The sequence below is a fragment of the Lepisma saccharinum genome, chromosome 4 (assembly GCF_977018435.1).
Source record: "Lepisma saccharinum chromosome 4, izLepSacc3.1, whole genome shotgun sequence".
In the NCBI taxonomy this organism is placed as follows: domain Eukaryota; kingdom Metazoa; phylum Arthropoda; class Insecta; order Zygentoma; family Lepismatidae; genus Lepisma; species Lepisma saccharinum.
The window spans coordinates 53,786,759-53,858,847 of record NC_139232.1 but is presented as its reverse complement, the minus strand read 5'-3'; the positions used below and the strand labels follow the sequence as shown (position 1 = coordinate 53,858,847).

The window sequence follows — 72,089 nt, the reverse complement described above, 5'->3', positions numbered from 1 at the left end:
AACCCCAAAGTGGTACTTTTCATAGCATATTTTTCTTGCTAAATTTTTTACTCACATCTCTAATTTCTCATTCAGGACGAACACAAATACCCACCTGGGGTCTCTAGGTCGACTCTGAGCTACCGAGCCAGATCAACAGATTATTCACTCCTGTCGTTTTACCTGCGTGGAATTGTTTCTATCAGTGCTAGCCACTGGAGTATGCAGGGAGGGAGCTAATGGGGCTACAGCCCCTCCCGGAATTTTGAGATAAATCAGAATTTCCACACGAATGCAGTAAAGAACTCCGGAAATACTATACTGTTAAATGCAAACCCTCTTAAAATGACCCCTGGTTACCATTTTTGTCTTTGAACAACTTGCAAAACAGAGATTTAAAATGTCAATAATGTCTGTAATACCCACCTTTAAATTCCAGCCCTCTCCAGAAATTAAATCATGCGTACGCCACTGGTGCTTCCGCAAAGAATTCTGCTGCTTTAGAAACACTTCACCGACGTATTTAATCACTGACATAAGAACATATAATATTTAGTGGTATCCCCCCGGGGGTTAGATCTAATGCCATGTTCTCAAAGATTCCCGCGTATGCGCTGTAAAGGCATAAGGTTAACTCAGAAATAATGTACTACCGTACAGCCTCGATTAACTTCTTGTGCACAACCGGAATTTAAATTTAAAAAAAGAAAACCCTTTACCAAACGTTTCCTTTCGTACAATAACAATCCCTCCCTCACAATGTAAATTAGAAAAGAAATATGCCGCGGTTCATTTCGCAACATTCCTTTCGGAATGATGTCAAGTTGATAGTGACGTTGCGTGGGTGGGCGAGGCTTGAATCGGTGTCCCGGTACTTCTGAATCACGCGTGGCTTATGCAGCCTTGGGAAATACCAAAGCCGACTAATTTCATAACAGCCTTGGGATATGAATTTGTTCTGAACGACCGCCATAACGTCATCTCGCTGACAAAAATTTCAACCTTCCCTCCCACCGAAAATTTCAACAGTGGACATTAGGGAAGCGATGGTTCAAAATCCTTAAGTGATATGTATTTTGACATAGCGTTTACGTGTCGTCAGAAGAAAGTTACCTTTTATGAGAGAGAGAGAGGAAAGAAGAGATATGAAACAAACTTTAAACTGTGCGCTAAAGGAAGAGGAATGAAGAGAAAGAGAAAAAAGGAAATAATAAGCAAAAGCTAGAGAGAGACTAGAGGAGGAAAAGAAGAGAACTATAAAGAAACGAGAGAAAAAATTATAAAGAAGCGATAGATAAATGAAGGTAGAGACAAAAATAGGAGACAAATAAAGAAGCACGAGAGAAACTGATAAAAGAGAAATAAAGAAGCGTGTATGTATGTGTGTGTGTGAGAGAGAAAGAGAGAAAAAGAGAAATAAAGAAGCAAAAGATAAATGGAGAAAGGAATAAGAGAGAGAAGAAGAGGTGAAAAAATTAAAGAAAAACGAGACAGAAAAAGAGAAATGAAATGGAGAAGGGATAGAAAGAAAAAGAGAAATGAAGAAGCGAGAGATAGATGGAGAAAAATATAGGAGGGGGAAAGAAGAAATGTGAGCGAAAAAGAATCAAGAGATAAACAGAAAAAGATGCGAAAAATAGGAGAGACGGAGAGAGAAAAGAAAGAAAAAGAAGATAAGTAAAAAATCGAAAGATAGATTGAGAAAGAGTGAAAGTAGAAATTTGGGAGAAATAAAGAGGGATTGATACATTTAATTATAAGTTTTGGATGCGTCGGCACTTTAGGCCATTTTGCACCCTTCTATGTATGCGGGGAAATATCTCAAAAATAAAGAAGCGAGAGAGAGAAGAAAATAAGATAAATAAAGAATCAAGAAGGAAGACACAAGAAAAGAAAAAAACAGAAAGAGAGAAGTTTTCCCTTATTCCGGGGAAGAAGGGAGGCAACAGACCGTCCTTGACTCTGTGCGGGCGCCTCTGTTTCTATACCAGGATATTGAAGTTCATCAACCAGATTCAATGCATTTTAAATACAATGGTCACACTTTGATGCATGTGTCGAAAAACATGTGAATATGTGACAGAAGAAAACGCCCAGTCCTAAGTACGTATTTCTCTCCACACGTGGCCAAGTTGTAAGCAGAATGAATAAAAACACATTGAATATATCAAACAAATCGCTGAAGGTGCAAATTGATTAAACTGAGATAAATCAATATTTTAAAAGAAGACAATTACAATAGAGAAATGGAATAAAAACAAGCCACACTTCACTCGAAAGAGAGAAAGATAAGAGAAGTAGTAGAGGTATAGGATTGTAGGATAATAATCTTATAAGAGTGGGGCGGACTTAAGTAACCATATTGGGTCTACCCAACAAGTAAATCTGAGTTTGATCATTGGATTTTGATAGTGAGTGGTGACAATTTATCTGGTGAGTAAATTAATTTTTGTAATTAAAGTTGAGAAAGGAGGACAATTTAATGCAAGCCAGATCAAATTTTCACGGTTTCATGGGAAGATTAAAACCAGGGTGTATATGCTTGTCTGATGTGGAAATGCATTGGAAGTAAAATGTCCCACACGAAACGCGGATGCAGCCTAAGTGGACGTCCTACTTTTTGCCATCGTCCTTGAAGGTCGTGGTTTATTGCTCTGATATTATCTCAAGTCACTTTCACGTGCGAGTTTTTAGTACTTGATTGACTAGCCTGGCCGCACCACGACGGTTAAAGTAGTTTGGTGTGGTGAATTCGATCCTCGATCTTTTACCATCTCACTCGCAATTTCTCCCTTTCAATCGCTTTCTCTCACTCTCCCTATCGCTCTATCCATTTGTCTCCTATCTGCATTGGGTTCTCATATTGTGTATGACTTTCTATCTCGGCAGAAAATGGTTCAACAAGACACTAAAGATGGTGTTAAACAGCACCTGTTCCACATTAACATCAAATAGAATGTTCTGTCGCCACCACCTTTGGTGGAAACTCAGTTGCTTATCTTTTAGAATATAGAGTTGCTATATTTCAAAACTAGAAGTCGGGAGTGGAGGGAAGGGGGGTCTAGGACTATACACTAAAACTGCCGTAGAGTTTCAAAAAATGGTAAGGTATTTCCAAAACGATTTTCTTGGACGCAGGGAAGAATGAAAACATCGCGTAATTTTTAGAAGACACGTTTTTGCAACAAAAGTCACTTAATTCAAGACTTTCCAAGGAAACAATCAAGAAAGGCAAAAGTGTCCTGATACTTCATATTCCTCATTATCGGCCCGTTTAACATTTGTAAACAAGCTGGCAAGCCTTTCTGAAGTAACAGCAGTTTCAAGGGCTGCCTTATGTGTTTTTTATTTGTCTACTATGGTCTGTGTTGTCAGATCTACCACCATGACCTACAGAAAACACGGCACTGTACTTGGAACACACCATGGTCTCATTGTAATTTTCTTTACACTTCTTACTTAATACACTTCCTTTTCGGTGCCACACATAATTAACTAAGCTGCTATTTCACAATGCCGAAACTTCATTTCAGATAAGTACCCAAGCACCGACTGCGGTACTAGTTTACTATTGTTCGGACAGATTTCTTCATTTTTACAGAAGATACTACTTACCGTAATAAGTTCCTGTAGCATTGTCTAACATCGGGAAGGTGTTTTGTGTGATGTGGGAATGTATGATAGGGGAAATTCATGTTGTTTGTTGAAAATTAATTCACCGACGGAGAATAGCCATTGGCGCGTACATCATCACACGTCGTGATTGTGTTTTGTTCATGTTCATTGGGTATCCAGTGTTGAGAACCGTCTGTGTTTGGAACGAAAGTTAGTTAGAAGCATGACTTGTCGTGGATGCATGGTGAAGTTTGTACCGGGTGTGGAAGATCCAGTGGATTTTTTAATTGTAAGTGCAGAACTTTTGCAGATTCGAAGGGAAGTTTTGATGAAAATATGTATAATGCAAAGGAAAAAAAGGGAATATTTGTTATCTATTGATTAGGTGTTTTTAAGTATGTTTACGTAATCTAACCTGCTGAAATGTGCATGATTATATTGTAACTATTTTTGCCTAATATGACGTGTTGTGGATGCGTGGTGAAATTCAGGTAAATTTTCTGTATCCTGGAAACGGATTTCTTCAAATTTACAAGTTTGGGGCTCATTTGGGGGCAGGTGATTCCGGCCAATTTCTAACATGCCTTTAACAGGGACACTATAGAGAAAATCGGGTAGCCGGAGCGGAGCGGAGGCGGAGCCGCGGCAGCGGTTGGGGGCGGTAGGTCAATTACCCCAGGGGCGGAGCCCGGAATCGGTGGGAAATTTGGACTCAAAAATTTCAAACGAAAATAATTTTTTACCTTAAATTTCCCACCGATTCCGGGATGGATAGCCCAAAAAACCATTCACGGATAGCGCCACGAAACATTACAGTTTTCTTCGTAAAACAATGCGAAAAAGTTTATTAAAAAAAAAAAAAAATAGATCAGATGAGCTTTGTTCACAGGTATTTCTTGGGTTCCGAAGGTTGAAACACTGATCGAAAATCGACAAAACACAAGCACGACGCGCGATTATGTAGGAAGATGTATGAGCCATATTGTGTGTCAGGCAAGCGGAAAGACTGCGGGAAAAAAGTAGATACTCGTAATGTGAAAAATTGCAATTACTTTGATAAAAAAACAACTTCAATACACCTTAAGGAATGTTCCGCGAAACAGATATATGTAGTACGAATGTCAAAAATTGACGAAACGAAGAATTTATAGGTAAATAGTAAATTTTTACTCTACATGTATTTGTATTACTTATCCCTTCTTCCGTAATTCGGAACGTTATCCTTCCTGTTCTCCAAGGTCCTAGATACTCTCGCACTCCCATTGCACTGAATACAACACTTACACACAAGGGTATTAGTGGAAATCCACGTTAGCTGCACGGAACAACGAAAACTCCATTCAACCGTGTTTAAACTTTGCGCTCCGTCGAAAAGCAGTTTCAACGTGTGCCTACGCCTGCAATGAGTTGAGCGACTCTTACTAAGTCACGTGACCCCGAGGAGATTATCGCTATAAGCAGCGAAGCAGAGAACGTCTGCTTGTGTTCCTTCTGTTTGGAATCACGTAAAAGGAAGCCTGCTGGAAGGCCGCCCGGAGGATGCTTGCCCCTCTTGATATACCTGAAAAAACTTCATATACAGTATGTAAGATTGTTATTCGTACACATAGAATTTACGAGGAAAAATGTCATATCTACTAGTAAATATAATCATTTTCATATGTACCTGGAAATTAATGTTAATGAAGGTTTCACCAACAAATGTCAATAAAAATGTGTGTTCAAAGTGTATAAACAGAGCATATAATTTGTGTGAAAAGAGAAAAACACGCTGTTTCATGCAACATTTTTATTCGTACAGGCAAGAGTTTCAATCTTCCTCACATACAGCGCCACCGCTATTCGGGCGATTTCGTGCAGTTTGCAACTTCGTAACAAGTTTGAACATGCAGGCGCGCTCCCCTTCAAGCGGAATGCTGGCGCAGGCATTGTTGTAGGCCTATCGTCTATCTATCAGCGTGTTCGAAATGGGCAAGGTGAAGGAACTTAGTTCCGATCTGAAGGATGTTATTATAAATTTGGCCCTTAGAGGTTATTCGTTAATAAAATTGGACAACAGTAAATAAATCACACTCCACAGATCAATACATAGTAAACAAATTTAGAGAGGAAAGTTCAACACAGAATGTGCCGAGAAAACCAAAAGAGAGACGGTTGAATAAACGTAATGAATGCTTTATTTTAAAAAGAGTGCGAGAAAACCCCCGACTAAGTATTCCTCAGTTACGACCGTTAGTAGAAAATGTTGCTGGTAAGATGATGTCCGATTAAACTGTCCGACGTGCCTTGTGGAAGCATGGATATCATGGCAGAATACCACGAAAGAGGCCGTACGTAAATAAGGTGAATCGCAGGAATAGACTTTCATTCGCAAAAGAACACATCCACAAGGACCAGGAATTTTGGGATAGTGTAATATGGTCAGACGAGTCCAAGATTAATATATACGGGTCAGATGGGATAAATAGGGTCTGGAGAAAATCAAATAAAGACAATGATCACATTAACACAGTTCCAACAGTTAAACACCGTGGTGGGTCATTAATGATTTGGGGCTGTATGTCTTTCAGAGGTGTTGGTACCATCCAGTTTATTGATGGTATCATGGATGCATATGTCTATTTGGACATATTGAAGAACAATGTAAAGCAGAGTGCCCAAAAAATGGACATGCCGCCTATCTACAGATTCCAACAAGACAATTACAATAAGTATAAGGCGCGAGTTAACATGAATTGGCTAATATGGAATGTGCCCAAACTACTACAAACACCAGCTCAAAGTCCAGACTTAAATCCCATTGAGCATTTATGGGCAATTTTGAAGAGGCGAGTCCATAAAGCAGGCGTCAAGTCCAAACAAGAGTTGAAAACTGTTGTGCAAGCCGAGTGGAATAAAATAAGCTCTGAAACATGTCGGAAGCTGGTTAATTCTATGAAGAACAGGTGTCAAGCAGTAATTAAAGCCAAAGGATAGAATACGCATCAAAGTATTAGAACTTATAACGGTCAAATATTGAGTGACAAGTAATTAATCTAATTGCCCGTTAGTATGAATTAATTGCAATTGGTAATATTAATATCCGTCGCGAATACAGGTGTCTAGCGAACTGTCTTAGCCAGCACTAGCTTGCTCAACCACCGTTTTCCGCCCAGATTCGGATTTACATGCATTCTTATGGGAATAACAAGAAAAATGCAACTTCTAAACCAATGGACCGAATTGGATGAGATTTTCACCAGCGGAAGAACACCTCATGAAAGTACTGATTCCAAGATTTGAGCCTAATCAGAACAGAACTACGGGAGTTATGAATTATTAAAGATTCATCGCCGGATTGAAAGGGAGAAGCTACCCTACCGAGTTGTTCCTGCGTTTCGTGACTGAATACAAAAGAGGAAGAGTTAGCCTAATCTCTGCGCGAGGGGCTGCTGCCAGGGGTTAAGGACCTGAGTGAGCATTGACCAGGATAGGAGGACAACGGTCAAAGCACCAGAAACAATAAACAAGCACCTGATCATAGAGGGTACAGCGTCACTACGTTCAAATCTGGAATAAAAGGGATGATTTGGAACAGTTTGCCACAGTTTTGCCTAGAATCGCCACCGGAGTGTGAGCTACGCACGACCGAGCTGCGAGTTGCAAGCAGACTCGAGGTCTGGATTTGTTTTTCCACGAGTGAGTGTTTCAGAGCCATGGAGTAGAGCAGAATATAGAACCAGGGGGTCGTCCTTCCCCCTTCACCGTCAACGCATCCGTGCACATACGTGTGGTTATGTGAGAATAACGCCAGACACGTCCACCTGTGTCAATCGTCCGAAACAACGTCCAAAGTAGTGAAAGTTAATAACCTTTGATATCCATGTGAAACCGCGAATGGCTCATCGCGTATGTTCGTCTCATCGCCCAAGTCACGTATCTGTATTTACGAGTGACCGCGAAGAACTGACCTATTATTGCGCAAGTTGTCGTATGGAGCCGACAGTGAACGAGTGAAGCGAGTGAAGCCACTTTCGCCAAACAGGATAACCGTGAAGTGCAACACTGGAGTGCAGATGTCTTCCAGAACTGTAGGACCACTTCCGCCCAACCCAGGTCAGAGGGAATGCAGCTAAGGTAAGATCCAACCATGTGCGTGTGTGAGAAAGACGACGACTATCTACCGCGAATCTGCGTGAATCAAATCATTGCTTAACTTAAATCAGTGCTATGGCAACCCTAGACATCTGTTTTCCGGCGGAGTAATCAAATGTTAAAGATGAGAGTTTATGTTAGCCGCAAACGATAGTTCATGAAATATATTTATACCTTCAGAAAAGATAGAAGGGGTTCGCACAAGGAACAATTATTCACTTTATGCTTAAAATCCTAAACGATAAATTGTAATAGGCAATGTAGCCAAGACATAGCAAGAGTATGGTCAAGGTAGTAATTAATCTAACCTTTGTATTTGTCATATTGTCGCAATATGCCATAGAATGAGAGAATGAATGTGAGATCGAGTGAAAGAGGGCAAGATGTAATGTGTATTTATCTGTGCTTTAATATATATGTATATTCAGAAACACCGTAGTATTATGTAACGTCATTTCAGGTATTTAAAATCAAATCCTCCTAGGTTTATTCTCGGTAACTCCGACTGTTAGGCACTTATCCTGACCGTATTATAATTTCATGTAATGTTTAATTCGCCCAGCAGGTGAGGCGAGTGATTCTTCGTTGTTGCGTTGCTAAGCTCAGTTCAGTTGAGTTAATTGAGTTAGTTATTATTAAATTAGCAGAAGCCCGTAACAAACTGTCTGTGAATTTGCTCTGAATATACTTTTTTCTTTTATACAGTATTATTAAGTGTACGAATAGAAAAGTTGTACAAAAATGGCATGTTACTCTTTCAGTTTAATTTAATTTATTATTGTCATTGGTTATACAGAATTTGGGTAAGATTTAATGTTCCTAATAATATTAGTTATTGAATTGTAAAGAAACAATTTCAAAATAGTGTATTTCCTTTCAGATATTAAAGCATTTTCTTTGAAAATCCGTGTGTACGAATAAGAATGTTACATACTGTATCATTCGAATGGTGTAATTGAAAACATGGACGAGGGGTGCCATGAAAGGCCTCTGATATCTGCGCGTCGTGAAAAAGTACAAAAAGACAAAGAACTGTTCATCAACAAAGTGATTGATGTTTATGGAAAGGAAGCAAGGCGAATCCATGCAGTTTCCATTGAAGTAGTCGACTCAAGTCAGAACATGACAACAACCGCTAAGGCATTTTCAATTCGATTTTAATTGTATGATTTGTAAAATACGAACAATGAACTCGACCTCCGTGGCAGAGTGGTTAGCACTGTACTCTACGAAGCCAGAGGTTCCGGGTTCGAATCCTGACCTGGGTATGGGTATTCTGTGTGAGTGTCACTTCATAAATTTCATATCATCCCTCATCCTCATCGTCACGATTAACCGAAAGTGACAAAAACGACGCTAAATAGCAAAAACCAATAATAATAATAAATGGTAAAGTTTGAGTTTTTATGACTTTTTGGGAAGATATGAAATCTTACTCTGCCTTCAGTGCTCGAAGTGTAAATACCTAGCTTGAGGCGATGCTTTGCCCCGTTTAGGGAAAGGTGGAGGATGCTTGCGTGGATCAACACGGATCATAGTAGAGGGATGCTTTATGAGAATTTTCCTAACTTGAGTGGAGCATCACCCCACGTTCCCCCATTTTGAGCACCGAGAAAAATTCCTGAGGGCACCCAACAGGGTGCGTGGAGAGCAGTTGACCCTCCTTTTTGACACCCACTATGGCCTCCAAGAAAAAGTAAACTGTCCTTTCGCTTGCAGTTTTGGCACCCAATCGACACTACTGGTGGTCTTAATCAGTGTGCTTTGTCACCAGATCCCGGGACATTAGTGTGTCCCGTAGAAACCTTTCGGGACACCGAGACAAATGATACCATTTTCGGAACTGTCCTCAAAAATCCGGGTCGTATAGCGTTAGACGTTTTGTGCAGCTGTGAAATTTCCTCTTGCGTTCTTCAGCAATGCTTTGATATCGTAAGAATGCGCCAGCTTCTTCCTAGAGTACGAACGAAAGTAAACACACTGGGGATTCCTTCACCAAACAACGTGTTCCCTATTTGCTTATCCAATACCCATTGTCTGCATTGTCTTCCGCATAACTCCGCTGCTCTCAACGCAGATTTATCTTCTAAAGGTATCTTACGACATCCAAGGCCAATTTGCTTTTGCATTAATGAAACACATGTACGTTTATTAGGCACAATGGCTCACAGCTAATCTTCGTTTTACTAAGTCATTCCACACAAATGCTGATATGATACCTTCAATGAAGACCACTGAGGATTTTCGGCCACTTTTCTTCCGCCGACCTCTTATCTCCAGGGCAAATAATAGTAATGAAAAAAAGCTTCGGAACGTTTGTTTTATGACAACTTTATCCAGAGCTACAACTACATTCTACAGTTGCTCGTGTTGCTTGTCGCTCGGACTGGGCCGGTTTCTCAATGGCGTGCATCGTGTCGCCTCGGTCTGTTTGGGGGCTGTATACGAAGTGACAAACGACAAGTAACATGGTCCCCTTCAGAAGCAAGTATTCACCGCTCATGCGCGTCCAACAGACCGAAGCAACACGATGCACGGTATTGAGAAAACAGCCCAGTCCGAACGACACGTGCAGTTTTTCGTGTCGCTTCGGTATGAAAGGTTACATTTATTTCTGGATGTTTAGTTTCCAATGCATGTCTCTTGTAGCTTCGGTCTGAAAGTTCCCTCATACCTGAAATTCCTGTGTCGCTTCGGTCTGAAAGCTCCCTGAAATTAACTTGTTTCATTAGAACGACAACTAAGACGACATTACTATAGACCTGAAGCAGTTATCTTCAGTTCTGCAGCCTATTCGATCCACTGCTAGAGGGCCTTGAATAGAGCAGGGAATAATTTATCAAGTGCCCAGGGGACCCTGGGGACGACAGCAATATACAAGCAAGTAATGCGCAATGCCATTGGAGAAGGTCAAGTGATGTGGCTGCATACCATTACTTGCCGCTGTACTTGAGCTTCGCACAGCTGTCTGCCGAAGACATATTTCCAATTCGTAATCACGAGCCTCCTGGATGAGGTAAGAGACGCGGATAACTTGCAAGAGTCGACGATTTCTTTGTTGTGCTTGCGTGTAATTGCGAGTAGCGAAGTCGAAAAAGTATCTTAGACGAACTGTGATTAAGTTCACGTCAACAACATGCAAAGGCCGGGATTCAAACCCGGGACCCGTGTCGTTGTAGGCAGCGCTGCGCGCTAACCATTCCGCTACAGAGGTCGGCGAATAATGGAAACGTGCAAGGAAAAATGATAGAAAGCGACAAGAAACGAGAAAAAGGAGCGGAATAAGTAGAATAAGGAATAAGTAACAGGCAGAAAAATGTATCGTATCAAATGAACATGACGGCAAATTAAAATAAAGAAGGCAGTCGCAATAACGTATTTTTATTACCCCGCTTTTCTACTTCATTTAGGCTAATCGCGACGCTGATGATGAATAGTCATTACATTTTGATTTGATTTGATTTTAAAATTGTGGGTGCGTCAGCACTTAGGCTATTTTGCACCCGTCACATTATACGGGGTACAGCCCCTTATCTTTACAAAGAACAACTCTAACGTTGCATAAGTAAAATCTTAAAAGCTTAAAATGTTCTGACTTCCGTTAAAAGCTGAGGCGGTGAAGGGGCACTCAGCACACACAAAGACAAAAACAGGACAACCCACACAAAATTATACTGGCCAGAGTGCCAGTCGCCAGAGCCTCGTTCGTCTGCAAAACGCAGTCCAGGGTGTACTAACGTGGAAGTGAGGTTGACTATTGGGTGCACTACGTGGAAGGAGCACCCCTTACACCCCAATAGTCATTACATGAAACTGCCGAAGGGACGATTACAAAGAAACAAGCACGTCCACGTTAGGATTCGAACCTGGAACCTTTTGATGGTTTGATGGAGAGCACAGCATTCAAGATGTTCATCCACTAAGACACCTATACAGAGCTTGGAAAAAAGAGATACGACAAACAGCACTAGGTCATACAAGAAATAACAATGACAAGAACGGATTAAGAATTTTCCACCACAACATACATTTGTTTTCGTTTTTATTTCATTCGGCGGACGATTACATTGAAGGGAAAAAAAATCAAACCAACGACCTTCGTTCTGAGCAGAGGTGTTCATTTTGAATCAACCTCCCCTCACCCTCACCCTCCGACGTCGCAGTCGCCCTCGCCCTCCACCGCCCTCACCCTCCGACATCGCTCTTGCCCTCGCCCTCCACCGCCCTCACCCTCCGAGATCGCAGTCGCCCTCGCCCTCCACCGCCCTCACCCTCCAAGATCGCATTCGCCCTCGCCCTCCACCACCCTCACCCTCCGACATCGCATTCGCCCTCGCCCTCCACCGCCCTCACCCTCCGAGATCGCAGTCGCCCTCGCCCTCCACCGCCCTCACCCTCCAAGATCGCATTCGCCCTCGCCCTCCACCACCCTCACCCTCCGACATCGCATTCGCCCTCGCCCTCCACCGCCCTCACCCTCCGAGATCGCAGTCGCCCTCGCCCTCCACCGCCCTCACCCTCCGAGATCGCAGTCGCCCTCGCCCTCCACCGCCCTCACCCTCCGAGATCGCAGTCGCCCTCGCCCTCCACCGCCCTCACCCTCCGAGATCGCTCTCGCCCTCGCCCTCCACCGCCCTCACCCTCCGAGATCGCTCTCGCCCTCGCCCTCCATCGCCCTCACCCTCCGAGATCGCTCTCGCCCTCGCCCTCCACCGCCCTCACCCTCCGAGATCGCTCTCGCCCTCGCCCTCCACCGCCCTCACCCTCCGAGATCGCTCTCGCCCTCGCCCTCCATCGCCCTCACCCTCCGAGATCGCTCTCGCCCTCGCCCTCCACCGCCCTCACCCTCCGAGATCGCAGTCGCCCTCGCCCTCCACAGCCCTCACCCTCAGAAGTCTTCCGGAGGGTGAGGGTGAGGGTGAGGTCTGCCCTCACGAGGGTCGCCCTCCGGAGGGTGAACACCTCTGGTTCTGAGTGCGATATGCTCGTCAATGGAGAAATCTATCAGGAGCATGACTAACTATTTGTACCCGAGTACGAGCTTGGTGTTCCAATGCAACTCTTCTATTTGATCAGTTGACATCATCGATATCTCTTTCTCGGTTATCTACATTCAATCAGACATAAACAAGTTAGAGTAGGAGCTGGCATTACGACAACACTCTACATCAGTATAACCAACAGACGCGCCCAAAAGAGGGGTCAAGCAAAGTCGATTGACCTCTTCACTGCATAGTAAAAAAATTTATAACTTGGTTTGATTTACTTTATTTTACTTAGCACCGCGTTGTATCCAGTCGCTACGATGAGGATATGTGATGATATGAAGAAATGAATGTAGGAACACAACACTCACAAAGAACACCCATTCGAACCCAGGACTGTTTGCTAACCACTCCGCCACGGAGGTTGTCAAATTTGCTTACTTGGGATTCAAAGTGGTACTTTAGTATTATACGGCCTACCTCCAAATCGTATTCCGCCAAATACGATTCCCACTTATGGAACCTAACCTATCCTAACCTAACCTAACGTAACCGAACCTAACCTAACCGAATGACTCATGTTTGCAAGAGGAATATAATTTAAAGTAGACAAAGGAGGTGTTCCGTATAATACTAAAGTATCTTCAAAGTGTAGCATTAATAACATTTTATGCAGTCATAATGACAGCAATGATTGTAGTACAGTTTCAAGTTAAATCCAAACCACGACAAGCTACCTCCAATGTGACTCAAATCCCTGAACACTTGATTACTAGTCAAACACTTTCCAAAGTTTATTTGAATGTATTTTTTTAAATTTTATGTCGCTTTTCTGCCACTTAGCTAATCGCGACGATGAGGATGAGGGATAATAAGATGAAATGGATGATGAACAAAGAAGCACCCGCGCTTAGGCCAGAACTCGAAACCAGACCTTTGAGCGGCGAGATAGTGAGTCCGGTACCTACGTATATTCTGATCGTGAATAGCTCTAAAGTTTACAGTGAAATATAATCCCAGCGTGGATATCCAGGTTGTTATGTTAACCAGTAAACTGCGGAGACCAATAATGTAAGTTGCTGTGCACTTTTATTCGGAACTATGTTGTTGTGGATTTGGTGTTTTAAGTCCACTTTACGCACAGTATGGCTATTCGGGACTGGACCTACAGTTCAAAGTGGGATCCGAACTACTATGTGCCTCCACCGGCTATCGAACCCGGTCCTCCTTGATTACAAGGCGGCGACGCTACCACTGCGCCATCGGGGAGGCCCTATTCAGAACTATGATGAGCCAACCTACGAGGTGGAGTGTTAACACAGCGCGCTACGACGCCAGGGGTCCTCGGTTTGAATCCCGGCATGGATATGGGTGTCCTTTGTGAATGTCCCTTCATCAATTTCATATCATCACTCATCCTCACTGCCGCGATCAGCCAAAAGTGGCAGAAAAGCGACGCTAAATAACAAAATTCAATTCAGAGCCATGATGACTAAATGTAATTGCGTCTGTGGACCGAACATGAAAGTTAAAAAGTTTAAACCACTGGATTCCTCCTGCCTATTTTTGACTGCAATTTTCTTTGTTGCAGCCGCAGATGTTTCTCTCTGGTTCCAAACACATGATTTTATCACATCTACGTCCTGTGGTTGAACTCGCGTGTCTTTCCATTGCCCAGAGTTTGCATTCCTGCGTGACGTCAAGGTAGCCCCGCGAGACGATTGGTCGGGCGACACGTTGTGCGCAGAGGATCGTATCCGTTGTTTGGAGTGCCAGCGCAGAACTTCAGTTCAGTACGATCAGAGAGATCAGTTGGTGTCAGTGAATGGTGAAGGTTGCTTGTGTTGTATGTGGTGTCAGGACGTGTAGGCCCTTTGTGGCAATTTGGCATAACCAGTGTGGACGTACATGGACGAGTCAAAAGTGTTCTGAACAAATTTCATCGCTGAAATAGTGTGTGTCTTCTGCGGATGGACAGTTTTCTTTACCTGTTTGGAACGGAATGCGAGAAGTCATTGGCATAGACAGCGGTGGGCAAGATAGTGGCAGAACGGATTCGAACAGGGTCCCCAAGATGCCAGGCATACAACTGAGTTCGGAGCAACCAGGATATTTGCTTCTACCGGCGGACAAGTTGCAGAAGCTTGTGTGCAATGAACCAATAGAGAAATATTACGAGGTTGAAGACCAACCCTTTGCTAGGTAAGTGTTAAATTTTATTGTCTTGTTGAGTTTGAAGGAACAGTGAATGTCGGCGTTGTTTCAATCATATTTTGTCCACTGCCAAAAGCCGCGATATAACGAACATCACGCAAGATATCAATGTGTCATTTGACGTAATTAGTTTGCAAGGACGAAAGTTGATCGTGAACTGATGGAAACAAGGGCATTTACGTTTAAATGTCACAAAGATTTCACATTATATAGTGTGTGACGTAATTTGTATCAAAACTTATCGCAAAGCATTCGTAATGACATGCCTTTGCACGGAATGAACTTGATAATTTCAGCTTGTTCATTTGAGAATGTTTCTTGTTACGAATGTATGTTTAGAATTAATCTCAAGCTAGTTATCACTATTTTCGTACATTAGTCGCACGTCTTGTAAACGTTAATCCAATTCGTTATAAACATCTAGAAATAACGAATTCAAATCGACACGAATATTAACAACTCTTCAGAGCATTTGTATTAGACATATAATTCGAAAATTGGAAACATCAGCGTACTTTATCGAAACTAGAAACTTTCGGAAAAGTTACTGTTGAGATAGGTCCAAGTTTTACACAAAACTACTTTTTTCAGGCGCCTTTAAAGTTCTTACTTTAGTAGTTGTTGCGTGCGTTAAGTAAGAACGTTTATTTGAGTTGAAATTGCAACAGAAGGAACATCGCTGCAAAACACTAAAAACATTAGAACCTGCATGCTAAACAGTGGGGCACGCCTTTTTGACTTGCGAAGAACAAGTGATGTGGAAGGCCTTCTAGCCTGGTGCCTCTTATGCGACAGCCTACTGCATTAGGCTCGATCACTTCGACTGTTATCGCTTGCTCCTTATTAGGCAGCTTGCTCGTGCCAAAAGCGACCCTGCCCAGTTTTGTTGCCAGCGAGGTTGATCTGCATAGTGGATTTTTGCACGGACTCGAACGAGAAAATAAAAGTACCCAGCTGTTGGTGAGCGTTGGCCCGGGCGTTTTAAAACTAGTTGTGCCCACGAGACTAGTTTTTTGATCTGTCGTAGATTTACTGTCCTGAATTATTATCCACGCAAAGTTTTCATGCGGAAGCGGGATATTTTCTTCATGAAATATTCAACTAGTTTTGCCCTGGCAATGCAGATTTTTAAGCCTCGCTAGAAAAAGAATTGCTGCACAATAAGAATAACATAAACCTAAATCACAGAAAAATAGCTCTTGGATGTAAAGATGCACGTTCTTGTAACATTAATCCGTATGTACCCCATTTTAACATCGACACACTGGTACAAGAACAGAACATGTCACGTGAAGTGAAATGTTTCCCGAAGGTCCACTTTATTGTGTACTGCCGGTACGGAGCGAATACATGCATAATGGTTCTTTCCTTTGTGAAAATTCATATAATTTTAATAAATTCATTATAGTATATTTACCTTGTGAAGTTCTATGGTGTAGGTAATAGCCTAGTTGAACACGAATATTGATTCGTGTGAAGATTTAGATCATCGAGATATAGCCTATCCCTAACAGTACATAGTTTATCAGCCCTACGCCAGTTTCAACTGCAGCTACAAAGAATGTAGCACCTGGCCATCAAACACCGTTAATTTAAAATAATTCAGTATTTCGTCTCTGGGAAAATACGTTCCGATCTACAAATGCTCTGCAAAAGATTTTCCGCTTTCCAACGTGTGAAATCTTGTTGCGCGAATGCTTTCGGTCTGAACTTAGGGAATTCCCAACCAAACATTGTCACCTATTTCCGTTAGATTTCACGCAGGGATGAGTACTAACTACGCTTTCGTTATGCACGTCACAAAATTAGGATTGTCACTTCTATGTCATTGCAGTCGCAGGGGTTTCAAGTTTCCACGCAAAATCGTTTATTTCACAAGCTAAAATTTATTTTCGTGGCATTTGGCGACCTACGTATAGCATTTAAGGTGTTAAAATTGAAGTAGTCAAACTTGAATTCCATACAAAGAAAGTCAATAAACTGCTCTTTTTTTGACTGCCCAGCAAAGTAGAGTAATGCTTAATGTATTCTGAATGTATTTAAAACAATTCTTCACTTTTGCTTGCTACATATCTTGTGAGCTGAAGTATTTTGGTAAACCTCAAACCTACGTTGATATTGCTAGTATACTGAGAGGAATCGTGCCTTTAAATCTAGAATAAAGCATTCTTTGTGGTTATTTTCTCAAGTGTTTCATTAAAGTATTAATCTTTCTCATCGTCGCGTTTAAACAGAGGAAAAAGGGCCACACAAGATAAACAAAACGCAATAAAATATAATATAAATTGCTTGGCCAAAGAAATTAAATCTTTAAATATTCCACCAGTGTTCGTAAAGAAAAATGCACCATAACCAGAGAATTACCATCGATAGATTAAAACAGGCGCTAAACTATATATGTCTCATTTTGCGACTCGAGACAAATGATTTCGAACACTACTTGATGCAGTGTGGATTTTGGCTAAGTGTCTGTAGTTTTGTTTGAAACTGGTCGTAAGGCACGGGCATGTAGCCTTTCCGTGATTATTTAACCATTCAGATCATTTCAGTGTACAGTGGTGGAAATAAAACTTCCCCATAATACTATTGGTGTTAAGACTTTGGGGGGAAAGTATTTTTTTCCATGTCATGTTGGTCATTAAAATGAATACCTTTTTGAATACTTACATGTATATAAATTTTAAGTAAATGGCAATCAGTTGACAAAGATCTTGTTTGGAGTGCTGTAGTTCAGAGTGCTAATTAAAGGAGGAATGTCAGACTCTTCCCCCCCCAAAAAAAACCTTTCACGAATATAATAGTCACATTTTATAACGGAAGTTTTTCACAAATGTAATCTCGTTCGTGAAGTAGCAAAGCATAAGTACAATTACTGACATTACACAGAAATATTGTGAAACTCAAAAAATACATAAGAAAATTATTATCAATGTGTAGACTACTTAATTTGTTTACTGTCCACTAAAAAAAAAAAGTTAAAATTATGAATTTAATTGAAGACTCGTTTCACAACATTTGCACAAGAACTCATTTCGGAGCTTCAGTAAATTTTCAACGAATTTAAATGTTACTTTCGTAAAGACTAAGTACTTTGTTGAAAGAGACTTGTGGGCTAAAGAGTTCAAAAAACAATGTAGTAATGTGGTGCATTTATCTAATCCTATCACTCCCTTGCCAGAAAAGACAGTTTTGTTATTGTTACTTGGCGAGATGGTTGAGTGCAAGTTCACCTGTAATTAGCAAGTTTCAGTGGCTCTCCTGTATATTTGTGCCTTGAGGGTTTACTGAAACTTGTTTATTGTAAATCATAATTATCTGACCGGGGGTTAGGATATCCTGGTACCTCACAATGTAAATTCATTGAACCAATCTGATCAATTAACCGGAAATTGGAAAGGGTCGCATTTCCCTACTTGGATGATATCCCCTTTCCTAATTAGCGTTTCTTTTTTGTTACGTCAACTCGTAAAATATGGTTGCGACAATGACTAGGAAGAGAAAAAAAAAACATTCAGTGATGCCAGGCCATAAATTAACTGTCACCGACGCGACGAGCAGAAAGAGAAACTGCAGGGTGTCGCTTCGATCGCCAGGTTTGTCCGCCACATGTAGAGGACAGCGTCTGCAACGAAAGTGTGCAAGGAGACGCTTTCAATCATTCCTGTCACACAGCTACATCGTCCGACATTCCGAGGACTTCATCTTGAATTAATACCTCGGTCTGTTGGTCGCCATCCTGCTTTACAGACACACACTTAACACTTCCCTGAGCCGAAGCTTCCGGAATTTTTTTTTTACATTTACAAACTGGCACAGTAAAAGTCCCAGGAGAGAGTATTTTGCATGGGCATGAAGGCTTGAAAAACCCGAGGATATAGTTTCTTACCCGATAAGGGCCGACTCTTCCTCTGGCATTGGCCTCCTTGTACAGTTTTTTCCTTCGGGGACAACACTGCCCGTAGCCAAGGAAGGAAGTAACACAATTTCTCTTTCTGCATCGCAATGAAAAACACCTGCTTCCGAAATCATGTCGTTTTCATGCCCAGTAAGTGTGAGAGACTCCTAAACAGTCTGCAAGGCCCCTATTTTACGCCACTTGGTTCCTTCCCTGCGTGTTCCAATTCGATACAATTGCGTACCACTGCTACTCGGGAAGCAACCTTGGAAACATCTAATAGGACACAAGCTCTCTGAATGCAATCATTGGCGAAACAAATTAAAAAAGATCATGAAGTAGACGATGCACCGCATCCATAACACCCCTAAGTTCTTATCCCTTGTATTGGAGTTGTTGTTGAGTTCGTTTATAAGCCAACTTTATTCACAGAAAGGTTAATCGGGACTGAACCTAGAGTTTAAAGTAGGATCCGAACCATTTGTACCTCCACTGGATATCGAACCCTTGAGCCCTAGATTACAAAGCTATTATGCCCTAGCATTGCTGGCTAAGTAGTTAACGTAACGTGCTACGAAGACCAGAGACCGCAGGAATATTTGCTTGCATAAACTCTTGGACTCATGGAAATGTGTAACATTGTCTTGAGAGAACCACTGCTTCAGTATAAGATGTAGCAGTAATTCAATTCAGAATAGGTTGTCGTCGAACTACCACTGTATGTGTCCCTACAGGTCATGCAGCTTCTCAACAGTGGTTAGTACAGTGAGCTACGACTCAGGGTTGTCGGGTGTTCTTTGTGCCTCATCAAGAATTTCATCATAATACTCCTCTTCATGTTCGCGATTAGCCAAAAGTGACAGAAAAGCGAAGTAAAATAAATCAGATAAGTCAAAGGTTCTCAACAATGGGCCTTGGGAGGGAGATATAAAGAAGACCAGAGCATGGTGCTGATCACAGTACCCCCTATAAACCTTCCTGGCACTGTGCAAATGCACATAATAGAGCATTATTTTTGCTTCATTCTGTTACGGTATATTAATTATACTACCTGTAAATCCAAACTAAATGGCTTTGTCTGGAATTTTCTGAAGGTTTTAAGAGTAAATTTAGCCAAAATGACTATAATTTGTGAGTTTGCGAAACATTTAAAGGAAATGTTGAGAAAATTTTGGCGTGTGTTGAGTAAAAGTGTCCTATTAGATTACTGGTGGCAGCACATTGCATACTGACTCGGGCCTCACTTTCAAATTGTAGGTTCAGTCCCAATTAGCCTATGTGAGCATAAATTGGACCCATAACAGATTTTGCCAAAGTGCCATACACTCTTGTGAACGCATGTGGCCATTGAGTTCGCAGACGAGTGTGATTGCAATTTCACCAAGGAAGTGGGGCGACGTTTCGGTAAGCGTCACGCAGACATCAGGGAAACTGCTTCTCCAGACGTGTCGTTTCCCATCACCTTGACTCGATCCGTTGGCCCCAAAAGCTGTTCGCCACTGGCGTCTCGTGTTTTCCTCCGATGAAGGCCTTGAGGAGTCGTTTGCTCTGGATTCGAACTGGTCGTCCAGAGACCGAAAGTTCATTAAGGCTAGTTTCAACTTTCCCCCCTTCCTCATTGGCGAAGACAACTTTAAATGGAAAACTAAGAATTTAACCGGCAACATAAATAATGAGATTATTGAACATCACTGATAATTGGTTAACAATAATCAACTTGCAAAGAAACGCCGCGGCCTTTCGCTTGCGTTGTCTAAGTAGGTCATCTTGCGGGATTGTTACGACAGTTTGAGAGCACAGGCTTCATTCTTCAGTCACGCCTGCTCTGGGATTAGCTTAAGATTGCAGCAGCATCAGGAATATTGTAGCAAAGCGTGCTCAGAAAGCTACGGCACTTGTGCACAATGGAAAGCACACTGAGTTTCAAATGTTACTTTGTACAGTCCAAAATTTTTCACCTTGAAGGCGTATGGCTTGTATTTGTAATAGCCTCGAGGGAGTGGGATATGGCTTCTCTTTGTAATAGCCAGTGCAGTGTTTGAGCTTTTAATAATAGCTGGTACAAACAGCGAGGAGTAGGTTATAATGCCACTCTCTAAGCATGACATTGTACGTAGACCCTTGCTAAACTACCTATAAACCTGGTGTTGGGTTGCAAACCTGGATGAAACTTCACGCAGTTTCTTTAAGGCATGTGCAAGTCCGTCACTATAATTTCGAGGATACCTGTTTGGGCGAGAGACCTTAAATTTCTCAGTTGTCTACAATTTCTTACGTTACCCATTTGATGTTGAGCGATCTGGTTGCTTTATAATTAACTTTTTACTACAATACAGACGTATTCAGCTTGATGAGATAAGTCCAGAATAAATTAAATCAAACAAGTCTTTTTTAATATCCAGTATTGACTCATTCGGCTAAATTTCAAAACTTTTATTTGGAGGAAGAGCATCAACTTACCCATTTTTCACTGAATTAAAGAATATCCGCTCACATTATCATTTGCCCTGATTATCCTAGAAAGACTGAAAATATGTCTAGTCCATGTAGAGTGACATCTTCAGTCTAGTAATGTCAACATTTTAAAATGTGCGTCATTTTACGATTCAAATTGGTGAAAATTAATCTTTAGCTGATATCATTGTGCTGTATTTATAACGTTCCGTACAGGCCAGTCTTTTATTCTTTTCGAATGTACACAATTGGAAAAAAAAAGTCTTGAGTATCCTGTGGAGAAAAAAACGAACTATATTCTGTACAGTTCGATTTTTATCCTCGAATTTGTTGCAGAGCATTTAGAGTTTGGGTAGACTCTTCTAAAAATTCGAAGCATTGTTGTTCCTGCTTGAGAGTTTATGGGAGTGACCAACGGTTTTCATTGTGGGCTCGTTTTCAGTGAATCGGAAAGGAAACTCTTCGTCTTCCTTCCTATTACAAGCTGTCAATTATTCTTGTCTGCACGCGGAACTTGTTGGCTCGACGAGGAGGAAGTTGAATGCTCCCACGGTCCTTACTCACGGTCCAACGTGCCTGCGATTGTTGTGTTTTATGGTGGTGTAATTAAAACCTGCTCGTTCATTTGCTGCGTTGTTGCATAATCGTCGTCACTGGAGATGCATCCACTGCTTCAGTGGCGAACTGCATTTTTTTAGGTTTTTGTTTACCCATACTGGTCAGTTTTTGGTGAAAGTTTTCTGTTCGTATGTAGTTCCAAGTTCGAAGTGTGGAGATCATGAAGGAGGTGGTGGGCGTGATATCTGTAACCAGCAACGTAATCCCTCACTTGGTAATTTCCGCTTTGAGCACTGGTTCCAATCTAGTTCGACTTGGAGCACGCTACCTTTACGTATTTGAGACATGTCAGTACTTTGACCTGATTTTCAATAAAGAATTTATCTCCGCCAACAGCATGACATGTTGCTACATTTACTACTGGCATTAATTTCAGAAAAGTTCTGTCTGTTCTCGTGTTTGCTTGGTTCAATGAAGATATTATAGTTTGAGACGCAATCTTTAGGGTGATCACCAAATTTTGGACTTTGGGTAGACGATCTTCATTTATTCTTATGCTAATTGACAATTTGTTAGTTCTTTGGGGAGTCTCAGTGATGAGTACTTCCTCTTCATCCATCCACATACCGATAAGTCTGTACATACTGTCATAGTATCACCAGAAACTCTGTCCACTTTATGCACAGATAAACTAATAGATACTTGGGCTGCAGTTTAGTGGAATCGAGCATTATGTGCCTCCACTGGGGATCGAACCCGAGACCTCGTGATTACAAGGCGACGACGTTACCACGACGCCATCTGAGAGGCCCTAACTCCGTATTGTAAAGGTACTCCCAACAGATTTTCTGTTTGAATGAATATTGGTTTCTGCAAATCTCCGCTCCTGATAGGCACACACTAAAGATTCCAAGTTTCGACTATTGATAGTTTCTCATATCGCAACGTCCCCATATTAGCATTCTACATGTTTAACCCACTAGCTGATACAACGTGTAATTTTTACGCCTCTTTTTTTTTTACCCATGGCAATCCGTTTACCGTTAATGGTATAGTTCCATGCCTACACTTTTTTCGATTCGAAGAATTAATGAATTCAGGAGCCTTACGACCTTGGATCAACTTGCGCCTTGGTGATTCACCACCGATAAGAAGAACGGCAGGAGATACTAGAGGATAGCAGATGTTAGAATTTCCGAAATGGACAGAGCCTTTGTGGCATTCGGCATTCTCTACAACTTTGCCCCAAAAGAGCTGGTCCTCGGGGAGAATGCATCGTAGAGTAGCACGTGACCATCTCCGAGGGCAACAAAGCCGGCATTACGTGACCATATTCGCAGAAGGCGGCAGGCTTTTCGGCTAACAAAGAGCGTATAAGAATTGCAGAAATTCGTGCCGGAAAGACTCCCTTTTTTACTCCTTCCGTTGAAATTGCGGTGCATTGTGGGTGAAGACGTGTGCCAGCTGTGTTTCTTGCAGCTGCCTTCATAGGCTCGTGGCTCTGTCTGGGAGGTTTCCGGGTCAGGGTAATGTGGTCCCCCTCCCCCCAAGTCCGGGGGAACTAGCGGGAATAAAAGCCCTCTTGCTTGAAGGAAATTATCGTCTTCCACAGTAGCTCGACCTTCTCCTCCCTTGCAGCATCCGGAAGCTGGACCCCGAAACCTCTCCCTGTACGAGCTCTGTCACGCGGCGTTGTCAAATTGAACATCCGTTAGGGGACCAGTGTTGGTACACGAGCTTTGTGCGCTTGAGTTGTTATATTCAGTGTAAACAAAGGGATGGGATGTATGTTGGAATAATTATGTGTATTCGAACTTCTTGTGTTCAGATGACGGAGCCGTTCTGTTCCTAAAAGAAATATGGTACATGGTTACTCTTGTACTTTTGTGGGTTAGTGTTTTACATTATTATTCATAGTGAAGGCTTGTGGGATGTGTAAAGGTGTATAATGTGGCTAAGGGAATTAAATGCAGTGCTTGTCAGTCTCCTGTTTACAACAGCTGAGAATATTGAGTTTTCATGAATTGAGATTATGGAAAAGGCATCACACACTGGTGTATCACATGGACTGAATGAAGAATAAACGTGTGTTGGTGTTTTGTTAACCTGAAACAGAAAAAATGCACCCTTTAAGAAATTTGGTAGCTTTAACCAAATATTGGACATTCTAATCAAATGTGCACGATTTCTAAAAAGCCTTTGCTACTGTTGAACCCTCTTTTATTTGTCGTCTTTTCAAACAAATATTTGGTTATCTGTGTTTTTGTGAATTTTGAGTGTGCTGTTTCAACAAACGTTTTCATCTGTGGGGTTCACCGTTGCTATCTCAGATTTGTATTAATACAGTTGAAGTAAATTCCAACAGTTAGAATGACGATGCAGTATTAAGAATTATTGCGCTGTTGGTTTCTAGTAATTGAGCCGGTATCTTGAAACATGCAAACAGACCTTGCCCTTAAAACATTTTCCTTTCTTCTTACCGCATCACAATCTACTGTCGCAATATCTACTTCTTGTTTCAATTGTGCTGTTAAGCTGGGTATTCAATAAGACTGGCAGTCTGATATTGTACGTATGTCAGGATGTCTATCTCTTGCTGAAATCAATATATTTGGTTTGTAGATAAGAGGATTATATGAGGGGAAAAAACCTTTGCTAAGTGAGATCTCACAGCTGCTATCATGTATAATCTCATGCTTAAGCCTCGCTTGTTGCGAAGTTAGACAGGCAAATGACATAGTGGTTTGTAGTAGTGGTCCAAGAATGTTGTGAAGAAGGCTCGTACCTTCATTTAAGGTGGCGGGTGGAGCGCTTTTTAAAAAAAGCGATTCTGCATAATGTGGGTGGTTGACTCTTTCATTTGGACACTACTGATCGTAATGTTAATTTTGATTTATTCATTGATTTGCTTTATTCTACTTCGCCTTTTGTGCCACTTTTGGCTAATTTGCGAAGATGGGGATGAGTGATGATATGATGAAATTGCCCAGGCTGGAATTCGAACCGGGAACCCCTGGCGTCGTAGCGGATGTGCTAACCACTCTACCACGAGGGCGTGATGTGGGTGGTTGACTCTTTCATTTGGACACTACTGATCGTAATGTTAATTTTGTTCTACAGGTGTGCAGGGCTATGGAGAATATAAGTTTCAAAGGAATGTGGAAATCTGAGTATATTAGTCCTGTCTCCCGTGTAACCCGATTTGTCATAATTCTTAATTACTTCTCGTGTATTATTGTTTCACTTAATCATCCCAGTTAGTTCCCTGAGCAGAGTAACTTGGAGCCTAACTTTTGGGGGGAGGGGACAGAACATTAACTTCAGGTTTCAGAAGATTAAAAAATAAACATAATTTTTTTTAAAAAAAAAAACTCTAAATTTTAAAAAAAAATGAAATTTTGTGAGGAGAGTGTAAATTACGCCGATGCTTCCCCTTCCTCCGTTTACAAAGTATGGTGAATAAATATTTTTAATTTTGCAAGGAAATGGTTTTTCATTACTGAATCGTAACCGGGAGTAATGTCTAGGTGTTAATACTGCCATATGCGGGCAACACACACTGATAATGTTGCACCTTGTGACGATGGTCAGATATCCTTTATTCGAATATAATGGCTCTTATCGTCGTAATTACTCTGGAGAAGTAAAATAAATTGTGAAATGCACAAATTTCGAGCCATTCCTCGTAATATTGATCTACCCACACCCAACACGTTAGTGTAGCTAACATATGAATACATAAGTTCATTCATACATGCCTCGTTCATTCGGTTTCCCATGCATCCTCGTGGATTAGACAACACCGCAGCATCTGTTAAGGTCCGCCCTTTGTAAACGTCAATCATTTAACTGGAAAGAGAATGGGTGTGGAACAATGCTTGGAGAGCGCATGTTCCTTTTTTTGAATGAGGCTTGCCAAGGCCACGGTTGTTTTTCTATTTTCTCGCCTTCAGACAAGAGAAGGGGGTTCCCGAGATTTTTGAGGGTTCTTTTGGAGGAATCTGGACGCCTGTCAATAGCGCTGGCTCGTTTTCTTCCCCCCCAGGAGAAGGGAGACAGGGTTTCCCACTCCTGGCAGAAGTGGTTGTGTGATTCATGTTTTGTGGAGGAATTTCCTTCCTGCTCTTGTGTTCGGTGGCAGACACGGGGAGCCGAGTTTTGCGGCAGCCTTTTCTTGTCCTCTTGTCGCGTGAGCATCTGCCACGACAGTTGGGTGGGCCTGGAGGAATTTTGGGATGTTTTCTTTTTCCCTACATGGCAGCCTCTTTATGTTTTCTCATTTCCCATCTTCTTGTTGGCTGCGGCTCATTTTCCTTCCAATTGGCATTTCCGTCTGTTCGCATTTATCTCTTGTCTTCATTTCGAAGAAAAGAAGATCCCTAAAACCCAATGGCATATCTGCACATGCTTGCTCTCGAATCAAATCTACAAGAACATCGTGAATGAGATACTTATCTCCTTTTATGGCGTATAACATAGGGGAGATTATGTACTGCAAGTTTAACCCCCTCCCCCCTTTTCTGAAGCACTCGAAATGGAACTACAATAACTGAATTGTCTTATCTTTCTTGCTTATTCGTTAATGCGGTTTTGTTCGCGATTATTCAGTAATGTGGCTGATTTGTTCGCGATTATTCAGTAATGTGGCTGATTCGTTCGCGATTATTCAGTAATGTGGCTGATTCGTTCGCGATTATTCAGTAATGTGGCTGATTCGTTCGCGATTATTCAGCAGTGCGGCTGCTTCGTTCGCGACTATTCAATAGGCTGTCTGTTTCGTACTTTATTATTCAATAGCGCGGCTGTTTCGTTCGCGATTACATTGCTGGTTTGTTACACATCGACATTTGATATTTCATCCGTGCTCAAGTCCGAAACCTTGACTTCCTACTGGAGTTTCTTTCTCATTTCTCCCATTTGTTCCGTCGCGATTGTGCGTTGCCAGAGCAGCAATTGCGCAATTGTGTTTCAGAGTGGGCGACCAATTTGCAGCAATCTGACAAATTTGCCGTCACAACTATCACATTTCACTTTTCCGCTCCGAACGAGAGCCGGTTGCTGCAATTTGCTAATTAAGCATAATTTATGCAAAGTAAGTTGGCAACGTTTGGTTTTTGTGCCAAGGACACGAAGATGAATGTAGGTACTAAGCGCTGTCTCAGTCTTCAGAGGCAATGGTCATTTAGAATCGCGACCGTTCGAATAAGTGACACTTTTCCCCCCGAGGTAGTAAATTCCAAAGGGGATGAGAGGTGTCATTTTGGCCGCTCGTAATGTACCCCCCTGCCGAGGTCGCAGTCTATTTTGAGGCTCTGACGGGGTTGAATAGCGGTTTTCAAAGCAGCGGCATGGCAGCGAGAAAGTTTCGTTTGATCTGCTCAAAGAGATAATATCACAGGGTGAATGATAAAAACTGAGATAACTTTCCACCTTCTTGAAAAGTTTGTAAAATCTAAAGAGGCCGCCCGGTACTCCTATGGCCTCGCGTTCTTTGTCCCCAAGTGGCCACCAGTGAATTGAATGGGATGAGGAACAATTCAAAGTATGAAGAAAGTGGATGCTTTTGGAGCGGTCGAACGGAATCCACATTTTATGAACAAAATATTTACGGAAGGTCAAGTTCCCATTGCTGAAAGGTGCACGACCCCGGATTGTAGTGTAGAAATAACTGCTGTCATTAGTTCAGGGTCTCTGTCCCAGTAATAATACATATGCCTTAGTTTACGGTTGTCTTCTTCTTTGATGACGTACGTATGGGAGATTATATACTGCAGGTATAATCTCCACCCCACTCCGAAGCGATCTAGAAATGGAACTACAAAAATGAAATTGTCCCATTCAGTCTTTCTTGCTTATTTGTTATTGCGGTTTTATTCGGGGTGCGGCTGTTTTGTTCGCGATTGTTCAGCAGTGCGGCTGTTTTGCTCGCTTTTATGTAGCAGTGCGTTTGTTTTGCTCGCTTTTATGTAGCAGTGAGTTTATTTTGCATGCTTTTATGTAGCAGTGCGGCTGTTTTGCTCGCATCTATTTAGCAGTGCGGCTGTTTTGCTCGCATCTATTTAGCAGTGCGGCTGTTTTGCTCGCATCTATTTAGCAGTGCGGCTGTTTTGCTCGCATCTATTTAGCAGTGCGGCTGTTTTGCTCGCATCTATTTAGCAGTGCGGCTTGTTTTGCTCGCATCTATTTAGCAGTGCGGCTGTTTTGCTCGCATCTATTTAGCAGTGCGGCTGTTTTGCTCGCATCTATTTAGCAGTGCGGCTGTTTTGCTCGCATCTATTTAGCAGTGCGGCTGTTTTGCTCGCATCTATTTAGCAGTGCGGCTGTTTTGCTCGCATCTATTTAGCAGTGCGGCTGTTTTGCTCGCATCTATTTAGCAGTGCGGCTGTTTTGCTCGCATCTATTTAGCAGTGCGGCTGTTTTGCTCGCATCTATTTAGCAGTGCGGCTGTTTTGCTCGCATCTATTTAGCAGTGCGGCTGTTTTGCTCGCATCTATTTAGCAGTGCGGCTGTTTTGCTCGCATCTATTTAGCAGTGCGGCTGTTTTGCTCGCATCTATTTAGCAGTGCGGCTGTTTTGCTCGCATCTATTCAGCAGTGCGGCCGTTTCTTGGACTATACCTACAGTTTGAAGCATAATCGAAATTACTGTGTGTTGCGTCTCCACCGGGAATCAAACCCGGTAAGTGGAAATTTCCATCTTTACGACCCTGATAGGTCAAATAACTCCTACAGAATGTAGGACTGTACATGACATTCATATTTGTTGAAAGAATTGACGATGCAACGATAGGTCTTGCAGTGAGCTGTTTCATTGCTGCCACTTTTCACCATATGCAGAATGAATGGTACGTTACTTTCTTCGCCAGTCAGAACTACTGAAACAGTCTTACAGCTAATTGTGTGCCACTCCCTCATGGCTTTTAAATTGCAGAGTATGAAGAAGAAACGAAGGGGGATTGTCCTTGAAAGGACCAGCTGAGGACCGTTTGCATTCTGCTTCAAGGTTGTCTTGCGGACACTCGCTCTTGTAACCATAATAATTGTCCGTTGGAAAGAACGCTTACCGGGAGAGGCCGCTCGGTAATGTCCTTGCCGTCCCTCCACGTAGTGATGCAATTCCTGCACTCCTAACTGTGCACTTCGGGCTGTGCTCGCGATATGCTTGGGCAGATTTTGCACGGTGCATTAATAAAGCGAGGGTTCACCAAGAATGTCTCGTCTCAGCGTCCTTGGAAGGGAGGAGCGGAATTCGCGTTCGCTTCGACGTGCTCATATAAGTCGCTGTCACGAAGGTGTCCAATGCATCAGCCTTACTCCGGTGTACAAAAATGTACCTTGCGGGGGTTTATGCTGGGAACAGAAATTGTCAAAGGTTCCTCCCCCCCCCCCCCCGTTCTTTAGTGAACGAATTCCACTTATTTTTATTATGGGCGTCTTCGGATTCCTTCGGCTGATAAAATTTGCCTGAAGTCACTCCCGAACAATCCAGAAATATGCATGATGTACGTATCTTCCCTTTCCTCCTCCAAAGTTTGGATTCATTTTGATACTGAAATAGGCTAATAGATATTGGACATCAATTTAGAGAAGGATAGGTACCACTGCAACTGTTGCTCCACCAGGAATCGAACCCTGGACTTTATGATTCGAGTTGAGAGGCTAAGGAAGTTGAGGTTAGGGGTCAGTGGTTCGAAACGTGGGTAATTTCTTGTTTGATTATCGATTGGCTCAGGAATTTAAAAGACGACGTACATGTGTAAAAATATATACTACAATAATGGGTTGGTATCTATCCGTCCTCCGTCGGCCCCCGTTGCGGAGTGGTTAGCACATCACGCTACGACGTCAGGGGTACCGGTTCCGAATTCCGGCATGGGTGTTTGTGAGTGTCCATTCATCAATTTCATCATCACTCATCTCAATCTTCGCAATTAGCCAAAAGTGGCACAAAAGCGAAGTAAAATAAACTAAATCAATCAATATCTTACTACAATTGCGTCGATGTCTCAAGATTTGATCTAAGGTAACATTTTGTATTAATTTTGTACTGTTGCATTCGTGCAAAAAATGTTACCGTTCATACTCTCGTGAAACTATCTTCTTATTAGCTTCAGTTCATGGTTTGAGTGCCAGTTGTTAACACTGCGTGGTTGCTTTTATATTTTACTAGATAGTATTTCTTAAGACCGTGCCCGATACACTGTTAGGAATTACCGCAAAATTTACAATATTCTACCATAAAATTTTAAATCCTCATTACAGTTTTAAAAACGTGACACTTCCGGTTTTCTCATTTAAATTTGATTGATTGATTGAATTGCTTTATTTTACTTCGCTTCTTGTGCCACTTTTGGCTAAATTGCGAGGATGAGTGATGATATGATGAAATTGATGAATGGACACACAAACATCCATGCCCAGGCCAAGATTCGAACCCGAGCCGTCGTAGCGCGATGTGCGAACCACTCTGCCACGGGGTCCGGCTCATTTAAATTTGAATATTCTATCATGCATAAAGATTGATAATGATTACAAATTACAATTGAGTGCACCATAAATATTTTTTGAAATAAAATAACAACTAATATTATATTAATTAGGTTAGATACAATGGTTGTTAATATTTGAAATAACAACCATGGTCAATTTGTTTAACTGTACTTGGATGGTAGCAAAAATTGACCGTATTAATTGTAATTTCTCCAGTCGACAGTTAACTTTTTTTTTTTACACTTTAGGGTAAGATTGTTTTCCTGGATTTAGCAGTAATTTTTGTGTAGAAAAAAGTATTGTGTGTCGTGACCAACAAAAATGGAGGTCACAGGATAACCACTTTCGGTTTGAGACACCATCGAAATTGCTCGGTGGAAGATTTCACGCCTATAGTTTTGATAGAACAACTTTCACAACACCGGAAACTGAGATTCAAGTGTGCGACCAAGCACTTGATACTCATTGACGGCTACCACAACTCTCCCGCGGCAGGAGTTACCTTCGGGACTTGTCCTGGTTAGTACAAACCCAGGTGTTCCGCAACTGAATCGCGTTCCTAGGCTTCGGGAGTAGGTTCCACACCACGTGTTCTTTGGTGGGTGAGCTTTCGCCTTTTTTCGAGGTCTTGTCAACACGGAGACTTGTCTTATCATCCACCTTGCTGCGTTTGGATTCTCTGGCGCTTTCGCCTTCAGTTTCGCATACAGCGACTGGTAAGTGGATGGTGAAGTTGTGGAGGATTAAGTTTTAACTTCGGGATTCAAAGGAGAGAAAAACTGTTTGATGACGCGCTCCTTACAATGCCTTTTACCATTTTTTCCACTGATGACAATGAATGTGAACAAAGTGCCTGTGCAGGCTTTTTTTGTGTGTATCTAACCATGAGATAACAAACTAGTGGTACGCTCCAAGTTGCTACATATTTAAATTTGAGTTTGTTTTTAAGTCCCCTTTATGCACAACTAGGCTAATCGAAACTGGACCTATAGTTTGAAGTGCAATCCGAACCACCGGGTATCGAACCCGGGACCCTTTGAATACAAGGAGTCGACGTTACCACTACGTCATCGGGAGGGCCATATGGATTTAATAATACATTAAACAATGAGTGAAATATATTGGTACTGAGATTAAATCATATGTAAGAAATTGGCCATTCTAAAAGCATCCAATTTGATGGGTGCATAGCCCTCCCCTGTCCGCTTCTGGCCAACTGTGACCACTCCGCAAGCAGTATGACCTTCCCTTGTTCGTTGCTTGAGGAACATTGCTTCTCTCATTGTTGCTTAAAGGCTCATACTGAAATAAACTTATATTCTATTCTCATTTGTGATTGTCCGTGAACCTCAGCTTTCTTGTAAACTATTTTAATTATACGGTCTCTCTCTCGCACACACATTCATATATTTACATATCTATATACACATACATGCTTATATATAATTTGTGGTAACCGTAGGAGGGAAGGGTTACGGAAGGTGACAAATTTAAAGACCACACAAAGTAGTTCAGGGTGTACTGCGGATTGGTCACCCCTGATCTAGCTCCATGAATATGTGGAGTAGATCACATTCGGCTCGCTGTATTCATTCCTCTAGTGCCTAAAGATCAAAAGTTTTAAGAACCTGGAGCTACATCACTACTTATGGGAGCCATTGCAAAGACTTTCGCGCGCAAAAAAAAAAAAAAAAAAAAAAAAAGACAGCGCGTAAGATGAGACATCACCCGATGTTGCATCGTTGCAAGTGGCTGTTGTCTGCAGACAAATAGCGCATTGAAGCCTGCAGCTCCTATGATCAGTCCCAGCCCGCCGCGTGGGTGACGATCGTGATGGTTCCGTGTGATTGCCCATGTGGGCTACCCACCTTTCGAGCGCCTTACGTAATGCCTGGGTTACTATTAGGAGCGCGGCAATAGAGCATTAAAAAGTCCAATAAACGTTCAGAAGCTGCAGCTATGTAATGATGAGTCGGTTGGTATGGAGGTTCCTTTGCACCGTCGGACGCTAGTTCCGGCTCCCTTTTGAGAATGGTGAAGGGAGGTGTTCTCATTTTTCACTCTCCTCACGTTTCATCTTTTCTTCCACCTCTTTGCTAATCGCCCGGGTCCGTTGGCTGCCTTCAACGGACGACCTTGTCCCTGATATCCAGGATCGCTGCCCAACATGGAGGGGACGAACACCTGGTGGTCTTTCCAATGCGTTTCCGTTGTTCGATGTATACATCTGTTGGCCAGCTTTCGCACGGAGGCTTGAACTCGAGATGTTCGACTCACCAACTCGCTAGCATAAGTTGTGCCTTCCTGTATTTCTTTATAGGAAGGTTTTTTGTCCATCTTCACCCTGGACTCCCCCTCGAATCCACCTGTGGACTTGTCCCTTGATCAAGATGTAGAAAAGTACGTACAATAAGGAGGAATAATAATGATAAATGCATAGCTACAACACAGAAGTAATGCTAGATGTTGCCTGGAAGTACGCTGCACGCTGAAAACACCAACAAATGGAAGGATTAGCCAGGGATCCCGGATTCGAATCCCGGGTGTTCTTTGAGTGTGTCTCTTTATCAGTTTCATCATATCATCACTCATCTTCATCTTCGCAGTTCCATAAAAGTGGCAAAAAAACGAAGTAAAATAACAAAAATCAAATCAAATGGAAGGATTCACACTAGAGCCGCGTATAATTCGCCAATGAGTGCGAATAGCAGAGTTCACGTTACAATAAGGGCATTTATTGTTTACACAAGTATCGCATCTGTTCTATATAATGCATGTTGTCTCAATATAACTTTACACGCACAAGTAGTTGATGCCCAGTAGGGCTTCATTTGCAGCCATGCAAAAAAAGATGACATTGAGACAAGAGGTAACATACTTCTCCAGTGTGTTTAATACAAGTAGCTAATTCAATAGTATTTTCATGGCACTCGCTGTACCATGCCTTACCGTTCTTCTCATGGCTCGCAGGTACGACAATTCCCCGTGACACCATACAGATGATGGTGTTCTGTAAATCTCAACCACATTCCCTTACGACTCGCATCCTGCTCATTTTTACGACCATGGATGATGCAACCTTACCGGTCGTATAATTTTTAATAGCCTTGAGCAACAGATTGTAGAACTATGTGTCTGGCGTTTACATGTAATATTAGATTAACATGGTTAACATGTTCACTTAAATGTGTTTTAAATTTTGGCACAGAATTCTTGTATGGGAATCCCTCAGGTAGCGCGACCCAGCTTCCTTGATCGACTGGCAAGACTTCGTTGCTCCGGTTGGCGCGTCTCCATCGGAAGAGCTAAACAGCCAGCAATTAACCCCCCTAACAATGTGATACGCCGTTCATCGTTACTGGAATTCCAAGTTACAGCCAACAGACCGTCTAAACAGCTTCCGTTCTCGCCCAGCTAGGACTTGCTCGACGACATGACTTTGACTGACGTAATCGTACCTTTTGAGGTGGGCAGGTAGCAAAAGATGCTGTTGCGAGGATCTGCCTTTTTATCCAAGATGGCGCCGCTCCCAGCCCTGACCTGTGATTCATGCCGGGACGCGTAGGTGCGTACTTCTTTGTATGGTGCTCGGGAGCAGTCTTTTCTGGTCTGGTTCTGTTTAATTGCTTCGCCACGAGGTGCGATAGCCGGCATTCTTTTTTTTTTCAATGCACCTGCTCAGGTACCATATTTCATGAAGTGCATGAATTAAGATCGGAGATAGCCTGTTTTTTCCTGTGCAGAGAATTTCTGCAGGGAGGGGAAAATATGACTCATCCGTGAGGATGACTGTTATGTTTTTGTATTAGAATAATACTTGTCTTGCAGATTCTAACCGATAGCACTTATTGTCGATAACCATCTTTTGAATTGTCAGTTTCAATCGGTAGATAGTGACTACATCAGTGGGTTGCAAGTGCTTGACGCACCTTGTCAAGAGTTGAAGCGAATAATGCGGAAGTGATAATAATGAGCACATTTGACCAATTCAAGCATTTCTGCGAGACATCCAGAAACGGTTGAATTAGATAACCTGCAGTTGAGCAACACCACTAGCAAAACTAGTTTATCGTGAACTCCTTTTTTTTTCTTTTTTTTTTTTCAAGCTCTCCCTGTAGGAAGCTTGAGTTAAATCACATATTTTTTGCGTGGATAAAGATTCGAACCTAGAACGATCGGTGGCTGTTCCAATGCTTCGATACCTCAGTAACGGAACAAGTCTGGGAAACAGTCGCATGTTTTCTTCCTTTCATTTTAACCGTGAAATAGAAAACTTGCCACATACAGCTTAATCATGATTTAAACTCGTATTTCACAACTGCATCTGTGAAATATAAGGGCTTAACTACTTGTTGAGACACTACAACTTCATACATTGAATGTTTTGGCCTTCACAGCAATATCTCGCCATTTTCTCCTGTCCGGGATGCTCTTCGTCCAGTTTTTACTTTCACGTCTTTGTAATCATTAATTATTTCAACTTCTCATCGTTTAGGCCTGATAATAAGGGCTTAACAAACTTCAGTACGTCGTGCTTCTTAGCGACGGAAGTTCCTCAAGCTACTTCCGGATATGGCTTCCAGCAAGGCTACCAGATCCTTCACAGATTTGCGTCACAATGCGTTTCCTGTCAAAACAACACCGATAAGCAACCGCGCAGGAAAATTCCGCCCGATTTCTCTCGCCTTATTCCACCATGCCTGCAGGTCCCCGAATCGCAATATTTTTCGTTTTCTCTCGCTCAGCGCTGCGAACACAGACGAAGGGACTAAGTACGGGGAACTAAAGAGTCGTTAATCGAAAGTCGTGCGATCCAATATGTATGTTAATAGGTAAAAGTCGAGATCTTGTGCACTTGGTTAAGCCGGAGCCAGTTTTGCCTAAGGAAGTGGAAGTCGGGTGTGTGATCGTGTGAGTTTCCTGTTCTGCAAATCTTTTCCTACGCGTTTTCAAAGCAGGAAAGCGCGATACGAATGTTCCAGTTTTTTTTTCGTTCCTACAGTTTGTCAAGTTCTGACTTCACGTATCGGATCCGAGTGTAGGACATTCCTACATTGTGCTTTCGTCATAAGGCTATGGCAGGATAAAGTACTTTTAATTTCCCTCCAAAAATTCCACTTGGGAATGTGTGTTCAATTGTAGCACATTCAGGAGTTCGATCATGCCGCATCCAAGTGGTGCATTAACGTTCCTCTTTTGGCGTCATCCCTCCCGTTAGGCTGTTAGGAGATTTGCTATTAGATTCAACATCAAACCGGAGGCTAAAAATTTAAACTTTAATCCTAACAGGTCTATAACCTTTCTGTTAATCCACCCATGGTGCTAGCGTCAACCCTTTCCGTATTTTATACGTCGCGAATTTGTCACTTTTGGATAAGCGCGACGATGAGTGATAATTGGAGGAAACTGATGAAGGGACACTCATGCCCAGGCCGTGTGATCAGGCCTGTGGAAAAATAAATCCACAGTGAGAGAAGTACATAATGGTGATGCTCGATAGTTTTCTTATTCACCTGTTTCTTATCGCATTAGAGCGTTTAAATCTTTTGTACGCTCATTCGGAATGAGGTGCTTTTTCTCAGCAGTGCCATTGTAATGTTGGGTGTGGTACTATCTTTCTCAATCTGTTGTCATTAATTAGTGCACTGCGCACCCATTAACATTACACATTTTTTTCCCGAGACGGCCTCGTACAATTTTCACGAAGTCGTTTTGATGTATTCGCACTTGATACCTGCACCAGGGGAGTGGCACGGTTTTATAAGTAACCAGTGCTATATGTTAACCAACCTTTCACGACGCATTTAACAGTTCCAGCTTGTTGGATCTCTCATACCAGAATTGATATTCCGCTCACGAATCAAAGATGGACTTGGCTGTGGACGCCATAGTTTCGTACAAGGGTCAAGGACACGTTACTGGTTGTCCTACCGGGTTAGCATGCAACATGCAAAATATTTGCCCTGGTTAGTGTTATCAATAAACATCAGCGCAACTGGCTTCGAATCCGTGTAGGAGGTTCCAGCATGCCCGGGATGCTCTTGAACAAGAGGTCAGGTTGAGTTTAGAAGGGCAATGCCCGTCGTTCACGAGGAAAGTCACCTATGGGAGAGTGTTGGCCCTCACTTGAAGTGCAGTCACCTCTGTCCTCAGCGAGGTATACCCTGGAAAGATTTGTCGGTTCTGGTGAGAGGAGCACAGTGCCTACCCAGGGGCTCTCGCCGGCATTGCTTCTGGTATGTAGGTCATGCTTCTCGAGTCTGGGAGAGGAAGAATGCAGAGTGGTTAGCGGGTAAACGACAAGACTCTTGTGGGAGTGAAATAACCAAAAGTAGGTTGGTTGGCTTTCGCATCTCCTAAAGGCGCTTCTATTAGTTTTTTCTCTCCAAAGCGTGGAGTTTTGAATATTCGGTAACAGGGATTGTCCTTTTCGGAATCTGGCATTAAGTGAGAAGGCGTTGTCGCGAACGTCGTCGTGAAGTGTTTTTTAACGGATTCTTGACCGTTAAGATTTCTCGTAGCGACTTCACGGTGACGAAGAACAAAGTGCTTCAGTGGAGGACATTACTGTAACATTTAATATGCTGTTTTTGCCCACAAGCATTATGTTGAATTTTCTTTTCGTGAAATTTTTGCTCCGAGTACCTAAATGTGTGGGATTTTTGTCAACATTAAACCCGTTAGGTCGTGCTTTATTGGACATTCCAGGTGCACTGGGATTGTTTGTCTTTGCAGGTCGTGTGTTGCCTCGTAATCGAGCTGAGCTCCGCGAGTACAACTGTATCTTCACAATGATAGAGATCCATTTGCTAAACACGTCAAAGGCCTTCCTGATAGTGCAGTCGCAAATACTGGTGTCTTGTAATCCAGGGGTACCAGGTTCGATTCCTGGTAGATGCACAGTGGTTCCTTCCTATCCACGCTACCAAAGCATAAACTGCTAAACGCTGAAGCATTTCCAGAACTAAATTCTGGCGGATTATACAGCAAGGTGTTCCAGATGATTTTTAAACCCGTGACTACTACTGGCGGTAGTGAGTGATACTCGTGCTGTGTCTGACTGAACCTTTACAGAACATGATTTTTGTACGTCTTTCTTAAAATATGGGCTCAAAACATATTATTATCCAGAGTTCTAAAAAAAAATGTAATTTATATATTTTTAAGGTTTTGGCACCCCTTTTGACCCTATCATAGTAACTGTTTACGAAAACAAGTGCTGTCGTTACAGTTAATTTACGTCGTGTTTTCATCGTAAAGATGAATATGTATTATATATGTTAATTTGGTGAGAGAAATTGGTGAAAAAACGAAAGAAATTTCGTGTTATAACCAGAATGTGAACCTATGTTTACGGATTGTTTCTGTACTGCCTTATTTCTCATGTGCTTCAATACCAAATTACCTCCAGTGCTATTGAGGAAGTAAGAGTATTTGAGTTTTGATTTAGTTAGTTGTTCCTAATTCTACAAGGCAAACGCTTGATAGAACCGAGTAAAAGTGTATGCAATGGCATTGATCACTGGGGATTCAAGTAAATAATTCCTTATGTCAGTGGAAAGTGAGGGTAGAGTTATGAACATAATGCACGCCACAGTCTCGCTTTGAGCAGGTCTTTGAGAGGTCATTGGACAGAACATGGCAAACTCGAATCGGGCCTTCCCCAATGAGTATCTTGACACTTTCCTGCCTGAATCACATAGTCTGCTGCTGTCACACTAGAAATTTGATCCACGATCGTATCCGTTGGCATAGCATTATGGGATTCGGATTCAGAGGTTGGTAGTTCGAGAACCGTACAACATGTTCTAGTTTATACTTCGAAGAACTTTGAGACACAACAACCTTTTTGAGGGCCAAAGCCTGCCACGCGGATTTCTCATTGGGTCAGCGCGTTTGAGCCCTATCGGCTCCGTTTTATGGCGGCATTGTAGGCCGATTCTTTTATTCAAATATCTTCCAAGTAGCTTCTCAATAGTCTGAGTCTTCATTTTTACAATTAGATTCAAGGCTCAATGTAAATACAGGGTGAGTCAAAAGTCAGGTTGCATAGGATGTTTCTGACTGTGAGTGAATGAAGATGCTCACAGAAGACGAAAGGGTGGAGGTGATTTTTCCGAGTGGCCACCGCGGTCTCCAGACCTGACACCAATGAAATGTTTCCTTTGGGATCATATAAAGGCGCTCGTCTACGCAGTTAAGATTCAGAACATCCAGCATCTGAAGGAACGTATTGTATGTGCAGACATTGTTATGCCGCGTGCATAAATGCATTGATGACAATATATTTGATGTTCAAGGTGCACACATTGAAGATAAAGCCCTATGTAACCTGAGTTTTGACTCACCCTGTATTAAGCAAAACTATTCAGAAAATAGTTGCTGATTGCATACACAGTATGACTACCAGTTGTAGGTTCCAGTACTTTCTGACGCGCAAGATGGACTTCTTGCAACCTCACGTTCCTGGATATGTAGAAGGAGCCATCTGCACTCTTTAACCCACCGTCACGGTACAATCATCTGTGTACACAACCTCACAGATTTATAGATCTATCTTGTTTTCAATCATGCAGTCAGGGCGACGACTGTTTCCTTATCGATTAGTCAGCGAACTCTGCTGAAAAAAGCAGGTACACATGCTGGTGGTGGTTCAATTTGTAGATCCAGATGCTCTTTCGGGGTGAATGACTTCAGGCAGATGCCAATATCGCTCTGCCAATCACAATTTTCAGTTGCACCCAAGCCTGGTGAAAGACCATATGGAGGTTGCAGGCTCGAGGCTGGAATGCTGTATGTATCTCGTATGAATTTGCAGTAGAGAAAGCTCATATTGCTGCAACGGCAAGACCCGCTGGTATTTATGGGTTAAGTGCAAGAGTACATAGATCGGGATGGGGCCCGAGTACGCTTTTCAATTGTTCGGTTAACAATTACTGTTGTCGCTTCATATGCTGCTGTGTTCATTGCAAATTGGAAGTCTGGGACGAAAGCGAAAATGGAATTTCGAGTGTCGCTGGTGCGCAGCGGCAGGTGAAAGGGAGTTTGTGTGACAAAGGTGTTGCTGAGATAAAAGAAATGAGATTCCTTTGGAAAGTTCTCTTGCGAAGAAGAGTCTGGGGACGTTAATCCTGGATGCATGAAAGCATATAGAGGTTTGCATGTTTCGTTGGGAGTTCATGGCCAAACGCTTCTTATCGTAATCTGTCGAGATGTAAACAATAACAGAGGACATGTCGACTAATTTTTTGCGTTACAAAACCTCCCTCCTCCCCTCTCACCGCGACGATCATGCGACGACTTTCTTCGCATTTCAAGAATAACTGAATAATTATCGGCCTTTACTTTGCATGTAATGCTTTCACTTCTTATGTCACCAATATTAAAGGGAGTACTTACAGACATGCAAGGCAAAGGAGACCTCTTCACTCCGGTGATTATTTTCCTTGGCAGCAAAGGAGATCGTCTGAAAACGAAAGAAATTAAAATGAATACAGTATTTCAGTGCAAAAGTATTTCTAAAATAGTAATTAATGGACTAGTAATGATCTTATTAATGGGAGAACGTCACTATGAATTCCTTGGAAATGAATTATGAACCTGTAGAGAAAAGTTGATTGGCAACTTAACATGTAGAAAGACTTTTTAGTTAATATTCTTTACCCCCCCCTTTTTTTACAGAAGCCTCTCGGTGTAATATTAAGCAAATAAATTTAATGTATAATTATTTATTGGAATTGCTACATATCTTAAAGCCCAGATGTACATTTTTATAGCACACAAACACAATTGTGTGGTCAGGGTGTATGGGGTAATGCTTTGTTGACACCCAAATATCCGCCTCTCTGTACGTAGTGCACTCTCTACTTCTACTGCACTTTGCAGACTAGCGAGGCTCTGGCGGCTAGACTAGAAGCCAACATAATTCTCCGTGGGGCTTGTACTGTCCATGTATGCGTTTTGATGGTCTCTTCATCTATTTCATCTTATCACCATTCATCTTCACCTTCCCAGTTATACAAAAGTGATAGAAATGCGAAGTAAAATAAATCATGTTCATTGTCTCGTCAGTAGCACCAATTTGATATTTCGGGGTGGAGACAAGATTGACATAAACAATACACACACACACACATCTTCACTTGAGAAATTTGGGGGCCAAAGTACCTTACCCCTCCCCAAAGTCGGCGGATTCAATTTTCCAAAATAAGGCAAGATAAATACGTTATACAGAATTCCACTTCATTTCCTTAAATTATTTTTTTCACAGTTTTTTGCGTAATTTAATTGCGTATCTATCCTAACAGTTCGAGAATTTGACACCTGCTTTCGACAGCATGTATTGTACTCATGTTTCATTTTCCAAAGAAGCTTGGAAGGATCAACGAACGCATGTTTTTTTTTTTCACCACTAGAGAATTAAGTCTACATGTAATGGCAACACATTGCGTGCTGTAGTGATCACCCCTTCTCCCTCTTCTTACTTGAACATAATTGGGAGGAAATACTTTTCAGTTTTTGCCGAACGTCTGACGATCCATTTTCTTTGTGTAAAGTTTTTCCCAGAATTTTCTTCTCGTGAGATCGCCATAGCAGAAGTTATGGTTGGCGCTGTTATTATTTTTACCCCCCGGGTTGCAAGTTTTCTCCCTCCCGTCCTCCAAACAAAACCCCTTCTCGATTCAGGTAGAAAAGAGGCACGGTTGCCCTGCGGTTCTTCAAAGCCAAGGACGTTCCTTTATCCTTCGCATGAAATGAAGACCCGTTCGTTTTTCCTCCTCTCAATAAATTCCTTTTCAAGCTGTCAGCTTGGCTCTTGGTGGGAATTTTCCAGTTAAAGCATGCAGAAGAAGTTAAGTTCGTCCACAGGAATTGGAATTTACACAATCTAAATTGCCGTGAAAGGTAAAGAAGTTACGGTCATGGAATTCATTACGGTACTGGACTGTTTGTTCTTGAAGTTGACCGGTTTACTTTCGGTTACAAATGTTAAAAACATTTCCAGTACAGTAGGCGATCCTCTGACCTCAGGGGTTTTACGTGTACCAACGAGGCCCCAACAAGATTTTTCCATTGCTGCATATTTGGTAGTACGGTTCGAGTCTTCGTGGCTACATTGAGAAATTCGTAGACCAGACTAATTTCTGTGGAATGCAACCAGGTCACTGTTAACTGATGAACGTGGTGTAGCCAAACTTTCAAATTCGCATAACAGAATGAGGTACTTTCCTCAAATGCTGTGAACATCTTTTCAGAACATAAAACAGTGATTTATAGAAACACATCTAATGCTTTGTGGCCATTTTGGCACTAAATTTACCTGTACACTCACTATACACTATCCCAACTATCTCTGGAGCAAGGAACGAAACTAAGTGTCTGCGCAAGCAGTGACGCGAGACGACTCCACCAGTGAACACGTGAGAGGCAAGATGATTGCGTGGAGCGGCAGTTACCAACCTTTGCAGCAGCGTGTACTGCTTCGCTCTGCCCACTCGATTCCCCCATCCTTCTGCCGCTATGCGCGGCCTTGATCCACAGATAGCTGGGACAGAGTATAGCTTGAAAGGTCTGCGTAAATTCGTTGTGGGTATTTTTGATAACTGGCACCAATGCGAAAGAATCTTGCACGTTTTCAAGACAACAAAATGCCAGTTTCATTTCAGCGTTTTTGGTTATTGTAATAAAACCGAAACGAAAGTCGTTGATGTCACATTTTACGCCATTGTCATTCACTGTGTGTTCCTACAACATTTCGCAATTGAATTTTAATATCTGTTCTACTTCTGCATTCTACTCATCGAGAAAAGTCATGAGCTTGAATAAATGTTAGTAATATCAGCACTTGAAATTCCAACAAGTTCATTGGCCATCCAAAGAATTAGAGTATTCAAAGATGAGATACAATGGTATTTTTGGATCATAACTCTCCTCTAAGTTGGCGAACTGTGAACGCATTACTATCAGTGGTAATACTGTATGGGTCTTTTAGCCACTGTTGTGGTTTCATTCCAAAGTTTCGGAGATTTTTCTGTCCGTCTTCAGGAATTCGACATGTATTTATACAGTTAAATGTATAATGAACACATGGGATTTGCATAAGAAGACGTACTGGGAGAATTATTAAAGCAACTGTACCAAAAAAGTGTTGCTCTAGAAACTTGGAAGATGAATACCAAAAGGAACTGTATCCATTAGCAAGCAAAGAATGACGGCGGATGAATGAGGAGCGGTGTTTCATGTTTACGCATTCCTCACCTTTCTTTCGAAGGAGAAGGAAATAACATGGCTTTGCTTTTGTTAATGCTTACTGAAAGTCACACGAACGTGTTCTTTCGTCTACAGAATGCGTAGCCATCCGTCAGGTGCAGGCCTCGAGGAAGTCGTTGGTCGACAGTTCTTTCCAACGGGAATGCGTCCTGTCAGCATCGCCTTATCGACGTCATTTGCATGGCGTCGCCAGCATGAGCTTGAGGAAGACGTTCATGTCCCCACGACGTTCTTATCGAACCCGTGCACTGCTGGTGACCGGAAGTGCAGCTGAGTGCTGTGTGGAAGTGTTGATGGTCTCCACGTCACAATCTTCGGTTTCAATATATCTCTCAATATGAATTATGACAACGGTTCAGAAGGGTATTGCCCATATAGCATGTAATGTATGAAAGCTATTGTGTATTCAGAAAAATTGTCATCTTTTTGCTACTGCTTGGAGGATTAAAGAATTGAATGGCATATACTCCAGCACATGCTCTCTGGTTTTGCCGCTCACCCCGAGATATATAGATAGATAGATTCATTTTTGTGGGAGAGGAAGAGTTGAGTCTTCCCTTCATAAATTTCATCATCGTCACGATTAGCCAAAAATGGCACAAGAGCAACGCTAAATAACAAAAATCAAATCAAATCGATTCAACACTTGTCCGGTAGGCGGAGGGTGTGATTGACATGACGTCAAGTGACACCATTTCTTATGCTAATTGACAGTTCATGGTTAATTTTAGACATTTCTATGAAATGAATTACTTAAAATATAGGGAGGAGGGACATTAATCGACGGTTTGTTAGTTTTTGGTGTATTGGCGAAGGGGAGAGGGGAATGACATTACCCCATCTGATCTTCCTCGTAAGTCACCCATGCTCATGGATACCCGTACACTTTACATACTCATTAGCTTGAAAAATGCGAATTGGCTAATTGACAACCACATCGACACTTGGTTTTTCCCGAAAGCATAGTTGCGGCCCCACAGTAATAAGATTGCTTTCCATAACACTCCTACCATGATGGTATCAGCTTGCCATCTCTCTTCCGTACGACGTTTCATTGATAAAGAAACGGGCGGTTCACCCTATTCATTAACGTACTTTGACAAGCAAAGCCTAGTAGAAGTGGGCAGTTGTTCCAGTCCTCATGGATTCAGCATTATTTGCCGTTCTCCCGGGCAAGCATCTTGGAACTATTGTCCAAATGAAGATAGGGAGGAGTAAGATGATGTAGTGCTAGGAATTGAAGGTAATGAACGTGTCTTGTAAGTGGGAGGAGCCGAGAAGGGGAAAGATGAACATAACACTAATGCGAGAGCGTAATAAAACCTGACTAATGAGTCAGAAGAGGAAGATCGTCCGTCAAGAGAGTGGTTCTGGATTGAAAGCAATTTGTAACAAACGCTGAAGCGCCATTAGTTCTTCTCCCATGCTCTTCTCGAGGAGGCAATGAGCATTCGTCTTGCTTGATTGATACTCCAGCCATATATTTTCGAAACAAATACCATTGAGTGCCTCTTAGTTGTTCATTGTTGCGGCTTTGAGGAAACACACAATCCCGAGTTGTTGTTGCAGTATGTTTTTGCAAGGATCAATACTTTCTTTTAGCCTCTTATCATAGTTCCCTTGCCGACGTTCGTGGCGGAGTGGTTAGCACAGCGCGCATCGACACCAGGGGTCCCGGGTTGGAATCAAGCCTGGCTTTGTGCGCGTCCTTTCATCAATTTCATCGACTCATTACTCATCCTCACATTTAGCCAAAAGTGATAGAAAAGCGAACTAAAATAAACCAAATCAATCTTGAATAGCTGCTTCCCTCCTCCCCCCTTCTAGGTATTGGGTGTTGGTAGTAATTCTGGGAAGCCAATTCTTTCTGTTTCAAATTTATGTAGTTTATCCATTTTATGCACAGATAAGCTAATTGGAATTGAACCTACAGTTTAAAGTATGATCCGAACCACTGTACCATGTGCCTTCACCTGGTATCCAGCCCGGGACCCCTTGATTACAAGACGACGACTTTACCACTACGCCTTCGGGGAGGCTCTACTGACTGTACTTTCCACAATAGTTGAAAGGTCACACACGTTTGATATGACGATCATTGTGATATGACGATCCATTCATGTTTTTTTCTCGTGTTCTGCGAATATGTGACATGCGAGCTTGTTTTCTTTATGTTGATGCAGTTGAAATAGGACGTTTCCTTATGGAGATGGTTACCTAGAACAACTAGGCAGTGGCTTGCAGTTGGACAACTCTGAACTCTCCGTCTTCTCGACAGATGTCAATGCTGTCGCGCTGTAATCGCAGGGTAGCGGGTTAGATTCGTTTTTGGAAGACATTGCAGTGGCTCTGGTCTTAGTAGAGTGAACGTCAATTAATCTGGGAACAAAGTGAAATTGAAACAAACTACGTGAAGTTCCCATTACGGGAAACGGACGAAACCACCTGAGATTCTGGTAACTTGCTTTCGGTCGCTCATGAATACGTGAAGCAGCCGAACTTACCTCGGGGACAATGCGTTTTCGCTGCGGAACATCTTCAATGAAATCTCCTTCTTGGCATGCGGAAACGGTCGTCGCTTAATTTACTGGCGCTACCTCCCGATTCTGCAGCTGCCAACCTCGTCGACCTAAAACCAATGAAAAGTAGACTGCTACAAATTTGAAGGAAACGGACCAAAAAAAAAACGAATCTCTGTAAACAAACTCGTATTCACAACATGCAAAAGGCCGACCTTTTCAGGAATCGAACGCCTGTCACGTAATAGAGTGAAAGCAGGATTCCAGCACGTCTTTTGAAGATTCCAACCGCCGCTTAATTGAGAGTCGAAACCCAGGAACCTCGGATGCAAAAAAACTTGGAAGGCATTTTCCTGAAAACTAGCTCGGCGAGTTCTGAGACTGGAAGACTTTTCAGATGCAGTTGGCGGATGATGTCATTTTTCTCATTCGCGCAGTGCATCGGCCGTGTATGAAAGTGTTTTGGTGCTTAGAGGTAAAACTTTTTTGCTAAAAAGATGTTACCTCTGACATTCTTGCATGGACGCACTTAATACGAGGAAACTCTTAATTTGATGGAAGTTAAAATTGACAATTGCAATGCGGGCAAAAACTTGTCTCCAGATTTTCAACATACCAATATCCCGTCGTCGAGATTCTAGATTGCAAGCCAATGAACGTTGTGTAAGCTACTCTTGCACTAACCTTTACTTGATATCGCAGATAACACGGTGACCAAAACTGTCGAGTTGTAATCAAGGAGACTAGGTTCGATTACCAGCTGTTCGAGAAACCCTTTAGGGAGAATTCACATCGAAGCGACATGCTTGGGAACGAGCCAAGGAGCAGCAACGTTTCACATCGTAGCGGCATGTAAATGCCGCATAAGTCTTTCTATTGGTGGAATCCTCAAGTCACACACGTGGCCTGTCGCTTTGGTGCGAATTCTCTCTTACACTGTAGGCCCAGCCCTGATTATCGTACCTATGCATAAAACTTTGGTCAGGAGGATATGAACATGGTTATAAGCAATATATACCACCTATCATAGCACAAATCTTCAGTGTACAGAGTAACATCGTCGCCTTTCATAAAAGGATCTCTGGTTCGATACTGGGTGAAGAGGGGTAGCGGTTCGGATCCCATTTTAAACTATAGATCAGCGTTTGAAGTGGAAATTGCTAGCTGGGATTGGTCGAGCCTTGGAGTTAGCTAGGCGGATAATCTTATGGTTTTACAAGGTACCTACGAGACAGCTGGAGCATGCTTTGAGAACATTTTTGCTAACTTGGTGATACTATCCCTCCGCACTCCACCACACTGCTGTAGATTTAGTCCCAATAGCCAGTCTGTGCAGAAAGTGGTCTTCAAAGAAAAAACCTCAAACTCATTCATCAAGGCGGACAATTTTTCTGAACGTTTTCTGTCGGCCTTGTTTCAACAAGTTTTAATACTAAATGTATGCAACCACGTGGCACAGGTTCACATTTGCCACTAAGGTATTAACTTTGCAATTACAATAAACAAAATATCTATAAATAAACAAGTAACCACGCAACTGGTATGTCTTAAAAATTGGGAAAACTAATTTGGTTCATGTGAAAAGTTACCACACTATCGAACGAGACAGTCTTGGACAGCAGATCTCTCTCGTTTCAAAACTTGTCTCGGTACCATTTAGATCACAAAGAGAATTTGACCTGTAGACATCTGAAGCATATTGGACGCCTGCTTCCTATTACACTAAGTGTTATGAAGAACCAGTACAGCAGCAAACAATAACGTGACCGAAAAGAACCAACTACCGTTCGATCGATTTGCATTTGTGAAGCCTAATTATGGCTCAACATTACTATCGTGTCTTCAAAGATACGGAGCAGACATCGGAGAACGGTCACGAGGACTCTTTCATCCAGTAACCAGGTTAGGATTCCAAATGAACCCATTGTCTTGGCGTAATCTTTCCATCAAGATACCCAACATTACGTCAACCTCGTCTGAACTACGTCACGTTTCGTATTTCCTTGCGCAAGAGCAAGGGGGCTATTTCATTGATCAGGGATTAAATTTCGGTGGAAGCATTAACGGTAATCGTTAAACGAAACCGAAGCCTTCGGAGTGTCTCGTGGTCGTCATCCCGTTAGAAATGCTGCCCACCACGTGATTGTTTCTCTTGTACGGCTGCAGCTGGATACATTGTGGAATGGAGCTCCTGGGCAGGTACCTTTCAGAAGCCTCTTGCCGCTGGAGGCAGCCTGGAGAACTGGAAGAACTGGAGAAGGGGATATTTCAACCAGTTTGCACGACAGTGTTGCCACATGAGGGAAAATTTACCGGGAATTTCGGATCTAATCGTATGCTAAAAGGGAAATTCCTTGAAAACAAAATTTCAGGGAAACTTGAAGCCATCAGTCTCAATATTGGAACAGATTATATGTATTAAAGATTAGTTCCACTTTCATATTCATAATTTTTTGCTGTTAGTTCTTATTTCTACTATTGAGTATTAGCCTAATGTCTATTTATATTTATAACATGTTTATTTTCACGTCTTTATTCTACTTCGGTTAAAGACGACGATGATGATGAATGATGTACTTATGAAATGGGTGATGGAAGAAACCCGATTGTATATTCATGTCTGATTAACTAGGATTCGAACCTAGAACATCTGGTGCGGCAGCAATGATCCTGGCTGTAAGCAAATACTGAAATATGTGATGAATTTGTTTAACATTTCTATTTTAATATATACGAACATAGACCAACGAAAGTATTGCTGATACTACACTACTACTACTACTATACTAATTATTATTATTGCATGATTTCTTTACATGAAGGGAAAAGTGAACGAAAAAGGGAAATTTTGTCCCTTGCAGAGGGAAATTGTCTCCCGATTGTGGCAACACTGTTGCACGATCCTTCAGAGGTCACTTCAGGCGGCTGATCTTTCTCAGCCTCTTTGTACTAGTGTGTTTCTTTCAGTTCTCATTACACCCACAGTGCACGTCGAGCTACATTCCAACTGCACTATCGCTGTTCATTTCGTCGTCAAGCTAGACTTACGGTTCATAATGCGGACCTCGACCTGTAGTTCCACAAAGGTTACCAACAGTTTTCTCATTAACTTTTAGGCGACAAGGAAAGTATCTAAAAACTTGTTTGTTTTTTTCGGTTGTATCTTGCACCAGTTCCAGAATGTTCGTTAACGAATCAACCAGTAAAGCAGCTCGATAAGTTTGTGTCAAAAGCTCGCATCTACTTGATCCTAGGACCTACTTGGAATTGAACCAACCTCCACCAAATTGCAAAGCAGGGTGAAGAGTGTACTGTTAGTTCATACACTACCTGAAATAAACTGCAATTTTGGGTTCTTCAAATGCTTGAATTCCGCACCATTTTTGTAATGCAGCAGCGAGAGGCGTCGATGCTATTATTTTTAAATGCACAAGATGCCTGAGCATGGACCACATGGATTCGTTTTAACCTGTAGGTAAAGTCAGTAATATATTTCTTCTTGAACTTGTTGGACTTGTCTCGTAGTTTATATTCTGACTGGATTAGTGTTGCCCACGGGACGAGACGGGACAGGCTTTTCAAAATTCGAGACGAGACGAGATTGACCATGTGTCATAAGACAAACGAATATTTTCGAGACGAGACAGCATATCCACGAGGATCGACGAGACGAGACAGGCCAAAGTCTCGTCTCGTGGGCAACACTAGACTGGATACCCAAAATGAATTTAAATTATGGGACTCTGCTTGTAATCAAGGGATACCGAATTCGATCCCCGTTGGTGGCACTCTGCACCGGTCCTATCCCCAGTTATTTGACCCTAAAGTAAACTTTGACAAACTTTGATATAACAGCGTCGCTGTTAAGTCTTGTGCTTGAAAAATCTACTTTCATACAGTTTTCCCAATAAGATGATTGCTACGTTGCGTGAAAAACAATACTTTAGATACGAACTTAAAAACTCTTTGAGTTTACAGCAATACAATCAAAGAGCGTAAATCTACATGAGAGGTTCCTTATTCCAACATTTCATTCCAAAATAAAAATACTAATTTGCCGAAACCTTACACCTGCTTGTTAAAAAGAACATCTGCATAACATGAAAAGGAAAATGTTTTCTTCGAGGTGTTTTCCGTCGACGCTCATGCTATTCTAACGTTTTTCTTTCCGTCCTCCGAGGGACGTTTCGTGCTAGCACCGCTGTACCCTATTCTACGTAACGGTGACCCTTCCTTATCCTCTATCGCGGCCGGCCTCGGCCACTTTTTTCGATCTCTTCCGCCTAGCATTCACTTGGCGGTAGCGTTTAGCTCCTTGAACTTGATTCCGTGTGGCCTCCAGTGTCAGCTGTGACTCACAACGCCCGGTGTGACCCATCACTGGCTGCAGAAGGTCAAGGACGAATCCGAGAGAAAGATCATTTTCGTAACAGTGACATCGTTGGTCTGATCGCTTTGGTAGCCTGTAAGCGTTATCTTTTGTTCAGGAGCAAACTTCATTCTCATGATCATTCTCATGATGTTCTTTCGTTGGAATTCCCAGCTGCTGCTTTTGCATTTCTTGGCTCTCACCGCCTTTGAACGATTTCTAGCCAAAGTTACCGAATTCCGATTTTATTACCTTTGTTCTTGTTCCAAACACAGCTTTACATTTGCCTAGTTTTGCTCAGTATATAGGATTGAATACATATCTGCTAGTTGAAGTAAGAACAAGATTAATCCAATAAGGTTCATCCACAGCCTGTAGGTGAGCTTTCATTGGTCAACATAATTCAATATACTCTCAAATTAATGTCTGAATTAATCCCTGCCACCATCTGTCATGATCAATATAAACCTTTTGATGCCATATTCATTGGCTACAATCCTGAATGACAGTCTTATTCTAATGTCCTACGTCATTGACTGTTAATGCATGTATGTTCTAAAGTTTGTTACATAACTACAAAATACGAAAGCTGATATGCCGGACAGCTCATATTAGTAAAGTGATCATTATGTTGATGGCACAGTAAATATTAAATCTTGTAGAGACCTTGAATTTCTATTTGCCTTTTGAAGCATGTTCAACATTTGTAGAGTCTTATCTGTTTCACTGATAAAATTTGACTTAATTCAGCCCTCTTTCTAAATTGACTGCCCTTTCTGCCCACTATTTCTGTTGAGTAAAATTGTCACGATGTGATAAAACTCCAGTGCATGCATGTTCCGTTAGTGGGAATTCCTACTAGTTTCGAACAGTTGTATCTACTTTGGTGCTCGGTCGAACGCGAACTATTTTCATAATTTTAACTTGAAGCGAACATTGAAGCATGCATGGTACCAGAATTAATAGTTCAGTTCTACTCAAAGCAAGAATTAAATTCGAAACTACCTACTCGTATATATTACGGAGGATGCTTTAAATCTCGAAATGCTGAGAAGGAAGTTCTTACGGGGTCAATGCATTGTTTCGAAATGCCATTTTGATCTTTATGTAACACAGTTGCAGGTCACGTGGTTAGAGCGTTAAAGTATGCTTACACCTGAACGTCGGACAAAACTGCTCGAATCAATGAACCTGCTCTTTTTTTGGAGTGAGAGCGCGTAGCTATATTTACCAAGAAACGTGCTCAATATATATTCTTGAAATTGGTTCAGTGTCTTCTGAAAGAGCTGACAGAAGAGGAGGAGGAACTCTATATTAGGCAACGGAGAACCCAGCGAAGTGCCCAAGCTTCACAGAACCAGTTCTTTGTGAGAGAGCTTATTAGTAGTCTGGTCACTCCTTGCCTCAGCTTGCGTGTCTGCCACCTCCCTTGATGACCTTCATCTGCGGAGTCTCTCTTCTGTGTAGTTGTTTGTCCTCCCTCGCCTTCATCAGTTATTTTCACAATCTCTCTATGCTTGTTTTCATTTCAAGGTCATCCGAGCTGGGGTGGTTATAACAGCCATTTGTAGCGTATTTTATTTCGTTAGCATTTTAATTTTTTCTGCATATCTTGAATTTAGTTTGTACGTAGGAGAGACGATGCACCTAGAAATGATTGGTAATTTTGCTGTGAACACAGTTGCTTCCTGCAACATAGAAATGTGAAATTAAATTTGACTCTTAAGATTTGTCTAGATATTCTTGTGTAAGAGTGCATGATATATGAGCCATCGTTTATGAACAAAGATAAAATGAATCGCTTAATGTATATTTGAAAAATACATCGCCAAACAAACGAATTTGTAACAATGCGTTGTATCACAGATAAGAATATTGTGTACGCTTATTTGTGCTTGTCCACTGCCAGAAACGTGGCCTACTTCTTGTATGTAGAGCCCCAGCTCTTTAAATAGCTTTCAACTATGTTGCGGATTTCGTATGAAAATCAATTGTAAACTTGAAATAAAATCCGGTCTGCACATAATTTGCATTGAAATTTACACTTACCAAATTAAAAGTAGCCTACTGTCTTTTGTCACATAGGCGTTCAAAAATGTCGTACTCTTAATGTTATTTGTAGTCACAGCATCAACCCCGTGCAGAAAACGTGAACGAAGTAGAAATGTTTCCTTCAATGTTAAAATTGAAAATGAATTGAAAAAGTGGTGACCAGTTGATTGGAGCTGCTATTCAGTTCTGCTACGCAACTGTTTCAAAGAACGCTCCAAAGGGTAAAACCTAGTTTTAAAATGTTTATTTTGTCCACATTATGCACATATAAGCAAATATACAAAATAGACCTGCAGTTGAAAGTGGGATCCAAACCACCGGGTATCGAACCAGGGACAAAGGCGACGACGTTACCACTGTACTATCATTTTATTCCATTGGAATGGCCTGTAACCGAAGCATGGTCGCTCATCAAAGCCAGTTTCTTGTGAACAAAGACACCGTATCCATCTTCCCTGAATCCTTTTGACGAAAAGTTTTTGTTCTTCGTGGCGGGTGCGTAACGAGGTCGCCGGAGGTGGAGGCCACCAGCACCAATAACCCGAGTTCCGGAATAAAAGAGCACCTGGACCATTGTATCCTGCCACAGACTCCACACGTAGAATTGGAGGCTACTGTCGACCCGGAGTAGGCAGACCGCCCTAGTTCTTCGGTCAGGTTGCAGGAAGTCTACACCTCCCCATTACAAGACAAACCTTTTGACATTTGGAAGCTAAGCTTTTAGCAAGCCACGCACTGTTGTGTTGCGCACCTCAACGACGCTTGCATCTGTTACTGAATATGTATATATTTTTCCCGGGCCATGTGGCGCTCGGAACGTTTCCTGCCAGTTACAACACGGATACTCAATTCTGCACGCTGTGCGTTTCGTTAGCAGACCTTCTTGTGCAATTGTTGTTTTTGCACGGTTCAGTGAATATTTGTTTCCAGTAATAAATGTGAGCGCGCCCAAGAACAAAAGGAAGTAACGTTTCCTAACCGTTCTTCATGTACATACTGTTTTGTAATCAAAATATTCACATATTATTGGGGTTAAGTTTCTTGGTGACAGGGGCTGCAATGTACTCAAGATATATTCTTAGAGTCGTTTTGAGTCCAGCATAACAGGATATGCACCAGTAATTGTGAACAGGATCATAATTATGGTAAATTTCCTTTATTGCATACTCATATTATGCATATTCAGTAACATTGCTTGCTTAGTTATTTGTTGACAAATTTCAAATCTCGCTGTATTTTCATAATGATTATAATCACTAAGGAACACTGCAAAGTGTAGAATATTTTTAGGTATGAGAAGTACTACACAAAATTGATATATCACTACAATGCATATATATTTCACCAGCAAAGCTTCTTATGGAATGAATGTAAATAGGTAACCTTTTTTTCTTGACATGTAACAATACATTCTGGCAAACACTATTTCCAATTTCATTTCGATTCTTTGTAATGTTTTCATACATAATTAACAAGTGTTGTGCCTATGAATATTATTAAAGTTGTACTTTATATTGCTCGTTCAAACTGGTAGTAAGGCTCGATTCAGCCATAGATATTGGTCACGGAACACATTTTGCCAACATTTTCAGGTTCTTCACGTAGGCACAAAGTACTTCGTGCACTGTTATATTCCAAGATGATTTTTTCGAACTACAAATTTGCCACAAGTAAGTTAGTGTTCAACCTTACGATAAAGTAATATTTCGTGCAATTCCAAACATTTTCTTAGTTAAAAAGTCTTTCTTTGTCGTACCCATAACTCAAATGTCATTAGAATATCTCAATGTTCAGGTTGTATTCGTACACCTAGTATTACTCAATAGCATATTATTCATCATGGGAAGGAATACTCAGCAAGATTGCTCAAGGATTTAGAATTGTACGTTATATCTGGTCTCGTTCCGCTATTTTTTTGCTCACTTTACTGATAAATTGGCCGGAAAATTTCTTTTACGACCGGAATTCAAATTCAACGGTCCAGGGGCAGTTTGTTTACGCAATGAAACAGTAAACCAAGACCAGAACAAATATCTGTGCCGTGCTAGATGGGAAGCGGGAGGCGTGGTTTTCACTGTCACTCAACCGGTTGGTCACGGCTCGTTCTCTTCGGTGGCTGCGTCCGAATCTGCTGTGGGAACCTCAGCCTCGTATCCAGGCACCTACAGCCATTGTTTCGCTTTCACTTCGTCGGGGAAAGAGATAAGGTGTTCCTTCATCAGATTGTATTTTCTCTTTTGGAGCCCAACCGAACTTACCAAATGTTCTTTTTATCTCTTTGGTCCGTAGTTCCGGCTTTAGACGTACTACCGCGATGTTGCACCAATGATTTTGTGTTTAATTTGAAACTAATTTGTTCCTACTTTTGAGAATTAGTTATTAGGTTTTGAACTGTTTGAATACTCTTATAAAGTTGGCTGCTGTGCTACGTATGATGCTAAGATTGAAATGAGCCCTCTTGTAAATTACTCTTGATGATACCATTGAAAGTTAATGGAATTCCTACAACACAGAACTGTCCGTAACTGTACCAATTCAAAATATAGGACATATGAAAGTCACACTATCGTCCAATAAACAAGAATTACCTTCGAAACACGCAATTTGAATTAGGTAACTCGTTCCATGTGTATTGTCACTTTTCTCAATACACACGATCTTTCACTTGAAGGTCTTAGATGACATAAGAAAGCACAATTTGCATTAATGATCAATCAGGAAAGCAGTATACACATTCCACAGAATCATAGCCTCGGGAAGCGAAACATTAATGACCAATTAAGTTCTTGATCTCTTTGTTCACACTGAACACTTACGACTCCGTTATGCCAAAAGCACAAGTATTGCATTTCAACGAGCAAGGTTACCTAGATACATCATTTAACTGCATTCGAACAGCAGATGGAATTTCTTGCATGCATTCTTAATGCTACTATATTGCCGAGACATAGTTCCGAATTCTAATAAGTTGGATAAAGTAGATCAATGTTTTTAACGAGGTAATTTTGATGGAAATCTGTGTATGCCACTAATAATGTGAGTTGTTATTGTAGTTTTATTTGAAATCTTGAAGGCCAAACACTTGAGACAGTGCTTTGACAAGCCTTTGGAAAGCTGCTACAATGCATGCATAACCATGCATTAGGAAATAAGTCTCTTTTCGGTCAAGGTTAGTTATATTAATTTAAGATTGCGATTCATATTTTTATCGTATAACTGAAGACGATGCTTACGACATAGTGAATTGACAGTAGGTCCGAATTGTCACTTCTATCAAACAACACGTATGCATGGTACCCTACATCTATGTTGTGAAATGTTACAAGACAAAACAGTACAAAGCCCACCTATCAGAAGTAGGGTAAAGAGCATCCTCTTTAAAAAAAAATGGTCCTTTATTGTTTGACAGTGTGATAACCAAAGATTAATATACTTACCCAGTTTGCTGACGGGTACACAAAGCGATAACTGCCTTATTGTAACAGATCATTTAACAATTTCGAAAAATCCTTGATGTGGGTCACAATGGCGATCATTCAGCCCGTTCAATAGACAATGAAAAGGTCAAAAAATATGATTACGTAATCGTTTTATGTCGAGTTGTTTGCTGGTTCACAACTTGCACATTTCTCAAATCAAGGTTGCGGTGATGTCACACTGAAATTTATCTTCCTCGGTAAAAGATGGAGCCTGTTTTGTTCTTTTCTCTTTCCTCGGATGAACTTCAATATTGGACTTGATTTCGAGGCCCTCACGGAGTGCGTCAGTCGCTAAATTGAAGTGTTTGTACACTTGCTGTCCGGTGCTTTTCATGATGTTTGCACTCGGCACCGCTCTTCGCGTCAGCCATAAAAATATATCCATTAATTAATGAAGCAAGACCGAATTTGCATGTCTGAAGAGTCGGGATGAGTATAGTCTGATGCACACTTGCCCGTAATTTGTTTGCTTAGTGGAGCTCTTCGCACGTGAAGAAGAGAATACATACGTCGTCAGTTCTTTTGTTTCCATTATGACGTCATTGAAAATTCAGTGATTATTTTTTACATTACATCATAGCCACTGTCTTCTATTAAAATCCTCATTAGGCATGTATTTAAACTTTAAGAAAAAAGGTATAAGCCTGCACTAGACTACAGTTTTATGTTAAGACTTTATCAGAAATCAAATCTAATTTCTATTTTGACAATTCAATTCTTACTTTTCTTTTTCATCTTCTCAAAAGCCACTCGTATATCCGCGGTTCATATTAAGCTACGAAAAACAATCTTATACTTTGAGTAGTATTCATATGTTAGTTGTAACCCATTGATGTTCTGCAACGTTGTGGTAGAAGCACATTGATTTGCTACTGCCAAAATGAAAATGTGGTAATCGCTTTGTACCTATCCTGCAGTTTTCATGATTGCCGAGTTATATGAAATGAACACATCAAGGTTTGCAATAATTATATTAATTTGGAATTTCGGACTATTTTAAGGATCCTTGCTAATCCATATTGTTTGTCAAATCTTTTGTTTTCCAATATGGCGAAATGGATAAATTGCGTGCTTACGCGTTTCTAAGCAGATGGATCTTTTTTTCCGAAATCCGAACCGATTTTCCTGTGCAGTGCCAATGCATTCACTGACAAATACAGACAACCCCCTAGGTTTGTACTTAACTCAGGCTTCTTTGATACAAGCCAGGGGGACCACTCTTTTCCCTTTTAATTCGTTAGTTGTCATAGCAACCGCCTCCAACATCCCTCTCGGAAGTCCCAGGTGGTCCAGAAAGGGACTTGCCCGTTGAGTGAATCTCGGGAGGCAGTGAGGCGTTAAGAATTCATTGCTACACCATCTAGCTGAAATCTGATCTTCCATGTTGATTCCTGGCCGTATCTTCAAGTAAGGGGAGAGAAGAAAACCTAGTGCTGGTTCTGTTTTGAAAATCTAGTCACGTTCGGAAGGTCGGAGGATTTTGACGCGTGAGACTTTCGCCAGGATCCCTGGCACCAAAAAATTTCATGGTTTACATTGAAGACATCGAAAATCCAACGAGCGCTAAACTTTCCTAGCGCTGAAAACAAAAGGGAGGAAGTTAGAAAGTACTGGGCTTGAGGTAGAGTTCCTTTGTCACACTGGGTATTGTACAATCTTTCGCAAGACCAAACTAATGACTTCCCGCTCCGCGAAGACAGTTGTTCGCTCATTTTCGGCCCGGAGTGAAAAGTTACGAAAGTTTGTTGTATAATCAGTGGATTCCAACCCGTCGATTGATTTCCAAGTCAGTCAGCGAAACGTCGTTCTGGTCACTTCACTTTCGTATACGTGCAATTCAGCTAACGCCTCGTGATGCCTTTGTTCAATTCTCCAACACAGGATTTCCAATTTTGTTCAGTCATGATCAGGATTCACATATAGGAACTCCATTTTTTATTAATTCCCACACATTGTCTCATCCAGCTGGGAGTAAACATTCATTAATGCCACTGTGGCAAGTTTCAAATTTAATAATTAGTTCGTAGTTTATTTAATAAACAAGGTTCTTAATACTTTTCTGTAAGGAAAACAACTTTTATTTTCATATCATAGATAAATATAATAGTATCAGACAAGAAAAGTTGGATTCAGAAATGAAACGTGTGCATATAGTATAGAGTGACCCAAAGTTTGCGGTGGTGCTCAATCCGAATCAACAAAAAGCGTTATCTAAATCATAAGCATGTGTTGGAAACCATAAGTTACTAGATGGAAGCGAATCCTATAAGTGCTACCCTAAACGATTGTTTTCATCCAGTCCGGAAGCAATCTTTCACACTTTGATTGATTGATTGAATTAATGTTTTAAGTCCACTTATGCACAGTAAGGCTAATCGGGACTGGACCTACAGTATAAAGTGTAACTACTATGTGCCTCCACCGGGTATCGAACCCGGAACCCCTTAATTACAAAGCGACGACGCTACCACTGCGCCATCGAGTATAATCATTTCCACTCTAGTACTAGCGATCTGTGGTTTGTATCTTGTGCATTTTAGAAATATCTAGAAAACTCTAGTGAAAACTGAGAGAGAACAGAAAATCTTACTTTACTATATTAACACTTCCGCTGTACAAATAAACATGACCGAAGTCCTTGGACGAACAATAGAGCTTCAATATAATAAAAGGCAACACTGTTTCCAGTGTATCCAAATTTGTGTTGAACGGATGATCACCATACAATAAGGTTCAGGAAGTAATGCTGGTACCGCGAAGCAACTGAAGAAACTTGAACACGAGCCAAACCTTTTTTTTTTTTTTTACGAGTTCATGAAATTTTGTTCTACACTTGCCAGCGAGGGAGAAAGTATAAAACTCCACTCACTTTTATCCTTCACTGCGCGATTTCTTTATCCAGTTCCTTCTTTTTCTCTCTCTCTCTACCAAGTATGTTTTTCCTCATTCCCTCGCAGATTCGGATTGAATTCCAAGCGTGCACAGAAGCGTGAGGCCACAACAAACATGGAAACAATACCTTCCACTTTCCGTGTAACCATTACAAGTCGGATTCTTCAACCAAACAAGAGCAACGCTGGCTTCAAACATTGCCTCAGAGTGCACATTCGTCGCATTTTTGTACAGAAAAGAATGAGGGAACACAATGACTTCTGAGAGCCCAAGTGCCACGGTAATATTTTAAACTTCCAAGTACGTTAGGCTGGACAAGGACGTTGCTGTGTGAGAGACGAATCTCATTGGTCTGTTCATATAAGTTTTCATTCTCTCCCGTGTTTAAAGTACACTGCGTTCGGCTACGTAAGACCTTTGGAATGTTCAAGGTGTGTTTGTTGTTGAGTACCGTATCGCATGTAACGGCTGCAAAGAAATGTGGTGAGGGCCATTGCGACCATATCTTGTCACTGAGATTTCTTAAGGTGTCCGTGACCGTTTATACTCCCCATAATGTACTGTGTATGCATTTTTGCAAGTCTCATTTTCGCCTCCTTATCTTAAGATCAATTATGAGATCAGATGATGCTGAAAAATGTACATAAGGATTAAACTCAGTGTGGCTTTTCCACCATAAATATTGTTCCTTAGAATCAATGTTCCCTTTGTGGATGAAGTTATGTATTTAAATGTATTCTCATTACGTCAAATGCCACAGACTAGTTTCTTGTGGATCATGGTGTCTGTAGTTCATGTGAAAATAGAAAGAATCATATTAGTTCTAATTTCGTTGATATTTTTTTGTATAATTTGGAACATGACTATTTTGTCTCTTTCGTGGTCATAGAAACTGGAACATGTAGGCCCAAACTTGTAAACAGTGTCGAATTAACGCCATTTCTTGACCTTTACCACAAAATGTCTTCCTTAGGATTCCTTACGTTGTGTTGTAAGTTTTGTACATCTCGAGGTTCCGGTTGCCTCATTTCTAAATAATTGGTTTGAATCCTTACTTCATTCCATTTTCAACATACATATACGGCTTCTCTCCCTCCCTATCCATAACAGCAAATCTGGGCAAATTATTACAGCACCTATTCCTCAGATCGGTTTTGCCGAGTCAGTACATTGCATCCACGTACATTCTTTTAAACTTGGTAGTTTTTCAGATAACAACAGGCTAGATATGGGAAGAGGTAGCAAAATTGTCTGTATAATTCAGGTTTTAAGTATTTGTAACTTTTGAGCATTGTGCACGCAATAGTGTTTCAGCGTAATCAGTGACTTCCCACCAATAGCGATGCTTCGTTCGTGTCTGTAATATCCAGACACATTTCGTGTTGTAACCAGTTTTACCTTCTGTAAGAAAGTGCATGTTTATCACTTTCTGGAAAGTAACTGCAAGGGAACGAAAAACATAACAGTAATATTAAAAGGAAGATTGTGTGAGAAATATTGCGTGTTTGTAATCTAACGGTGGCATTTTTGTTGTTTCTTTGCAGGGGCAAGTATGCTACAGTGAAACGATGCCGGCATCGCCACACGGGACAGCAGTTTGCGGCCAAGTGTCTGCGGAAACGACGACGTTCAATGGAACTTCGTTCGGAGACCCTCCACGAGGTGGCAGTGCTCGATGCATGCTCGTTCTGCCCGAGGGTGGTGAGGCTTCACCAAGTCTTCAACTCGGAGAACGAAACCATCTTGTTGCTGGAGCTGTTAGTATTCAAAACTTCTTTCTTTTCCTTACTATTGCATGTTTGATTTCCCGTACAGTAACGGGATGGTGGTAAAATAACATGAAGCAATTAAAACGGGACAATGAAGCCGGCTTTAGTTTTCAGCGTGTAACTTGACCCGTAAAATATATCTTCATGTATCTGTGTGCAGTTGACATCAAAAGGGGTTGAATTACGGGAACGATCATCATCCCTCAGCCTTGTCATGTGCAATCCTGTCTATTCGTAGTGTAATGTGGGTTATCTATATATAAGGGTGGATTTAGGTCCCTTTTTACTGAGCCATAACCAATTATGCCAATAGTTTAACAATATACACATGCAATTTAAGTACTTCAGCATATGTATTGAGTCACGACCTCTCCCCCAAATCTACAAAATAAAGCGAAAATAAATATATTGTTCACTTTCTGCACGTTATATTACTAAACTTTTCACTCGGTTACTAACGTAATCAAAATCTTAAGTACTGCATATGTAAGGAAACAATTTTGAGTTTCCCTGATTTGCTACCGCCCACTGTTGCTTTTGGACACAATTTAGCACCACCATATTTCCATTTATTCCATCCTTTGTCGGAAGAGTTGTCATGGCTTTAAATATGATAATTTGCCTTTATAACGGTCTTGCATAATTTGTTGATTTTATTTTTTTTACTCTGCTGTGCACTGCACAAAGATTTGTAAATAAGCACTTTAGACATGCATAAAGTTTAACAATTGCTATATATTTTATAGAGTAAAGTTAGTACTGGACTAATATATAGGCCTATGGGCGCAAGTCGTGTGCATATTTGAGTTAAAGAAAATAGACGTGATGGTTATCAGAGCGTTCAGCTAACGTTTTCATTGTTTAGATAGACATCTGTTAATAAAACAAATTATTTGTGTGATGCAAAAATCTCATGGTTTTAATGAAGCAAGATTTACTACAACATTTAAACAATGTCATGTTTCCACAATTAAGTTTATTAATATAATGTGTTGATCGGCGAAAGTTGTGTGGTTATAAACATAAATAATACAAATTGTATGGACTGCGAGCAACAAGTTCACACGATTTAATTTAATTACAAAAGATCAGTAGAAAAATTAAAACTCGTGTGATCATGAAGCGTGAATATCAATTTGTTTCTGTTGTCTTACAGCGCTCCTGGCGGTGAGCTTCAAATGCTTTTGGACAAGGATGAAGTTCCCGTGGAATCGCAAGTTGCACGTCTGATGCGCCAAATTTTGGATGGTCTTATTTATCTGCATTCGATCAATGTGGCTCATCTTGATATTAAGGTAAGTTATTTTTCTGAACTTAACCGATATTTTTAATAAACATGGGCTCTGTGCTGGTAATAAACTCAAATCTGTATTCGTTTATTGACTTGTAAGTCACGTCAAAATACAGTGCGCTCTCTTTAATTCGAATTTTGGATAATTCGAACATTTTTCGTGTTCCCTTGGACATAAATAGCAGCTAAACCTATCAGTGGCGTAGACAGAATGGGGTTCAACCATAATGTTGGAAATTTAAGGGAAAATACACAACCCGCAATGTATCTGTTCACACGCTAACGCGCGGGTGTAAATGACATGGAGCGGTTTTGTTTCGACTACATGATGTTAATAAACCTAAAGATGCTGAGTAAGGCTGTTACTGGAGTTGGGAACCTTGCTGCATAAGCATCCAGAGAGCGTGAGAAAGATTTTGTACTATCTGCATTAGTAAATTAAGAACCTCTTCCGGTTAGAGGAAGTGGGGCTGGCGCTCTGAAGAACGGCAGATAAGGACAGCAGCGGCGGCATTGAATCTTATCTTTCGGTAGCTTCTGAGAGTAAATAAAAAGTGTTTTGTTTGTTCATGGCGGTAAGGAAGAATGTTATTACCCTTGTGCTTTCCATGAGGTTTAGACAATGAGGGAGGACGAGTGGAAGACGCAGCTTTGTCCTGCTACTGCGCCTGTCTTCCAGTGCTCGTATAGATGAGGTATACTCTTAACATAATGTTTTGAAATCAGTGGCGCAACCAGGATGCTTTCTGGAAGAGAGAGAGGTCTTTATCCTGTGTATCCCATTTGAAGCTTTTAACAGTCAGAAACTATGCTAAACGTTGCACAAGTATGGTAGGATCTCAAGGAACTTATTTTAAAATCATTAGCCTATGCATATACTCGCAGACGTGAAAAAAAGTTGGAAAGTTGTAAAGAAAAATAAACATCCCTCCTTCTCCCTGTGTGACAAATTGTGTTTTGGTGGGTACATCATCTACTAGTTTCCTTGCCAAACGCTTAGTGTATTAACAAAATCAGACTTTGACAAACAGTATAGCAACTGAGTGAATGTTATGTTCAAGTTCAAGTACCCGAAATGTGGCATACACAGCTCCTATCTGTATCTTTGGTAGAGAGAGCTTCTCATGGTTGATTGATTGACTTTGTTTTTAAGTCCGCTTTATGTACAGAAAGGGTAATCGAGACTTGGCCTACAGTTTCCAGTGGGATCTGAGCCACTGTGTGCTTTATCTCATGGTATTGAATCCAGAGCAGAGCGAGCCAAAATTACAGGACCATCAAATAACTCCAAGAATGTATACCTGCTCAAGAATTATCATCATTCAGATGTCAAGATTGCATTCCATAACATTATTTTGATTAGTTTTTTATTACTTAAATTTCCAATTAGACAACCAATTAATAAATGAAAGTTATTTATTACTTAAAAACTAGCAAGTTCTAAATGCTACATATGTTAGCTGTTGATGTATTTTTTCTTATGTTGTATTAGAATAACACCTTGATCAGTTTCAATGACGAATAATTTGACACTCAATTTTTTTTTAACAGCCTCAGAATCTGGTCCTTACTGGAGAGTTTCCTGACTGTGATGTGAAGCTGTGTGATTTCGGTATATCTCGGTATATTAACGAAGGTGCGGACATCAGAGAAATCTTGGGCACCCCAGATTATGTCGGTAAGTGTGATCCTTTTTTAATTATTGGCTTACAAAATTTAAGATAGGACTTACAGGATGAAAATATAATTAGCTTGATCTAGCATGGCAAAAGTTAGTAATTGGTTACAATGTTCTTGATATTAAAATTTGGTAAGCCTACATTTAAGGTCACTTTCTCAGGGTCAACTGCAAATTTTATCAGTCACCATCCTCTGTCTATACATTCATAATGTGCAGAAATATATAATGTAGAGATAAAAAAGTAAAGTGCTCCCCTGTGCTTTGCACCACGCCAAGAAGGCATATAGGGGTGTAGAGTTAGGGCCCCACACTTTATTGATCACGGCCGAAGGTGGGGGTGATGTGATCAGCACCATGCCTCTGACCGCCTTTACCCTCCAGAATTAACTCGGGTACTCTCTTTATATGATGCTGGGTGGGCGCCGGAGCCGCTTGAACAGGTGGAATAAATCCCGGTTCTCCTCTGCCGGGTGTCTCGCATGGTAGTCAGACACCCTAATGACTGACCTACCGTGGCTACATGTAGAGATAGAAAACCAAAACAAAATAATGTCATTGTATAATTTAGATATTGAAGATCTAGGATCTAAATGGTTGAATTTGTATTGAGGTGTACGATTGAAATGAGGAACCATGTAATGATATAAAAATGAAGTAGATATAATGGATGAAACAGATTGAAAAAAAAAAATCAAAAGGACCAAAAATGAAACCAGTTGTAAGGTTTTCAAAATAGGTTTAATTGTTCTTTGTAAAAAGGCCAACCTGTATTATTATTGCCATGGATGGAAAATACATATAGTTTTCTTTTTCATGACTGAAATTCAGTCCAAGTTGGCTAGACTATGTAGATCTACAAGTATAGATTGATTACTACAGTTCAAATATCATGTAAGTAATTGCATTCTTATTCTTATTTCAGCTCCTGAGGTGTTGAACTATGAACCCATCAGCCTTGCCACTGACATGTGGTAAGTGGATTTATTATTATTAATAAAACTTTACATATTAATTAAAGTACTGTTATCATTAACGTTTCTTTCAAAGCTGTAAGAATTGTTCTCTGTTGTGATTTTTAAATTATAAAGAAAAAACTGATCTGTCATATTATTCCACTTTGTACCTATTATCTATCCTTTACTGAAAGTCTGATTATGGGATTCAGAAATTCGTAGAATTAGTTGACGGCAACTTTGTCTGAACAGTTGATTCCAACTGTCTTTCTTAAGCCCAAGTAATGTGTGGAAGAATTCGCCTTTCTCACATTGCTGGAACCCAAACAAATAAAACTGATAAGATAAAACAGTTCATTGGTTTGCTCTTTCGTGCTCAACTGCATACAGTCGGGCGTTTTCGATTTCAACTGTGCAAATAGAAAGCGCGTTGAGAGAGAAGTATGGTTGTGTAGGTAATTTCCATCATTACTTTTTTTTTAACCTCTAAAATAATATATTCGGCAATATGAAAATCAGGTCAGATGATTTACTATACCTGTTTTCAGGGAATGTTCAGCAAATAATTCTCTGAATAGATTTTTCAGCGAATTCTCTGAATGTTCGTGACAATTTGTTATTAGCATGCAATGTTAATTGAACTTATTCCCTAGTCTAGTGCTTCTACTACTCATACCTATTCTAATACTGTTTCGAGAGAGCACATCTTTTGATTAGTGGTTCCATCGAACCCATGACAGACCTGTGAATTTACTACAAGTGCAGTGCACTAATCTACAGGGGACAATTTAGAATGGTTAGCACATCAGATTTGTAGAAGTTTCGCAGGTCTGTCATATGTTCGATCCTCACCACTAGCAAAAAGAAATTGTTCACTTGAAGACGAGATAGGTTCAGTTTTCTGCAATATGATGTTGAATTGTGCAAACCATGAAATTACATTATCAAAACTGTTTTTGTGTGTGTGAAAGTTCTTTAAACACACAAGTAAAGTAGGATTATGAAAGAAAGTATCGAAAATAATTCTCACTAGTCTATAATCAAGATCAAGATAATCTCAAATGTAATGATTTGAAAATATGTGAATTTTATAGCAAATGCTCTTCTTTTCTAGGTCCGTTGGAGTCCTGATCTATGTTCTACTCACAGGATGCTCTCCTTTTGGAGGAGATACAAAGCAGGAGACCTTCTGCAACATTTCACAGTGCAAACTGGATTTTCCAGATGAACTCTTTGAAGACGTTTCTGAAGATGTAAAGGATCTAATGCGCAAATTAATGGTCAAGGAACCGAGGTAGGTGCATGTGAATTTCTGGTTCATTTTGAATACTTTCTTCCTCAGGTTTAGACCTTTACACATTCCTAAGGATCATGATTAATTTATTTTGTCCACAAAAACAAAGTAAAAAAAAAAGTCTTACAGTATATTTTGTTCTTGGAATTATTTTGAAAATTAATTTTTCACCTTGAATATTTTGTACAATAATGAAAACATATTTAATCTTCAAAAAAACATTAATTTTGTGTTCGTTAAGGAAAAATTGCTATTGTTCGACAAGAAAAAATTGCTATGTGGCTGTAGAGGCCAATTAATATATATATTTCAATCAAATCCGTTTTTCTTTCAAAATGCAAATGTATTGCTTTGTTGTAATCAAATTGGTCAATAAGTAGTATTTCATCAATTTTGTTGCATTATTTGGTCTGTCCAATCAGTTATTTTTATCCCTTTTATTAGTTTCCACCACTATAGCTGCTTTTCTATCCAAATTTTAGGTACATAATTTACTGTTCAGTAACAGAAAATAGAAGCTATATAAAGAATTTTCATTTTTAAAAGCAATAACCGAGGAAATTATTGTAGTGTTTGCATTGTTAAACATTCAGAATCTTGTTTTATATTCATTTTGTGTAAACAGTTATTTTATTACCATTAACAGTGTGTCAACAGTCTTTTATTTAATCATAGTTGAAGATTTAATTCCCCTAATTTACACTGATTTACATCCAAGTCTTATCATCATCTTCTTGCTTGTTGAAATTATGGACATGTGTACGTATTCTTAGATTTCCATGTATTAAAAAAGCTGTTTCTTCTTTGCAGTCGGAGGCTAACAGCAAAGGAATGTCTTCAGCATGTTTGGTTTGCCAAATATGAATCTGTAAAGACAGTGCCATCTTCAATCTCATCCAAGTGTTCAACAGAGAACAACAATGGTTCATCCATCTTGTTGAAGTCCAGTGAAGCCAACGGCATTTGTGCAGCCGTTCTCCAAACCATCAAACCTGCAAGTAACAATTCAGTGACCTCAAATGGACTCAGCAGTTCTTGTTATAATGTGCCAAAATTAATTTCAACCAGTGATAGTGGAGAGAGCAGAGAGAAGAGGAGTGGCATCCTGTCCAATCGCTGCGAGGATGACACCAACAATAACACAACTAGCAAGAAGAATAACAGAAACAATACAAGTTGTGTAAATAAGACTGAATCCACCAGCCCAGAAATGAAGTGTCTCGGTAGCAAACACAAGTTCAATGCTTCCAGCATGTCCAGAGACACCGCACCAGTTTCTTTAAGCCCCAAGTTGAGCTTTACCAAAGCTACCGCTAACGATACGTCTCCTGTTAATACCAGTTTCAAGCTTAGTTTGCCCAAAGCGTCTGCCATGGATACAACACCCGTCAGTAGCACATACAAGTCCCAAGCACGACAGAGTGCAGATAAGTCGTCTGCATATGGTGCTGTGTGTAGCTCAACCCCACAAAAGTCTTCCAACACACCAAAACTCCTCAATAAGGCATTAAGTTTAAGTGTTCCTAGGTTGACATCAGTAGGTCTTACTCCAGTAAGCAGTACCTGTAAGAGTAGCATCAGCTCGCACAGGTATGGTTTACTGAGTTCCAAAAGTAACTGGAATTTGTCCAGTGATGCATCTCACAGTAGGTTCACTGAATATCACAGAACAAGTGAGAAAGATTGTGTTTATAAAGTTACAAGATGTTTCATTACCGGGTCTGGGGATGAAGAACTCTACTCCCATCCTCCAAGGTTTGCAGACTATTGTAGCAACTCTGAAAGTTGTGAAAGTTCCAGTGACAACAGCAGTGATAGTGTCAGTGAAATGTCCATAGATTCGTCTAGTGACAGGTCAAGCATCATTTCTCTAGATGACTCGTACGACTATAGGAAGTACGGTTACAACTCCTCGTACATGGACATATGGGAGAGAATGGCCAACCTCAGTCGAAACCACAACCAACATGCTTCTAAGAGATGGGAGAAGGAGTGCAATGGTTCATTTGCACGTGGGTACACTAAATTAAACTCCTCTTTAGTTAGCAAGTACGAAGCTCCGTTTCCGAAACAACGCGAAACCATCAACAACAATGTCCGGAGGTACAGTGTCGAATTGGACAAGGTAGAAAATGGAAACTCTGTCGTCATAAGAGAAATCAAGTCAGGACTGTTTACAAAATACAACGAAGTCAAGTGCGAGAGTGTTAAATCGCGCATTAAGAGATTTCAGGGTGCGGTCTCATGAGGGATACCACTAAATAAATGAAAAAAACACATCTTGAGCCTTAGTGTGATAGATGGTCTTCAAAACACTAGTCACATTTTTACATTCGTGAACTACGTGGCAGTTTGAAGAGTAATCTGAGACTGTGTGATTCTTTTTTTCTAGTTCCTAGCTTTGATAATCCTCCTCCTCACTGCCACTAAAGCCTTGACTTGAAAGACTTTAACAGTGACATTTATGATGCCAATGCAATATGGTGCTGTGAATATTTATATGTATTTTCTCTTTTTTGCTGGGCAAAAAAACCCAGAAGTGTATACTGTAGAGCAGTGATTTGTGCCAATACTGACTCTGTAACCTCTAAATGCATTAAAAGTACAGAATTGTAAAAAAATTACAATCTTCTGATGTTAAATATTTGATACTGTGTATATTTATGAATTTATACATACTTTTATTATTTGATAAAGTAATTATTACAAAATTGGATCCATAATATTTCCTGTACATATTCTGTAATATTGAATTAATAACAATACATGCATATATATAATTATATTGTACTTTGTTATTATTTCCTTACTGCTTATTTCCTACAAATTACAAAATAAAGGGGTAGCTTTCAGAGTTGGACCAATAGGCAAGAGCTAGCACCATTTAACATTTATCAAATGAAAGGATATGTTAAGTGTAAACTGCACATTCAAATGAAAAAGAAAAAAAACGAATGAGATCATATTTCATGCTTTTTTTAACCCTTTCTACAGATAAACTTAGATTAGGTTAGATTCTGCTTCCATGCCCATACTGTCCAATCTGGATACTCTGATTTATATATCTGGTTACTCTCCTGTAAGCTTTCATTTATTATAATGTATATATTTTAGATGAATGGTTCCTGAAAGCACAAAAGTTTATCTTTGATGTGTGAGATAGGTTGGAAAATCTGAGCATTTAAAGTAAAGTCTTTTTTTAAATATTTTGATTGAACACTCCTCGCAAGAAGTTTGGAATTTTGTTAAGTTAGACAATAGGTAATAGACACGGCCTTGGAATGAAACAACCCATGGTATCTGTCTGGTGAACGTTCTCATCTTGTCACCGACATATGACTCCATGCCTATCACCTATTGTCTAATATAATAATATTCCAAACTTATTAAGATTAGGCACACACAGGAGATGTACTTGTTGTGCCTAATATAACAAGAATCCAAACTTTTTGTGAGGAGTGTATTTATCATCATTGAAACTTCACTCTTTATTCTTGTTTGTCATCTGATTGGAATGGTTTATTTTAATGTAAATTTTGTGAGGAAAACAATAAAATGTACTAAAAGTTCATACTCCAGTAGCGTTTTTTCCCAAGTTACCTGGCTTAGTTCTGGTAAGCCAACTTTTTTCATACATGTAGAAATTGCTGGAAAATTTGAAGTTGTTGGACTTCTGTTTTTGTTTTACTTGCATGCTTGCATTGGTTATTTTTATTTTTATTATATCTAATTTACATATAATAAATATATACAATAAAATTTGAATTGTTACTGTAAACCAGGTCAGATTTTCAGAATATGCGCCACTGCAATACTCTCAGATGTTGGATGTAATTTGAATCAGCTAGTTCCTGCACTTAGAAAGAGTAAACTTATTTTAAACTTGGGAATTATCAAATGGGGATGATTTCATTAGCTATAGCAGACCTTGCCAGTTTATTTCACGATGTGATTTATACAAATGTGCGAGTATTCAAGGATTATTGTGTTGAAGACTACAATTTATTTGATTGCTGCCAAGCGAGACTAGTCAAAATTTCTTGTTAGGGGGGAGATCAAACAGTTGACAAAGTGGAACAAAATAATTAATATAATCAACAATTATTATAAGAAATAAGATTACCAATTTACTGTTCATGTGGAAACACTTCTACACCCATCAGAGGAGTGATTATCCAGCACAATTGTTTTTATTTACTCAAGAAAAAAAAATGAAAATTGGATGTTAATTTTTAGTAATAGAATTTACGTTGTGTGATCTCTCATAAAAATTATATTCCTAACATCTTGAAAACTCGTGGATTAAGTGGTAGAATATGCAAACATGAAATTCTGATCTAGTTCTTACATGTTACACTTGTCTTGGATCAATCTAATGCATTTTATTTACTTTGGTCATTCTGTTAGAATACTGATTAACTGAGTGTTATTTCAGTTGTCTATAAAAACAAGGCCCTTTGCCAATTTCCAGGACAAGGGAGGGGATTGAGTGGTTCAACCTCCCCTACAAAAAACCTCCCCTCACCATCCATGAACAGCTCTGGCTTTGAGATACGTTACTCGAAGTGAGATGAGATGAAGGGTAGCAATGTTCATGATTCTGACTTAAGCTACTCCCGTTTGCTTTCATTTCATGAACATTATGTTAGGAAAGTTCATCTGCCAGAGTGCAATGATTAATCTTAATTCCATATTCAGCATCAGCTTTGTTCTTGGAAGAGTTTTCGCCAGGGAAGGCAAGGGTGAGTGCCCTTTCTGCCTCCAAGCAAATAAGATAAATGCTCGTTTAGCCCAATATGCATCTTTTGTGTATCATTTAGGTATGTACTAATTGTGACGACCTGCTTCTGCCCCCCCCCCTAATTTTTTATGGAAACGTCACTGGTTTTCACTGACAGCGGAAAATGAGCTCTACTTCATGATTGACCAATAGACTTGATAATTATACTATAGATATAAGTATAAAAAATGACACAATACAGGTTCATGTATATTTTAATATGGACTGAAAATGAACTCGCCTTGTAGAATATTTTGCAAAGGGTGTTCTGAGAATAAACTAGAACCAGTCTATGTGTGTGTAACTAGACTGTAGCATGCAGTTTTCATTCTTTGAGTCCATTCAACCCAACTTTTCAGAGAACTTCAATAATTCACCGGCTGGAGTTGAGGATAATTAAAATTATTACTGAACAAGCAGCTCCCCCTTTCGGGATTGCATCGTACATTTTAAATTAGGATAAAACTTATTATTTTCATAGTTCTCTTATATAAATAAAGTGAATTAGCTCAAAAAAATAGAGTTTAAAAAAGAACACGAACCAGGTCAGAACTTAGTTTTAATGTTTTATTACTTATTACAAAGAAATAAATTACTCCATGGCGTGTCAAAATTCCAAGAATGAGAATTGTTTGGTCAGAGGTTAGTCAACGTAAACTTCATAGCTAAATTTCCTCCCTAGCTTTTAAACGTGAGTTGTATAAAAGTTCCATTCCATTACGTTAATGGTATAAGATTTAAAAAATAAAGTTGTACTGGATATTTATTCATTTGGCATATCGATAGGTTAGAAGAAAATATAATAATAATAAATTTGTAATAAAAATACATTTAGTTGTTACTTTAAATCATTACTTTTAATATAAATTACTAAATTGTTATTAGCATTTCTGCTGTTTAACTTTATATCAACGGTCTGGTCCCTTCCGCCCTACAAAAAATTCTGGCTACCTCTATGTGAACTAGTCTTTGAGAACTACTGGAAATATGGTACTGCAACATTAAGTAAAGACAATTCCATTTCTCTAAAGTGGAGAAATTTTTACTGCGAGAAAAACAGTAACTTTCTAAATATTCCAAGTTTTCCTATAAGAACGAAAACGATCACAATTCTGGTTTTTCAAACAATTTCCTCATATGATCTGTACATCCTCTACATGCATAAGCTAAGCATCAATCATACAAGAATACCCTTTCCCCCGGGAAAACAAGTTTATATCTATATTTAGAAAAAATCGGACATGGTTATATTTGTTACAATTCCTGCCAAAGAGAGACTAAACAATAATAATTCAAGATAAGAGCATGAAGAAATGTGGTATGTAATGGATGTTACAGCAAATATAATGCAATCTAAAAATGTTAACGCCTGTGAAGCAAAAGTTAAAAATAAATATGAAACTCAATTAGTTTTATTTTGCAATAAATAAATAAACTGAAAAAAATGGTTCGAAGTCACCCAAACACTATATACATAGTTCTTCCTTTACGCTATCTGGAGAATATTTTACATAATTGTTGCACACCTAACTACAATAATATCACAGCTCTAGCATTTATTACATTTTGTCATTTAAATTATTAAATTGCTGCAGACGTATGATGACACTCAGGGGCATGGGCGTCCGGAAGGGGGGGGGGGCGTGGCCCCCCTCGGAAAATTAAAGTCAACCAAAAATTATGTATTTCACACATATAATCTCATTTTAGCCACAATAATATGTGTTAATTATTGCAGGAACACCATAAATTCAAATTTAAGCAATGTTTTTTTTAGGGAACAACACTATTTTTGGGTAAAATGTGCCTTGTTTGCCCCCCTTAAAAAAAATACCTTCCTTGCCTCTCCCTGGGAAAAATCCTGCGGACGTCCATGCTCAGGGGCGTAACCTGGAGGGGAAGAATCGAAATTTGGGCTTAACTTTGAGAGAAGGGAGGAGAGACAGAATAAAAAGAGTTTCACATCCCATAAAAATAGCGTCCAGGATTATTTGCTAAATAACTGTTAAATGTACGAAATCACAAATATTTCTCCTCCTTACTTGCCTCCTCAGATCCGAGAAGGTTCACGGGCCTCCCCTATGGCGCAGTGGCAGCATCGTCGCCTTGTAATCAAGGGGTCCCAGGTTCGATAGCCGGTGGAGGCACATACTGGTTTGGATCCCACTCTCAAACTGTAGGTTCAGTCCAGATTAGCATTACTGTGCATAAAGTGGACTTAAAACACCAAATCAACCAACACAGAAGGTTCACAAAAGTAACTTGTAAATTTTATATTACCTGAAAATTTGGTAGCTATATATGTATCCTATAGAAAACCTATGGAATACCATGGGTCTTCGTGTAGCCAGACGCCAGCCAAGGAATGTCCAGGAACTTCGTGAACAGATCTCCGAAGTATGGAATGAGATTACGCC

General features: G+C 40.6%; 1 protein-coding gene across 1 annotated transcript; it reads left to right on the top strand.

Annotated features, from left to right (window-relative positions):
• Window positions 1-14,502: 14,502 nt before the first annotated feature.
• LOC145986472 (uncharacterized) lies at window positions 14,503-67,672 on the top strand. Its single transcript, XM_083120519.1, has 7 exons — window positions 14,503-14,915; window positions 59,449-59,661; window positions 60,830-60,968; window positions 62,516-62,642; window positions 63,568-63,616; window positions 64,713-64,892; window positions 65,703-67,672. The coding sequence occupies exons 1-7, from the start codon at window positions 14,716-14,718 to the stop codon at window positions 67,138-67,140; spliced, it is 2,346 nt and encodes a 781-aa protein (XP_082976645.1). The 5' UTR covers window positions 14,503-14,715; the 3' UTR covers window positions 67,141-67,672.
• The last annotated feature ends 4,417 nt before the right edge of the window (window positions 67,673-72,089 follow it).

Excerpts from the sequence above, each read along its gene's own strand:
- LOC145986472 (XM_083120519.1), top strand. The coding sequence starts at position 14,716 with ATGCGAGAAGTCATTGGCATAGACAGCGGTGGGCAAGATAGTGGCAGA. Across the intron at positions 14,916-59,448 it reads GAAGACCAACCCTTTGCTAG|GGGCAAGTATGCTACAGTGA; the intron begins GTAAGTGTTAAA and ends GTTTCTTTGCAG. Across the intron at positions 60,969-62,515 it reads TGGCTCATCTTGATATTAAG|CCTCAGAATCTGGTCCTTAC; the intron begins GTAAGTTATTTT and ends TTTTTTTAACAG.